The 72,089-nt window shown below is 40.3% G+C and overlaps 2 protein-coding genes across 3 annotated transcripts; one reads left to right on the top strand and one right to left on the bottom strand.

The window, feature by feature from the left end:
• The first annotated feature begins 17,301 nt into the window (after nucleotides 1-17,301).
• On the top strand, nucleotides 17,302-18,386 carry LOC134733296 (P2Y purinoceptor 3-like). The gene is given in 4 exon segments (XM_063622304.1): nucleotides 17,302-17,976; nucleotides 17,979-18,273; nucleotides 18,276-18,346; nucleotides 18,348-18,386. Coding segments are annotated over 4 exon segments (1,080 nt in total).
• Nucleotides 18,387-31,086: 12,700 nt separating this feature from the next.
• MFSD1 (major facilitator superfamily domain containing 1) lies at nucleotides 31,087-57,463 on the bottom strand. 2 transcript variants are annotated; one of them, XM_063620345.1, is made up of 16 exons: nucleotides 57,178-57,463; nucleotides 55,135-55,187; nucleotides 54,039-54,151; nucleotides 52,432-52,474; nucleotides 52,053-52,120; nucleotides 50,231-50,339; nucleotides 45,483-45,585; nucleotides 42,385-42,483; nucleotides 41,810-41,921; nucleotides 40,483-40,539; nucleotides 39,996-40,152; nucleotides 38,610-38,707; nucleotides 37,904-38,016; nucleotides 36,081-36,128; nucleotides 34,815-34,872; nucleotides 31,087-33,237 (listed from the first exon to the last, which is right to left on the bottom strand). In XM_063620345.1, the coding sequence occupies exons 1-16, from the start codon at nucleotides 57,347-57,349 to the stop codon at nucleotides 33,234-33,236; spliced, it is 1,407 nt and encodes a 468-aa protein (XP_063476415.1). In that variant the 5' UTR covers nucleotides 57,350-57,463; the 3' UTR covers nucleotides 31,087-33,233. The 2 variants fall into 2 exon arrangements, with proteins under 2 accessions (XP_063476415.1, XP_063476416.1); XM_063620346.1 differs by lacking the exon at nucleotides 54,039-54,151 and having other exon boundaries at nucleotides 55,135-55,183; nucleotides 57,178-57,448.
• Between the last annotated feature and the right edge of the window lie 14,626 nt (nucleotides 57,464-72,089).

Raw genomic sequence — 72,089 nt, 5'->3', positions numbered from 1 at the left:
ACTTTTGAATTTTGAGTGTAGACTACTTGGAACTTAGCTAGCTGCTGCTAGTGGAACATTGCAAGTGAGAGACCTGCCTTCCCAAGTGTGTGGAGTTGGATAGGCTTACTGCTGCTGCTACTCCCCACTCCCTGCACAAGCTCTTCTGTGCAGCAGAGGCAACTATGCTCCTTCCTATAACATTACCCCCAGTGACCAGAGAACCACCCTCCTAACCCCCGCATGGGCTGCTGCTTGACCTGCACATGGGGAACCAAAGGACAGACCTGCCTGATCCAGTCCCCACCTGGCTTAATACAAAGGACAAAAACTTTTGGGAGCATTATAGCCCCATCCATCACCTGAGACACTAGAATACCTCCCCTGGGTAACATAAGGCAAACACAAATCCTACTGCTACTACCACAGTTGGTGCTCTTTTGCAAGTGCCACCTCCTGGCTGGAGGCTAACAGACACAGTTCATGGGAGTATCTGCAGATAGAATAACCCTGCACCCAGGAGGGAGAAAACTTGTGTTTGACCTCAGCTATGACCATTGCCTGCAACACCCTGGATAATCGGGAGGTCCTGAGTCTGCTCAGATGATCCGTTCATTACTGCTACAACTGGCACTTGAGAAAACCAATGCATTGAGACTACTTATAACCAAGAACTCTCACAGAGTCTATGTCACTCCCCTGCCACCCCCATCAGACCTGGTGCTGGTACCCAGTACTGGGAGACTTGAGGGCAGGTCACATCACAAGATCCCTTGCATTCCCCAGCACCAGCCTGGAGTGAGACAGCCCCACTGGGCGGCTAGACCCCGAGCAGCAGCAGCATTCACAGTAATGTGACTCTCAGGGACTCCTACTCCTAGGGGAAGAAGGAGTGTGCCACAACAAGGGAACACCCCATGGGACAAAAAAATCTGGACAGCAGGCCTTGAGTCTCAGATCTGTCTGCTACTGGGATGTTTCTTTCATCAGAGGCACAGTTGCAGTGCTGGGCTCAGTGGAGAAAGTCTACAGCTCTACCCCAACAGTCAGGCAACCCTGGTGCTCATGAAGGGTCTTGGAGAAGGGGACTTCTTTCCCCCTCATCCACCACTGTAGACATAGCTAGGGCTTCTCCCATGGGAGTTTGGTGTAGGTGTGGCTATAGACAGCCTTTCTGGAACACTTCAGGGTGTTCCACAGGTGGAGCTTGCATGAGAGTTAGAGTCACAACTTCTCTCTACTTGGAACATCAACATTTCCACAAATGAAAAGAGGTGTCTGTTTGCTCTGAATAGCAATAACACTGGGACAGGAGTGTGTCTGAAAGGTAGACTGCTTTCCTACTGGACTGGCAGGGGATCTGAGGTGTTTCCCACCCTTCCCCATGATAAGACCTCAGTGTGTTTCACTAAGAGCTCCCCCAGTCACCTGTGTCAAGGCTAGGACCTCTGCCCAACATTGAGTATTGCATTCACTCACCTACTTTAGCCACAACAGATTTCTACCCAGGAACACCTCCCCTACTGATCTGAAGCCTGAACTATTCAACCCAATAAATAAAAACAGTAAATAAAATACTGGGAAAAAAAAAAACATAAATATGTGCCCACCACGGAGGGATAAGATAAGCTTCAAGAGACCTCTGCCATTCCAACCACATAGAAGACAATGAACTTGCTCACACACCAAGCACATTGCTACTACAACCGGCATCTGAGAAAGCCATCATACGTCTATAATCAAGGAACGCGTACAAAGCCTTCACCCATGAAAGCACCAAGAGCCAAATTAGGCTACAATAAACTATAAACATTAAAGTCGCATCCTTAAGAGGGAAAAAAAGAAATTTAAAGAAAAAGTAAAATCAAAAATAAATTCATAATAATTAGATGAAATAGTCTACCCAAATGACAAGGAACTAGAACAATGATTCTGTTATGATGACAAAACAGCATTCTGTAACACCCACAGAAGATCACATCAGCTCTCCAGCAATGGATCCAAAACAAGATGAAGTCTTTGAAATACCAGATGAAGAATTCAAAAGGTTAGTTATTAAGCTACTCAAGGAGATATCAGAGAAAGGTGAAAACCAACCTAAAGAAATTTTTAAAACAATTCAAGATATGAATGAAAAATTTTCCAAAAGGGCAGACATTTTACAGATAAATCAATCAGAACTTCTGGAAATGAAAAACATATTTAGGGAATTACAAAATGCAGCAGAAAGTGTTAACAATAGATTAGAACAAGTAGAGGAAAGAACATCAGAGCTCAAAGACAAGGCCTTCAAATTAACCCAATCAGATGAAAATAAAGAAAAAAGACAAGAATGAAGTCTCCAAGAAATACGGGACTTTGTAAAAAGGCCAGACTTAAGAATAATTGGTGCTCCTGAGGGAGAAGAGAAAGCAAAATGTTTGGAAAACTTATTTGAAAGAATAATTGAAAAAAGCATTCCTCGCCTTGCTAAATAGAAATTCAGATATCCAAATACAAGAGGCCCAAAGAACAGGGAGATTAATTGCAAAAAGTACATCACAAAGGCATATAATCATCAAGCTATCTAAAGTAACGTAAAGAAAAGAATTCTAAGAGCGGTGAGACAAAATAATCAGGTAACCTATAAAGAAAAACCTATTAGAGTAACAGCAAACTTCTTAGCAGAAATCTTACAAGCCAGAAGGGACTGAGATCCCTTCTTTAGCCTCCTTAAACAGAATAACTGTCAGCCACAAATGTTGCATCCAGCAAAAATAAGTTTCATAGATGAAGGAGAAATAAAGGCATTTTCAAACAAACAAATGCTGAGGGAATTTGTCACTACCAGATCAGCCCTACAAGAAATGCAGGAATAAATGAACTTGAAACAAGAAAAATACAAAAGATCAATGAAACAAAAAGTTAGTTATTTGAAAGAATAAACAAAATTGATAGACCATTAGCTAGATTAACCAAGAAAAGAAGAGGGAAGATTCAAACAAGATCAATCAGAAATAAAACTGGAGACATTACAATTGATGCCACAGAAATACAAAAGATCATTTGAGACTACTAGGTATAGTTTTATGGACACAAACTAGAAAATCTAAAGGAAATGGATAAATCCTGAAAACATACAACCCTCCTAGAATAAATCAGGAAGAAATAGAAACCCTGAACAGATGAATAACAACCTGTAGGATTGAATTGGTAATAATAATATATAAAAAACTGCCAACAAAAAAAATGTCCAGGACCAGATAGATTCATACCTGAATTCTACCAAACATTCAAAGAAGAACTGGTACCAATCCTACTAAAACTATTCCAAAAGACTGAGAAAGAGGGAATCCTCCCTAATTCATTATATGAAGCTAGTATCATCCTGATACCAAAACCAGGAAAGGACATAACAAAAAAGAAAACTACAGACCAATATCCCTGATGAATATAGATGCAAAAACCCTCAACAAAATACTAGCTAACCAAATACATCACATAAACAGAATTAAAGACTAAAACCATGTGATCATCTCAACAGATGCAGAGAAAGCATTCATTAAACTCCAGCATTCCTTTATGATAAAAACCCTCAACAAACTAGGCATAGAAGGGACTTACCTCAAAATAATAAAAGTCATATATGACAAACCCACAGCCAACACCATATGGAATGGGGAAAAGTTGAAAGAATTCCCCTTGAGAACTGGAACAAGACAAGGATGCCCACTTTCACCATTTGTATTCAACATAGTACTGGAAGACCTAACCAGAGCAATTAGGCAAGAGAAGGAAATAAAGGGCATCCAAATTGGAAAAGAGGAAGTCGAACTATCGCTGTTCACTGATAATATGATTGTGTACCTAGAAAACCCTAAAGTCTCCTCCAAAAGGCTCCTAGATTTGATAAACAAATTCAGTAAAGTCTCAGGTTAGAAAATCCATGTACACAAATCAGTATCACTGCTATACACCAACAACAACCAACCTGAGAATCAAATCAAGAACTCAATCCCTTTTATAACATATGCAAACAATAAAATAAAATACCTAGGAATACACTTAACCAAGGAGGTGAAAGATATCTACAAGGAGAACCTACAAAACACTGCTGAAAGAAATCACAGATGACACAAACAAATGGAAACACTTTCCATGCTCATGGATTAGAAGAATCAATATTGTAAAAATGACCATACTGCCCAAACCAATCTACAGATTTAATGCAATTCCTATTAAACTACCAATATCATTTTTCACAGAATTAGGAAAAACAATCCTTAAATTCATATGAAACCACAAAGGAGCCCAAGTAGCCAAGGCAATCCTAAGAAAAAAAGTAAATCTGGATGTATCACATTATCAGACTTCAAATTATACTACAAGGCTATAATCACCAAAACAGCGTGGTACTGGTATAAAAGTAGACACATAGACCAATAAACCATAATTGAGAACCTGGAATTAAACTAAATGCTTCTTCAACAAAGCATACATAAATATAAATTGGGGAAAGGACACCCTATTTAGTAAATGGTGTTTGAAAAACTGGCTAGCCACACGTAGAAGAATAAAGCTAGATCCCTATTTCTCACCTCTACAAAAATCAACTCAAGATGGATCAAAGACTTAAATCTAAGAACAGAAACCATAAGAATTCTAGAAAATAATGTAAGAGAAACTCTTCTGGATATTGGCCTAGGCAAAGAAGTCATAACTAAGACCCCAAAAGCAAAAGCAGCAAAAACAAAAATATGTAAATGGGAACTGATTAAACTAAAAAGCTTCTGTACAGCAAAAGAAATAATCATGAGAGTAAACAGACAACCCACAGAATGGGGGAAAATATTTGCAAACTGAATCTGACAAATGACGAATATCCAGAAGCTACAAGAAACGCAAACAAATCAGCAAGAAATAAATAAATAATCCCACCAAAAAAGTGGACAAAGGGCATGAATAGACATTTCTCAAAAGAAGATATATGTACAAATGGTCAACAAATGTATGAAAAAATGTTCAACATCACTATTCATCAGGGAAATGTAAATTAAAACCACTTTACTCCTGGAAGAGTAAAAAGTCAAAAAATTATTAAGTCAAAAAATAGTAGATGTGGGCATGGATGTGGTAAAAAAGGAACACTTATACACTGCTAGTGGGAGTGTAAATTAGTACAACCTCTATGAAAAACAGTATGGAGATTTCCTAAAGAACTAAAAGTAAGTTTACCTTTCGATCCAGCAATCCCACTACTGGGTATCTACTCAAAGGAAAAGCAGCAAATATATCAAAAGGATACCTGCACATATGTATTTATTGCAGCACAATTCAAAACTGCAAAGATATGGAACCAACCTAAATGCCCATCGACCAATGAGTGGATAAAGAAAATGTGATATATATACACCATGGAATACCACTAAGCCATAAAAAGGAATGAAATAATATCTTTTGCAGCAACGTGGATGGAGCTGGAGGCATCATTTTCAGTTAAGTAACTCAGGAGTGGAAAACTAAGTACTGTATGCTCTCACTTATAAGTGAGAGCTAAGCTATGGGTACACAAAGGCATACAGAGTGACAAGGGACTTTGGAAACTCAGAAGGGAGATGGGAGGGGGAGGGATAAAAAACTACATATTGAGTACAATGTACACTACTCAGGTGATGGGGTCACTAAAATCTCAGACTTCACCACTATACCATTCATCCATGTAACCAACAACCACTTGTACCCCCAAAAGCTACTAAAAATTTTAAAAATTAATAAAAATAAAATAAAATAAATTCTGGAAAGCTAGAGGCAGAAAAAATATTTTTCCTACATAATTGAATACTGACTCTCCTCCAACAAGGATGTGGCTTGGCTGATGCTGAATTTGTTTCAAATCAGATAAGTGTAAGAAGACAGTACACAGAACATTAAGCTAAGTCTTGATGTGTCTTACATATAAAATACTTGGGGTACAGCAAAAATCTGGCTGTTTCTTAGAACAAGAAAGACCCTATTCTGCTCAGCACAGACATCTCAATGAGGAATTAGCAATGAGAAAAAAAGCCCTATGAAAATATGCTGCATCTGCTCCCATCCTCTGTGGCCATCCTTTTTCTCAGAAGCTTCTGGGCCCTGACTAAACCAATAAGGGTGGGGTTTGTGTGTGTATGTGTCTGTGTGTCTGTGTGTCCATGTGTTCAGTTTCCAAATCATACCTCACCTCATATACTGCAGTCAGCTGGTGTGGGTGTGTCCCCACAACTGAAAAGTAGAGTAGACAAGACAAGGTTGGAATGTGGCAAGAACAAGATGACACAAAACCTTGTAGTCCACGGGAAGATATTTGCATTTTATTGCAAAGAACAATAGGAAGCTTAGAAGGGCACATGGTCTGACTTGTGCTTCATTTCTATGAACCTTGCTGCTGTGCAGGAAGCACGATAGAAGGGGGCATGGTGACCAGTCAGGAGCACGATTGAAGAGGGCCATGCAAGAGGCCACAGTGGCAAAGACCAAGGTGATGCAGTGAGTGAACAGAAGTGGATGGTTTAACAGATATTTGAAAGGACTTTGTGATGGACTGATGTGAGAGAAGGAAAAAGAGAAAAATAGAGAATGATTTCTAGGATTTTCGCTTGAATGACTGGATACACAAGAGTGCCATTTACTGAAATGACAAAGAATGTTGAGTAGAGTGGCAAATTTGGTGGGAGGAAAAATAGAGGAAATTAGGAGTTCACTTGTGACCATATTAAGTCAATGAAATCTATAAAGTATCCAGGTGGTGCTAAGCAGGCAATTTTATATAAGAGTCTGGAGCTCAGAGGACAGAACAGAGCTATGGATATGAATTAGGGGTTTGTCAAGACATAAATGGTGTGAAAAAAGGAAGTTTCCTATACTATTTAGAAATTGTTTTGCTAGAATCACAAGCTTATTTTTCTCAAATAAACCTATAATGAGAAAACCAAGACAAAGTGGCTTGATGGTTTCTGACTAGAAATTGGGTTTATGAATTTATGTGGAAAAGGAGTTAAGGAATAAAGTCAGTGATGTCGTTTGCAGTGTTGGTGGGCACATAGCAGCCTAAGTATATGAATCCAATCTCCTACCCTAGACATACTCTAATATATACAATGTCTTATAACACACACAAAGTGAATAAATGCAATTCCCCACAAACAAATATGTAAAAGAAACTTTGCAGTAACCATAGCCTCATGGTCAAAGATTATATTCCATAGATGATTACAATAAACCTCTGTAAGAAAGAAGGGAAATATCCCAGGAAATTTCTTCACCTTTCAGCAAATAAATCAGCCAGAAATTCAATTTCACAATGACAGGAGCAAGTATATAGAGATCTAACCTTAATAGGACTTTTAGCCCATCTAGCTAATATACTCCATTCTTTGTGCCTTTATGGTAACTATTTGTAAATACCCCTCAACTGCGTTCCTTATCTTTAGAGCAAAGGATAAGGAGTAGCTCAGTGCTTCACATTCTCAAATACACTTGTGTCAACAGTCTTCCTCTCACGATTTCCCATTAAATTATTTATCATTAAATTATATGGCCTACAATTTCAACTACAACCTTAGCCAAGGTTGGCTCAAAGTGCCTTGGGCTACAATAATCTTCTCCTCTCACAATGCACTGGATGAAATCACCTTGGGGGCAAGTATAGACATGGGAGGAAAGAAGGCTTGAAATTGAACCCGGAAGAATTCCAACATCAGAGGCCAGTGGAGGGCGGTGACACCATGAGCAAGACAGAGAGTGAGGTAGGAAGTATAGTAGGAAAGTGTGATGTAAGAGAAGTTATGGGCATTTGTTGTTTTTGCTTCCCAGTATTGACTCCCTTTCTTGTGGTAACAGAAACCCAAATACTCTTTAGGGGAACTGCCTTTCTCTCACTCTAAATACATGAGATTTGGGTGAGACTAATTCTCCCATAGGTCTAGGGTTGAAGAATTTGACTAAGGACTTGCCCAATCGATGTACTCCATCACTCTGGCCACTGCGGTTGCTTCAGGGATGAACACGGAGCTTAAGACAAGATAATAGACCCAGTCTGTACTAATCCCAGGACTTGCTGGCTGAGGTGTAATTTTTCTTGCTGGGTTGGCACATAAGTAAATGAGAGCAGAATCCATGGCAGACATCTTGTCAGCATGAGGGGAGAGTAAAGCACGTATGAGAATGGAACCAACCTGGAGAAAATGGAGCCAAGAAATAGACAAAAAGCAGTCCCAGCTGCACCATCTGAGCTCTGGCATGAGATCATACCTAAAGCCACCCTCACCAGGACAGTTTGAGTATATGAGCCAATGGATTGTCATTTTGCCTGGCTGCATTTGGCCTGGGTTTTTCTCATCAGCAAGAAAGTCCTAACTAACGGCGAAGGCAAGAGAAGAGACTGCTTCAAGGAGTGCTCAACTGCGGAATACACTGATTAGAGGTTTAAATGAGTCAGGAAAGTTTCTGCAGAATTTGACAACATGGAGGTGATGGGGAGCCTTGACAAGATCAGTTGCAGTGCAGGGGTGGATTAGAAACCAGATTCAAGTGGTTCTGTGGATATCCTCCATGTATGTGTACAGTCATGGCTCTATAGTCATGGCTTCTAACTGATAGCATGGAGTAGAAAGAGCCCTAGACAGAGAACCAGAAATCTGGATTCCAGACACAGCTCAGCCACTAACCAGCTATTTGACCATGGATAAATCACTTACTTAACCTGTTGGGTTTAACAGTTTCTTCATCTATCAAGTGACTACACCTGCCTGGCACCTGGGGGCCCCTTTTGCTTTAAAATTCTCAGTATTTTGCTATTTTCCCCAAACTTATACTGTCCTGAAACCAAGTAGGAGGAGAGGTCATCCAGATCCCCCAGGTCTCATTAGCACTCTTTCCTATGCCACTAAATTAAATTCTCTTTGGCTCGATTTTCATTTCGTAGTGATTATTTTGTTGAAGCCCAAATCACTGTTGCGGTTGGTTTGTGCAGAAGACAGGGCGTGCAGCCCTTGCTTCTGGCAACCCAGACTCAGGCTTTTCTCTGTGAGCATCCATGGCTGATGCTTTCCACATCTCCCCTCTGAGCTGGGGCCTCTGTGCCACTTCCCCTCTTGTCATTGCTCTCACTGTTCACCAATGATACAGGTTATGGGCTCCATGGTATGTGTCCAGAAAAGTTTCACGGGCCTTTTGATCCTCTAAAATGCAAAGATTTTTGCTGATCACCTGTCATTCTTGGCAGAGTCTTCCCTGAAGAGTGTTGAATATGTGCTGCCCTTTACTTCATATCATGGGCCAATCCCGTTGCAAACCAGACACTGGCCATAGGGCAAAACATGCACAAAAGGTCAGCAGCCATCAAAGTGCTTACCTCTTATTTAGTTCAGTTGGGAGCAGGACAAGAGGGGTTAATTTATCAACAGGATAACATACCGTATATATCAGCACTAACAATGAGGTTTTATTTCCCTGAGTCAGCTTTAAAAATAATGTTGACTTTTATGGTCGATACATTATAGATCACCATATTTATGTCAGAACACATTGGCAGGAAAATAAATCAATGAAAATATTAATACATGAGCCTCATGTTTAAATGAAACCCCTTGCAACTCCACACCTTCCCCTCATATTTCACTGTAAGGCTTTCAGAGACCTCCCCATTGACATGTTTTACTGAACAGGAAATCAAGGGTTATATTCATTTTCTAAATCTACTGTTTTTAATCTGTCTCATATATAATCGGGTTCAAAAATACACACTTTGCTCTTTTACCATAAACATACATAACTGCATTCCATCATTAATAGTACTGTCAATTCAAATATAAGGTTTATGCATGAACAAAATATCTCAGAGCCAAAGCTCTGACTCGCATACTATTAATAAATGAAACTCTCTGTGTTGGAGGCCAGCTTCAAATATTATATTTGCTATTCATATTTGTTTTAGAGTCATGAGAAATTTCTAAGTATATGTTTCAGAAAGCAAGTTCATAATTTAGACATTATTTAAAAACATGAAGTGAAAAAGAAAATTTGCCCTCAAGTGTATCTTCTCTTTCTGCTGCTCTTCCATACTCACAGGACATGCCATGCGCCTGTTACTCACAGCCCCCTTCTGAGGGGAACTATGTTTCTGAAAGACCCTAAAGACAGAGCAACCCTAAATGTTCATCTCCATCAAGTATGCACTGCTCATTAATTCCGTGAGCCCCATGACACCAGCCCCTGGCCATAGTGAAGGGGCCACCCAGCCAGCTAATATGTGTGCTGACCTACTGCCTGTGAGAGGTCTGGCTGGTGCTGTCCTACCCAAACAGAAATAATGCTGACTACCTGGGCCAATCAGTGTCTTGGGAAAATTTCTTTGGCTCTGCCTGCAGAGTTAGTAATTTGCAACACGAGCAGAAGCCAAAGGATGCTCAGAGAGAAGGCAGAGTCAGGAGAGGCAAGGAAGAAACAGGAAGTGTTTAGAAAAAAGCAATGAAATAATAGACAGAAGAAAGGTGAAGGCATCAGTTTGTAGCAGCAGAAGAGTTGCTAGGGGTAGTCCTTAAGCCCTCCCTCATCCACATATTTAATTCATCACCAAGTCATATTCATTAGCCCCCTACATACCCACCTATTCCTCGTCTATCTTCCAGACTAGAGCAATAGCCTCCTAATTCATCTCCCAGTGTTCCTTGCTCTCCAAACAGCAGAGTGATATTTTTTCAATATGCAAATTTGAGCAGGTTTCTGTTTTTCTTACACACACACACAGAGCTGGTGAGACACACATACAAACACTAAACACTTTAGTGGGCCAAATCAATTTGATGTAAAGGGGAAAGGCTTTCCTATGGTAACACAAAATGTCTTTATAACCCCAAGGTAGAGAAAAATTCTTAAACCAGATACAAAAAGTAGGACCATAAAAGAAAAAGTGATAATTTGGACTATATTAAAATTAAGAACTTCTATTCCTCAAAAAAATATATATATATACCACTATGCCAGAGAAAAGGTAAGGCACAGAGTAGGAAAAAAAATTATTGTAACGTGTAATGTAAAGACTTTTACCCAAAATATATTTTTAAAACTCCTAGAAATCAATAACCAAAAAATAGACAACTTAATAGAAAAAAAAATAGTAAAAAGAAACTGGAAAAATCACTTCCCATGAAAGTATCCAGGGCCAGTTACAGCATGAACCCTTCATCTCCCACAAAGCGGTACCCAGGAGTATGTGGGGAGGGAGGGGTTAATACTTCAAAGGGCAAAAGCAAAATAGGGTTCCATGACAAAGGAAATCCTCTCTCTTTAAGTGTGTCTTTTCTTTCTGATCCTCTTCTGTTCTCACAGGATGTGCCATGTACCCGCTGTTATAGCCCCCTTTGGAGGAGAACTGTCTTTCTCAAAGTCCCTACAGGAAGAGCAGCCCTGAAGCTCATCCAAGGAGTGTGGGCCTGGCCAGAAGGAGACAGGAGCTGCTGGATAAATGCTTCCCTCTCCTGTGCCTGAGGGTATGAGGCACAATCGATTCCCGAGACACAGGAAATTCAGGTTTCAGATTCTCAGAGGACAGTCCCTTGGGACTGCGCACTCAGTTGCCTTGAGTGTGGGCCAACTCAATAACACATCTTCAAATCCTCACATTTGGTTCTCCCTCCTTCAACAGGTCATTCCCCTGTCCCTCACTCCTGCTCCCTGGGATTACACTCTCCAATAAAACGGTAGCCCATTCAGCCTTGGCTCTGCTTTCTGGGTGACTCAGGCTAAGACAGGATCGTTCTCCCTCCTCCCCAACATGCTGAGTGTCCAGAGCTGCTGTAGACTCTTCCCCCACCAGCACCACCCTCCCACCCCAGAAATCCTATAGCAACAAGAAAGCTCTGATGGTGGGCAGCACACCAGGGTGTTAGCACTGTAAGTAGCATTTTCCAGGCAGGCTGTCAGGGGAACATGCTGCCTGAGGGTAAGACCAGATCAAAGGAGGGGTCCTGGGATACAGCCCCTACTCTACAGATGCCTTAGGCAACTTTGCCACGAGTCCTGGAGCCCCAGGCTCTGCAACTGATACCTTATCTTGCCCGAAACCAAACCAGCTTTCTACATTTCTTCATACACAGCACACAGGGAAGACTCAGTCATGATGCATTTAAAGATCTTTGATGCTAAATGAAAGTAAAAGGGAAAAGATTTTTTCAAAATCCCCTTTCAGAGTCCTGAGCCTAGAGGCAGTGATGGGCTTTCACAACTACAGGACAATATAGCTACAGCTATTTTTACCACATCATTAATTGAGGTTAAAATTTCTGATTTCAGAGTCAATTTGGGGTATCACACAAATGTACATATGAATTAAAAAGAGAAAGGTAGTAATTATTTTTCCAGAGTCACATTGATTTCAGGGCAGCCACCTTCTCTGCTGTGACAATAAAAGTTTCCCAATCACTCCCCCTATTTACACAAAGTTGAAGATGCCAATTGTGTCAGACTCTTGTAAACAGAAAACAAAAATGTGCAAGCTGCTATACAAATTAATTATTGAAATTAAGTACTCACTGTCTCTAGAAAGTCTTCTAAATTATTTAAAGAACCCGATTTGCTTTGATTGTGAAAAAATAAAAGCCCTTGGATTCCCATATTTCAGGACAATTCAAACATGGAAGAGGGGCCCAGGTACAGAGAAAATGTAAGCCTACATTGTAAAAATATAATACAAAATCATTAAAAACTAACATCAGTACCATTTATGATCAGACTCAAGGTATATGTTAAACTGAGTATAGGGTTGCTATGTGTCTACAGCCATGCCACCTCAAATGCGCCTGATCTCAGAAGCCAAGCAGGGTTGGGCCTGGTTAGTACTTGGATGGGAGAGGGGTCTCACTCTTGTCAGTTTTTATTTTAATATTATATATTATCTTTCTTTTTATTATCTCCAGATCATGCATTTTGAGCTAGGGTTCTGTCATCTATGACAGAGGTGCTATATCTAGTGACGTGAGAGACGACTTGCTATTTTATTTCCACGTCTTTCTTCTTCCAGGTGGTGGTGACAGGCACTGGAGGGACAAGTAGGTAAGAAAACATTCCCCGGAAATCTGGGAACTTGCTGAATCTCTGCTTTGTAAAAAGTCCAGGCTTTCCCCAAATCACCATAGACATGACTTCTACTTAACCTCTCTGAACCTCAGTTTCCTCAGCTGTAAAATGGGGAAAAGGTGCCTGCCATGCCTATCTCACGGGATGGTCTGAAGAATCATCCCAACCGGCAGCTTTCAACTGGCTACACTCTATTTCTTTGTGTGAACCTAACATAGTAACTGCAGACAACAGACCAATAGGAGATTCTTTGATCGGTGGGATTTTTTTACATGTCTTCAATGAACTATATCTCTTTCACAGCTGCTATACCTGGACAAGAGCCCAACCCTAATTCTGGCTTCCATTTTTGGGGTTGAGGCAGGGCAGCGGGTAGGCGGAGGGATTGTAACCTGTTGGTCTTTATTGCCACCTAGTGGTCAGGTGGCCAAATAACATCAAGTTATCCAGTGGATTTGAAGCACATTAGAAAATTAATTCCAAATAAACCACCTGCTACTTTAATCCACTACCTAATTAATTGTACCCAGGGGGCCCCCTTATATAAACCTGTTAAAAAATCAAATAATTATGCTGTGATGTAAATAAGTCCCTAGTTCATCTTTTCAAATTAAGAATTGTACATACGAATCAAGTTACTATTTTTTAAAACTTGTAAAAACAAACTTTTACTGTCTGAAGGCATTTATGAGACTCCATCAAATGGTTTCATTTGTTCAAGACATTCTCCAGATGGAGATAAAATATTAAATGTTAAAGTCAATTCACAGATTTAAATCCACGTGTTCACATGGCAGAGAGAGCAAGCTTTTTGGTGTCCCTTTGTTTTTGTTATTTTGTTGTTGTTGTTGTTTTTCCCCTGAGATGGAGTCTCACTCTGTCTCCCAGGCTGGAGTCCAGTGGCACAATCTTGGCTCATTGCAACCTCCGCTTCCCGGGTTCAAGCAATTCTCCTGCCTCAACCTCCCGAGTAGCTGGGATTACAGGCGCTCGCCAACACGCCCTGCTAATTTTTGTATTTCTAGTAACGATGGGGTTTCATCATGTTGGCCAGGCTGGTCTCGAACTCCAGACCTGAAAAGATCCTCCCACTTCTGCCTCCCAAAGAGCTGGGATTACAGGCATGAGCCACCGTGCCCAGCCAGTGTTCCTTTTAGTAAGAACACCAATCATATCAGATTAGGCCCCATCCTTATGACCTCATCTAACTGCAATTACTTTCTTACTCCAAATACAGTCACATTGGGGTTAGGGCTTCAACATATGAATTGGTGGTGGACAAAATTGGGTCCACAGACAGTAACAGACAGGAATAAAGTGACCCTGTCCATCCTGGGGTAGCAAAGCCACACCTGCCCTCCCATCCAGCCACATAAACCAAAGAGCTCAGGTCTCCAGGGTACCACTGTCTCTAAAAGAGGCAGAGGGAAGAGAGGGGAAGAGAAAATGTGTGGGTTCTCTCCCTCGTGGCAGCCCTGTGAGGCACTTGCCTCTCTTCTAGGTAATTCTCACAGCAGTCTCCCCAGAAAGGGATTGTCTCATTTTACAACAGCTGAGGAAATCGTGGATCAGAGATATGGTGAGTGCTTTAGAAGGCATACTTGTCCTTGGCAGAGGTAGGATTTGAGCACTTCTCACTACCCCTAAACAGTCTTTTGAAGGGCATTAGCCCATGGGCCAGATCAGAGTACTGCCTACTAGACCAGGGGTCCTAATAGGCCCTAGAGGGTTCTCTGACTCTCAATTTCCTCATCATAAAACAGGGATAATAATGTTTTGCTCACAAGATTGGTTCTGAGGATTAAGTAAGATCACGTGGGTGGACTGCTAGACCCAAGCCAGTACTAAATCATGGTGGATTCCCGCCTCTGCTTCCCTCCAAGAGCCGACACTGAGATGGGAAGTCAGCTTCACTAGAAAGTACTAAGCATTTTCCAGCCCCCCAGCATGAACAAATTATAGAATACAAAATGAATGAAAACGGCTTTTTTACTCACCCAGCCATAAAAGCTTTGCTCTCCAGATTTTAAAGCCAGGGAGCAGGGTGGTGAGCCCCTCAGCAGGCTGAGGCATGGAGAGCCACCGTCCCCCCAACCAACGTCAGAATGCCAGTCCTCAGCCTCATGCTCACCTCAGATCCTCACCACCCACACAGTCCTCAACATTGTAGAGCTCAGAGACACTCTCAACTCATCTGGCTCATGCCTCACATCCAATGAGGCCCATCACTCCAGCCTCAGCAGCGTCTCCTGCTCTGCATCCACCCTGCATGGGCTTGCTTGGGATACTGGTCATCTGTCACCTGCGTGCACTAGCCCCGCACTGGTCTGACCAGTCACTCTCTCTGTTCCAGGCCCAGGACCATGTTGCCATCTATATCTCCTATACAGATACAGGAGACGGGATTTGCTATGGGAGTTGGCTTGAGCAGTTATGGGGCCGAGAAGTCCAACGATACGCCGTCTGCCAGCGGGGGAAGCAGGGATGCTGGCGGTGTGGCACATTCTGAGTCAAAAGGCCTCAGAATCGGGGGAGCCAATGGTATAACTGTCTGAGGCTGAAGGCCTGAGAACCCAGAGGGCAGATGGTGCAGGTCCCAGAGTCCAAACGCCAGTGAACCTGGAGTTCTGATGTCCAAGGGCAGGTGAAGAGTGTCCCAGCTCCAGTAGAAACAGTAAATATGCTTTTCCTCTGCCTTTTTTTTCTATCCAGGCCCTCAACCTGATTGGATGGTGCCCGCTCACACTGGGTGAGGGTGGATCTTCCTTACTCAGGCCACTGACTCACACGCTAATCTCTGTCAGAAACACCTTCAAAGGCATATCCAGAAACAACGCTTTACCAGCTACCTGGGTATCCCTTAACCCGGTCAAGTTGATACCTAAAACTAACCATCATAGTAGCCATATCCCATCACTGTCCTGCTAAGACATCCTCCTTACAGCTGCTGACTCTCCTGCCCTCCCTGGACACTCTGTGCCCTTTCGGCTTCTATTCCCTTGGGTGTGCAGTCCCCCTACCCAATGCCTCTCACCCATCTCTGCTAGCAAGCTCATGTTTCTTCTCCTAAGCAGTTCAAATGCTGCCTATTCTAAGAAGCCTGCCCTCAATTCCCTCAGGGGAGAATTCGCTGTTTCCTGCAGATTTTCACAGCACTTTGTTGACCAGTTTTCCACAACATTTTGCAATCGGCTGTATCCATTTATGTCTTCCCCCACCAGACTGTGAGTTCCTGGAAAGCAAGAGCCGTGTCTTATCCATCTTCATGTTCCCAGTGCCTGACTCAACAAATGCTCAATAAATGTTTGTTGATTGACAGAGTGAAGTCTCTGTTTCTTTGGTTCTGTCTATATTATAGTTTGCAGGCAACACTCAACTTATCCCCAAAATTACCTACCTTATGCTTTCCTCTCTTCCCTTGTTTTAACCTGTCTTTCTAAATATTAAGCTTCTAGTATGAAGCCCTAGAATTAAACATCTTTCAGTTGCCATGGGCTCCATTGCTGATTGGCTGGCTCACACACTGACTCCCCTTCATGCTCTGCACATGACCTCCTTAAGCTACTTGGGCCCACCTATTGCATTTACTTTGTCAGCAAGGAAGGAATAAGGAAGAAGTTCCACCTGGCTTCATGGCTCAGATTTGTTTTCTTGGATGTTCAGATGCTAAGATGGTTAATAAGCAAATCAGCCTCAGTATTCAAATACTCAGTTAAGAAATCCTGAAAGAGATACAAATCAAAATCCTCCAGCAGAGCCTGTAGGCAAAACCTGGCCTTTCCCTAATCCTCTCTAATCCCCAAGGGTCACTTGCGACTCTACTATGGCCTGTGTGGTTAGGACCAAATTGCGGGCAGTTTCGGCCCCTGGGAATATACCTGCTTCTCTGGCTAGAATACCTCCCCTTGGAGATTTCCTGACTCTATGCAAAGGATTCTAGCAGGAGGAGACACAGAGCTGGAGGTTCTGAGTACCCTGTTTAAATGACAGTGTCATCCCACCATTTCTATCACAACCCAGCCTGGAGTAGACAGCATACAAGTCAATGTGAGGTCAACCCTTTGGACCTGGTAAGTCTAGACGCCCAGCTTTGGAAGATTTGGCCCTTGTTGAATACTCTATTTTCCTGGGGTTGGTCTCTTTTAAACAAGGCCTCTGACTAGACTTTGGGAGACAAAGTTGAATGCCGGGTTGAGACAGAGGCTGATGCCAGGCTGAAGTCATGATGCTATGCTGTCCATTTTGCTTCCTTCCAGGGGAAGCAGAAGCGGGAGCCATTGTGGAGCTCTGCTCCTGGAGGGAGCCTCCCGGGACATGGAGAAGCTGGACACGAACACATCACAGGCACAAGGTCTCTGCCAGTTCTCAGAGAAGTACAAGCAAGTCTACCTCTCCCTGGCCTACAGTATCATCTTTATCCTAGGGCTGCCACTAAATGGCACTGTCTTGTGGCACTCCTGGTGCCAAACCAAGTGCTGGAGCTGTGCCACCATCTATCTGGTGAAGCTGATGGTGGCCGACCTGCTTTATGTGCTGACATTGCCCTTCCTCATCATCACCTACTCACTAGATGACAGGTGGCCCTTCGGGGAGCTGCTCTGCAAGCTGGTGCACTTCCTGTTCTACACCAACCTTTACGGCAACATCCTGCTGTTGACCTGCATCTCTGTGCACCACTTCCTAGGTGTGTGCCACCCACTGCGTTTGCTGCCCTGCCGGACCCGCAGGCATGCCTGGCTGGGCACCAGCACCACCTGGGCCCTGTTGGTCTTCCAGCTGCTGCCCACACTGGCCTTCTCCCACACGGACTACATCAATGGCCAGATGATCTGGTATGACATGACCAACCAAGAGAATTTTGATCGGTTTTTTGCCTGCGGCATAGTTCTGACATTGTCTGGCTTTGTCTTTCCCTCCTTGGTCATTTTGGTGTACTATTCACTGATGGTCAGGAGCCTGATCAAGCCAGAGGAGAACCTCATGAGGACAGCCTGAGCCAAGTCCATCCGGACCATCCTACTGGTGTGTGGCCTCTTCACCTTCTGTTTTGTGCCCTTCCATATCACTCGCTCCTTCTACCTCACGATCCGCTTTCTGCTTTCTCAGGACTGCCAGCTCTTGATGGCAGCCAGTGTGGCCTACAAGATATGGAGGCCTCTGGTGAGTGTGAGCAGCTGCCTCAACCCAGTCCTGTACTTTCTTTCGGAGGGGCAAAAATAGAGTCAGTCTCCTCCACAAACTGAGGCAGAACAAGTTGGGTGAGTATCCAGCTGGGGGGAAGGAAGAGATGCCCAGGGGTGAACAGATCTGGGTAATGACAAGGTGAAGCTTGGGGAAAACAAGCTCCAACACCACTAGCAACAACTTGTTTGTACACAGACGAATGCTGGTGGGAGAGGGGCTCAAGACTTCCTAAAAGTGTCCTGCTGCAAAGGATACTTTTATATTGATGTTAAGTGAGTTTAAAATAAGTGTATGGACAGAGCCACCAAAACAAAGGAAAACTTTCTTATTTTAAAGAGAGCTGACATTGGTCTCGTCATTCAGGTCTCAGCTCAAATGTCACCTTCTCAGAGGCCACTCCTGCCCACCCTAGCTAATGTTGACCTCTCTCCTCATAACCCAATCACTCTATTCCCTTATATATTGTCTTTGCAACATTTATTACTACCTGGACTTGTTGACTCATTTACTTATTTATGATCTCTTTCCACTGAAGTATAGGCTCCAATAGGACAGAGATCTCCTCTGATGGCTGGCCCCTCATACCAGCCTCCATGGCAGGGCCTGGCACACAGTAAGGGCACAATAGATAGGGGCTGAATGAATGAGTGAGCAAATGGACCTGTAAATGAAACCTTACTATGAAAGAGCACCTTTGCATGGAGGAACTCATTTAACCCTCCCAATAGCTCCTTGTGGTGGAGGCCATTGTTTCCTCCATTTACAGAGAAGGAAACTGACACACACAGCTCCAAGTAACTTGTCCAAGCTTACCCAGTGGGAGAATGCCCAGATCATAGGGTTGAATGGAGCTTTCAAAGCCAGGCAGTGGCGTCCGAAGCACATGCTCCTAAGTGTGAAAGCTATGCCCCCATCCGAACACCAGCCTGGAGCCGGCCCAAGTTCTCCTTGACAGCACCGGCTCGTCATTTTAGGCTGGCTCGCTTGTTGACACAGTTGCTGTTATCTGCAGAACACTGAGGAGACCTTGTGTGTTATTTTACTACATTTCTTAACCAGTGTTTTTGTTAGGAAAAGCTCTGCAGGATAAAATGGGAGATACAGAGTAAAGTGGCTTCAAGAAAACTGATTCACCTCATTTTTATTTAAATTTAAACATGATGTCAGAGTTTATGAAAAAAAAATCTTCATCAATGTCTTAAGTCATAATGACGTTTATTCCCTAAAAACGCTTTTTTTAGTTAAGATGCAAGGTAATCCAAAAAGATAACCTTAAAAAAACCTCTCATTTCTAATAATAATGATTTCCAAGGATTTCTCAGGTGTACACATAACATTATCTAGGCTGGGCACAGTGGCTCATGCCTGTAATCCCAGCATTTTGGGAGGCCAAGGCGGGCAGATCACCTGAAGTCAGGAGTTCGAGACCAACCTGGCCAACATGGTGAAACCCCATCTCTATTAAAAATACAAAAATTAGCTTGGCGTGGTGGTGGGTGCCTATAATACCAGCTACTCGGGAGGTTGAGGCAGGACAATCGCTTGAACCCGGGAGGCGGAGGTTGCAGTGAGCCGAAACTAAGCCACTGCACTCCAGCCTGGGCGACAAAAGTGAAACTCTTAAAAAAAAATTATCTAATAATTCACTAATCTCCCTATGAAGAGAAGGTGGTTAAATTCTTTTTATAAGAAACAAGCATAACCCTTCATTACTATCTCACTCCAATTATAGGAAATGTCTGAGTAAACCATGTATATGCCTACATTATAACATTTTATTCTAAAAGTACAGTTTATTGCTTTCAAGCACACACAATAATTAGAACTGGACTAAGTGTTGCTTAGCAGAATTCCTCAGGATAATTGGTTTAACGAATAGGCAAGGATGTTTTCTAATTAGCAGGTCAGCTGTTTCCACATAAATAAATGTTTCTATAGGAGCTGAGAGAGCTTAAAATGTTTGCTCTTTTGAACATTCTCTCAGCTCTCTGGCTTGTATCATTAATTTCTGGCCCTTTCTTTAAATAACACATAGGCAAGTTTCAGCTGAGTTACAGTCCCAATTATCACCCCTTACAAATTAATAAGGTTTCACATTACTAGAGAAACCGGTGCACCAGGCTCCCCCAGGAAAGGCTTGGAGCCAGCCCACACGCCATGAAGCCACTAGCTCTTTGCCCACCAGCCTTTCAACCCTGGAGGTGGAAAGAAAACTAATGCAGAATCCTCAGGATGCACTGTCTTTTCTAAAAAGAAAGTACATTACACTCCTAGCCAAAGATTTCCTGCCTTTAAGTTCTTGTTAACCTATGTGCTCGCAATTATTTCTCAGATCCATATAAGGCTAAATTGCTTCTGCAGTTTTTTGACCTACTTAACAGCAAAGTATAAACATCCATTTTTAACTTATTTCTGGACAGTTAGGATCAAAAAAGTTTAACTGAGTTGACATCGTATCCTGGGTTTTCAGGGACAATTATCTCAAGAGACTAGGATCAAACTAGGCTATTCCCTTCGGGAAAAGGACCCCATTGTAAGTAGAACTAGGAATCCACTGTTGAACCTGAGGCAAGACGATATTCATCACTTCCTTTGTGATTAGAGAAAACTCACCTATAGAAGGGGATAAGAAAACCAAAAAAAAAAAAAAAAAAAAATGTCCTTCCTGAATTTTTACCCATTCAATGCCCTCCACCCTGTTATCCCCCTGGGCCCTTAGAATCTTCCATAATCTTGCTGATTGTTTGGACAGGTTAAAACAAAACCGAAGGTCAGCAAATACTAAGATGTTCAAAATACAGTCACTGGGGCTAGTATTTTCATATTGGATGAAAATATGATGGCTATAGCAAGCTACAAAAGTGCCAAACACAATCCCAACCCTTAAGGAAGTTATAGACTGTTGGAGAAGCAAAAATATAAAAACATACAAACAATATGGGTACTAATTAACAGCTTAAGCAGCTACGGAAGAAATTATGTCCGTTGTTGATTATCAAAATGAATAATACAGGCAGTAAGCGTTACAGGAGTTTCAAAGGGGGCTGAGAGCACTCAGGCTGAGAGCGCCATGAAGAGCCTATGAGTACACCGAAGGCTGGGAGAAGTTTCAACCAGGAGAATGTCCTAAGCAGTGGAGAAAATGGAAAGAGAGACCACTGTAAGCAAATTTAATTTGTGTGAAAGTCATTGGTTGGCTCCTGAAGGTGAGGAGTTGGAGACAATGCTGGAAGAGCGGGCTGACATGTGATGATGAAGCCTCCCAATGCCAGTGAAAGAACCACTTCTCGTGCCAGCAGGAATCACCAACGGCATTTCAGCAGAAGTGTAGTATGATCAAAGTCATGATTTAGAAACTTAATCTGGCGGCCCCCCCCATGTTTTGAATGAATTAAAGAAAACGTCACAGCTTAGGCTCCTTCAAAGTCTCCATATTGACCTCCCTTCCCTTCACAGCATCTCCAGATTTTCTTTAGAACAGTACTTTCCATACATCCCACCCTCCCCAATTGTCCACTCTCCCCTGTATCTTCACTTCCACAGAATAAAGCCCAGCTCCCTCACGCTGACATGCTAGTCCTGTCACAGTCTAGTCCCAGCTGAACTCTTCAACTCATGGCTCTCCCACCACACCCTGTGGCTTCCAACCTCTCTCACATTTGCCACGCGCCTGTCATCTACCTCTTTACAATCCCTGACAAAGCCTTCTCCAAATGCCTACGTTCCCAACTTCCACAGGCCATGGGCTCGGCATCCTCCAGTTGCCTCAGACCTCTGCACTGCTGACTCTCCCACGGGGCTTATTCCCTTGAAGTTGACATGGGCTCCTTTATCATTTCAGGTCTGTTTTATCTCCCTCACAACTCCATTTTTCAACCCATAGAACATGGTATCCCAGCAACATTGCAAGTGTGGTAGGCAGTGGGCACGGGTGATGTCAATCATGAAAAGAAAGATGATCAATATTTAGAAGACCACTGCAGGGATCCAAGAATGCATTTAACAGGCAGGACTAAGGTGGCATAAGGAGAACTAAAATTTTTAAACATATTGGAAAAAACAGAAATAAAAGGATTATTGAAACACGGCTGGTAGGGAGACATAACAAAAACTGCTCTGAGACTCTGAGCCACAGGAATCAGAAGAATGATCAACTAGCACTAGCACTCAGTGGGTGGGCAAGGGAGGAAGGGAGGGAGGGGACTGTGTGCTGTTAGGGAGAGCTCAGATTTAGACAAGCTACTGTTAGCTGCTAGTGAGACCTCAAGTTGGAAATGCAGGGTGGAGGTTGAGAGACAACCGCCATCTCAAGCTCTGGGTTTGGGGCCAACTGGGTGGGCAAATATTCAGAGCTGAATCAGAAAATGGTATCTCTGAGAGAGACGTGAAGAAAAAGAACAGAGGACCTAGGATACACAGGAATCACAGAAAGCATGACAGAGCGGAAGACAGGAGTTGCTCTCAGATAACAGAGCATCAGAAAATCAAGTAAGTAAACAGTGTCAAGACACAGAGAAGTCAAGGGTGTTAACATGAAACAAACTAGTCAAAGAGAATGAACAGTTGTAACAGTTGTCTGTCTCTCGGCAAACAGCTCAAATGCCACCTCTTCCGAAAAGCCTCCCTGGATCACCCATCAGAAGGCCCTCTCTTCTCTGAACATCCTCCACACCTCTCTTAGCACATCTCCCTTTCTGCAAAGTATGAGAGGCATTATTTAAATCCTCTTATCTCCCTCACCCCCAGATCTAGCAGAGGCTTGAGCATATGGGTGCTCACTAAAACACTGAGGAATAAATGAATACATAGCAAACGCTTCTCCTGTGTGTGCTTTTCTGGAATTACTGAAAAATCCAATTTATGAATGTGTGCCTATAAAACTAAATCACAAGTTGTTTGGGATTTATTTGTTCTAATACCCACCAACTTCAATTCAAAGCAGTCCCAGGACACACAACCTGCAAGCATTCTCACTTTTTCTTTTTATCCCAAATTTCAAAGGCAATAAAAAGGGGAAAGTTTTTAATTGCTTGCAATTAAGCATAACCTGAGCTTATAAAGTTACGTATTCTCATTATCTTTTACTTTCCTATAAACAAGCTAAATCTCTTTAGTATTTGTACTTCCCAACTTTTTGTTTTGTTGAGGATTTTTTTTTTTTAACGTATCAAACAACTTCAAAGGTAATGGCCTCAAAAAGAATTCCATGATAAGAAGCCAAACTTATGTTCTTGCAGCAAGCTGTAGCTGGGCATTTTTATAGTGGTTAAATCACGAACAAAAAGCAAAGAGTGCCACTTCAGGAACATTAAAGAATTGCAGACTAGTTTACAGTCCCACCAACAGTGTAAAAGTGTTCCTATTTCTTCACATCCTCTCCAGCACCTGTTGTTTCCTGATTTTTTAATGATGGCCATTCTAACTGGTGTGAGATGGTATCTCACTGTGGTTTTGATTTGCATTTCTCTGATGGCCAGTGATGAGGAGCATTTCTTCATGTGTTTTTTGGCTGCATAAATGTCTTCTTTTGAGAAGTGTCTGTTCATGTCCTCTGCCCACTTTTTGATGGGGTTGTTTGTTTTTTTCTTGTAAATTTGTTTGACTTCATTGTAGATTCTGGATATTAGCCCTTTGTCAGATGAGTAGGTTGCAAAAATTTTCTCCCATTGTGTAGGTTGCCTGTTCACTCTGATGATAGTTTCTTTTGCTGTGCAGAAGCTCTTTAGTTTAATGAGATCCCATTTGTCGATTTTGGCTTTTGTTGCCATTGCTTTTGGTGTTTTAGACATGAAGTCCTTGCCCACGCCTATGTCCTGAATGGTATTGCCTAGGTTTTCTTGTAGGATTTTAATGGTTTTAGGTCTAACATATAAGTCTTTAATCCATCTTGAATTAATTTTTGTATAAGGTGTAAGGAAGGGATCCAGTTGCAGCTTTCTACATATGGCTAGCCAGTTTTCCCAGCACCATTTATTAAATAGGGAATCCTTTCCCCATTTCTTGTTTTTGTCAGGTTTGTCAAAGATCAGATAGTTGTAGCTATGCGGCATCATTTCTGAGGGCTCTGTTCTGTTCCATTGATCTATGTCTCTGTTGTGGTACCAGTACCATGCTGTTTTGGTTACTGTAGCCTTGTAGTATAGTTTAAAGTCAGGTAGCGTGATGCCTCCAGCTTTGTTCTTTTGGCTTAGGATTGACTTGGCAATGTGGGCTCTTTTTTGGTTCCATATGAACTTTAGTTTTTTCCAATTCTGTGAAGAAAGTCATTGGTAGCTTGATGGGGATGGCATTGAATCTATAAATTACCTTGGGCAGTATGGCCATTTTCACGATATTGATTCTTCCAACCTATGAGCATGGAATGTTCTTCCATTTGTTTGTATCCTCTTTTATTTCATTGAACAGTGGTTTGTAGTTCTCCTTGAAGAGGTCCTTCACGTCCCTTGTAAGTTGGATTCCTAGGTATTTTATTCTCTTTGAAGCAATTGTGAATGGGAGTTCACTCATGATTTGGCTCTCTGTTTGTCTGTTATTGGTGTACAAGAATGCTTGTGATTTTTGTACATTAATTTTGTATCCTGAGACTTTGCTGAAGTTGCTAATCAGCTTAAGGAGATTTGGGGCTGAGACAATGGGGTTTTCTAGATATACAATCATGTCATCTGCAAACAGGGACAATTTGACTTCCTCTTTTCCTAATTGAATACCCTTTATTTCCTTCTCCTGCCTGATTGCTCTAGCCAGAACTTCCAGCACTATGTTGAATAGGAGCGGTGAGAGAGGGCATCCCTGTCTTGTGCCAGTTTTCAGAGGGAATGCTTCCAGTTTTTGCCCATTCAGTATGATATTGGCTGTGGGTTTGTTGTAGATAGCTCTTATTATTTTGAGATACGTCCCATCCATACCTAATTTATTGAGAGTTTTTAGCATGAAGGGTTGTTGAATTTTGTCAAAGGCCTTTTCTGCATCTATTGAGATAATCATGTGGTTTTTGTCTTTGGTTCTGTTTATATGCTGGATTACATTTATTGATTTGCGTATGTTGAACCAGCCTTGCATCCCAGGGATGAAGCCCACTTGATCATGGTGGATAAGCTTTTTGATGTGCTGCTGGATTCGGTTTGCCAGTATTTTATTGAGGATTTTTGCATCAATGTTCATCAAGGATATTGGTCTGAAATTCTCTTTTTTGGTTATGTCTCTGCCAGGTTTTGGTATCAGGACGATGCTGGCTTCGTAAAATGTGTTAGGGAGGATTCCCTCTTTTTCTATCGATTGGAATAGTTTCAGAAGGAATGGTACCAGTTCCTCCTTGTACCTCTGGTAGAATTCAGCTGTGAACCCATCAGGTCCTGGACTCTTTTTGGTTGGTAAGCTATTGATTATTGCCACAATTTCAGAACCTGTTATTGGTCTATTCAGAGATTCAACTTCCTCCTGGTTTAGTCTTGGGAGGGTGTATTTGTCGAGGAATTTATCCATTTCTTCTAGATTTTCTAGTTTATTTGCATAGAGGTGTTTGTAGTATTCTCTGATGGTAGATTGTATTTCTGTGGGATCGGTGGTGATATCCCCTTTTTCGTTTTTTATTGCATCTATTTGATTCTTCTCTCTTTTCTTCTTTATTAGTCTTGCTAGCGGTCCATCAATTTTGTTGATCTTTTCAAAAAACCAGCTCCTGGATTCATTAATTTTTTGAAGGGTTTTTTGTGTCTCTATTTCCTTCAGTTCTGCTCTGATTTTAGTTATTTCTAGCCTTCTGCTAGCTTTTGAATGTGTTTGCTCTTGCTTTTCTAGTTCTTTTAATTGTGATGTTAGGGTGTCAATTTTGGATCTTTCCTGCTTTCTCTTGTGGGCATTTAGTGCTATAAATTTCCCTCTACACACTGCTTTGAACGTGTCCCAGAGTAAACTAGTTCAACCATTGTGGAAGTCAGTGTGGCGATTCCTCAGGGATCTAGAACTAGAAATACCATTTGACCCAGCCATCCCATTACTGGGTATATACCCAAAGGACTATAAATCATGCTGCTATAAAGACACATGCACACGTATGTTTATTGCAGCACTATTCACAATAGCAAAGAGTTGGAACCAAACCAAATGTCCAACAACGATAGACTGGATTAAGAAAATGTGGCACATACACACCATGGAATACTATGCAGCCATAAAAAATGATGAGTTCGTGTCCTTTGTAGGGACATGGATGAAACTGGAAAACATCATTCTCAGTAAACTATCGCAAGGACAAAAAACCAAACACCGCATGTTCTCACTCATAGGTGGGAATTGAACAATGAGAACTCATGGACACAGGAAGGGGAACATCACGCTCCGGGGACTGTTGTGGGGTGGGGGGAGGGGGGAGGGACAGCATTAGGAGATACACCTAATGCTAAATGACGAATTAATGGGTGCAGGAAATCAACATGGCACATGGATACATATGTAACAAACCTGCACATTGTGCACATGTACCCTAAAACCCTAAAGTATAATAAAAAAAAAAAAAAAAAATTGCAGAGTCTCAGAATGTTCCACTCTGCAAGTAGAAAAACACATTAATAAAGAGGCCTTTATAAAGCATTAACCCGACAATCAAAGAAGCAGCCTCTGAAGACCTTCTTACACTCTCTTCTTTTATAGCCTAGTTTCTTGCAAGGGTAGGCTACAATTTTTACTGTAATTTCTACATTGAATTCATACTCCAAATCATTATACCCTGGCTGCTGCCTACCCCACCACCCCAGTCCACTGAAATTCCTCTCAAAAACAAACTAATGACTTCCCAGTTACAAGTTAAACAGACACTGTCAGCCCCTATCCTCTCTTTCTTGGCATTTGACACTGTCACTCACTGCTTTTTTTTTTTTTTTTGAGACGGAGTTTCACTCTTGTCACCCAGGCTTGACTGCAATGGCACAATCTTGGCTCACAGCAACCTCCGCCTCCCGGGTTCAAACAATTCTCCTGCCTCAGCCTCCCGAGTAGCTGGGATGACAGGCACTCGCTAGCACACCCAGCTAATTTTTGTATTTTTAGTAGAGATGGGGCTTCACCATATTGGCCAGGCTGGTCTCAAACTCCTGACCTCAGGTGATCCACCCGCCTCGGCCTCCCGAAGTGCTGGGTTTACAGGCGTGAGCCACCACGCCTGGCCCACTCACTCCCTCTTAAAACCTCTTTAGCTTCCATAGACTGCATCTCTCCCTGCTCCCACCGGGTGAGTGGACGTGACCCAGGACTCTGTCCTTGGCCCTCTCATCTCATCCCACATTCTTTCTGAGTAATCTCATTGACTCCCCGACGGCTCCCAAATCACACCCCAGAGCAATCCTCTCTCACATTTTGAACCCATGTTCCTGTTCATACAAATATCGGGCACCGCAAGCTCCGCAATGCCAAAACTAAACTCTTTCCTCCCAACCCTGCACCTTCTCGCCTGTGGTCTTGATGGCCAAATGGCACCACTGTCCACCCTAGGCAGGAATCTGGGAGTTGTCCTTAACTCTGGCCTCTCCCCCACCTCACATCCAGCAAATGACCACCTGTCAGTTCAACCTCTCAAGCACCATAAGCGCCTGTCCCTCCTTTCCATCTTCACTACCACTGCCTTAATTCAAGTCCCATCATGTCTCCAGCTTCAATGCTCCAACCTATTAACCATTCTCCTGCCTCCAAATTTGTCTCCCTCAACCCCCAATCCATTCCCTTCCTACTGCTTAAAGGGTCATCTTTCTAAAATTCAAATCCTACCTTGAGAATCACCAGCATAAATATCTTCCAGAAGCTCAAAAGATTACGATCACAATCCTGAACATCGAAGAAACAGACTTCAGTGATCTGCCTTGCACAACTAAATTCCCCACATGCCACTTTCATTTCATTTCCATTAACTAGCAGCCTCTCTCAGGATTAGCTCTGGGACGTCTTCTCCTCCTCCCTCCCATCCTGCACCTTCTCAGCTTTAGATGAGCTATCCTACTCACCCTTTACAATGCAGCTCAAAGATCACCTCCTCTTCAAATCATGCAGGTGTCCTAGGTTCTCTGAACCTTATTAAGTCTTGTCATTGCTCTGACAGCCCTCATCACGCTGTATCAGAGTCACTGAATCACTGATCTGTCCATTTCCCCACTCATTCATGAGACCCTTGAGCAAGGTGGTCCATGCTTTCCACATCTCTGAGTTGCCAGGTCTAGCAAAGAGTCTCAGAGTCAATGATGCCAGACACGAAGACCAAGAAGCCCATGCACATCTTACTCAGCAAGCAACATGACATCGCCACAAGCATTATGCTTGGTTTTCCCCACTACTGTACTTCTTTGAATCATGAAACGCTAACAAAGACATATCCCAATTTCAGTAATGTTAAAAGGTGAAAAACTGTCTATGAAACATATTAAGTAGCATGATCATAAAACCTTATGTGGTCATTAGACTCAAAAAGTATTTTAAAAATCTAAGTGCTGAAAAATAAACTAGAACTTTCTAAGGTAACTCAAATATTTCCACATGAAAAGAACACACACGTTATCTTAAAAGGCAGTTATATTTCTCCTTTGAAACGTTAAGGAACTATTTGTTCTGCATCCTAATTGTAGTGTCATAGCACAAATCTCTATTAAAATTCACAGAATTCTAAAAAAAAATGGAAGTCATGGAAAACACTTTAAGAGATAATATGATTGTCCTCAGGCCCATTCCCTGTACCTTCCCGTCCACTAAGCCTGGCCTCCACCTCCATGGACCCTGCCACAGTCAGAAGAGGACTCTTACCTTCCCTCTAACACTCACTCCACCTCATGCGCATGACTCTAAAATCCTGGGATGACCTGCTGCCAAGCCCACCTTCCTACTACCTCCAGCCACTTTTCTCTCCCCAGTTCTTGAGCCCTGTTGCTTCCAGCTCCAACCCAGGCTCTCTCTCATCCTCCTCCCACCCACTCTATCCACTGTCCATCTCTTGTGCACTTTACCCTGTGAAATCTGGACTCTACTGGGCTGGAGGTGCGGTTTCCCTTTTGTCGTGAAATTTTTCTTTACCTCTTCCCAGGGCAGACAGGGTTGGCTTCCAAATGTTAAAAACTATCTGAACATGGTAAGACACAGAACCCCCACAATAATCAGATTTTCCTTGGAAAACTGAACAAGCCTCAATATTGGGGGAAGGGAGCAAGACTTGCAAGAAGTTAGCCCACACTTTCAGCTGTTTGGGATAACTCATTGACTTTTAGAAATTCCATAGGGCATTCTGTTGCCCCTTCAGGGTGCTTCATTTACTTACCACAGTAATGTGAATGCAATCCTGGAGGGCCCAGCTTGCCCAACCATCAACTGCACAGGTATGGAGAGATACATCTGTAGACGTTTTAGGTCATCCACCAACGTACATCTAACATATATTAGCCATATCCTTATGTCTCATAAATTAAGAATGAGAGTGCTATAGAAGGAACTCTAGTGATCTTCTATTTTGCTAATAAGAAAATGGAAACACAGAAGCTACTACATGGTAAAACTTGGGAGACACACACCGAAGGTGATCCTCTTCAAAAAGACAAAATAACAAATGCCTACAAGTACATGATAATCTGAAATGAAATGTCCTGTAGGTCCACTGATTTTCATTACATAATAAATCTACCAAATCTATGAGGGGAAAATCAGTTTAGGGAATACAGTAGATTACCGCAGCAGGCAGCTGCCAAAACCTGGAACCGATAAAGATCCACTAAAGAAAAGACATGTGCACAGGAATACATGACTATATACACTAATATACTTGAGAGAAATAAATGCTAGTAAGTTATACTAAGTTTGGCTGTCTGGCCTACACGATGTCAGGGCTTTTTAGTATTTCTTACAAAAACTCAAAGCTTTCTTCCATGAACCTTTTGGCAGCAAATCACTGCTGAAGGCCTACAACCAAATCCCCACTGGGGCACTCAGGAACTCTCAAATGGAAGAGGGCAAAGGATATGAGGCTGGAGTTCAGGCCTTCCAGATACCATGAACAGCATGCACACAAGTTGGAGCTGTTGTTTGCTACCAGTGAATACTGGGACTAAAAACTAAAGGCATTGTTTCATTTATCCTTGATGCCATTCTCTTCCATTTTGTCCCTGAAAATTCCCTTTACATGCAATTTTATTCCTGGCAATGCAAATTTGATTTCTAACTCATGGCACTGTTGAACTCCCATCTTCACCCCCGGAGTTCTTTGAAAAACACTACCTGTTACTTTCCTCCCTTCTGAACACTGTCACTTTTTTAAAACAGCAGGACTCAAACTTGCACTGAATTATATTCTTTGTGGGGTTTTTAAAACCTTCATTACACAATAGAGTTATTGTGAAAAAATCAGAAAATATAAATAAGCCAATAGAAACTCATTATTCACAGACACTGGTGTACATATCATGCAGATATATTTGTTTCTATAAAAATGGCACCACTATGAATCTTCCGTGTAAAAATGCCACCAACATTATTCCATGTCAATATGTTCTCTAACAAAACCATTTAATGACTACTTAATATTTCACTTTAGGTATGTAATATGATGTACTTAACAAATCCCCTATTACTGTAAATTAGAGTGGCTTTCTATTATACTTTAGGCTATTATAAAATCTAGCAGTGAAGACACTTTCTTAAAATATATTTGCATGTATATTCGTCTGATGGTTTCTTTAGGACAAGTTATTAGAAATGGAATTGCTAAGTCAAAAGGCATGCAGCCCACCACCATCCCCCTTTTAGGTCTTTTTATTCATATTGCCAATTCATCCTCCAAAAGGGTTATTCTAATTTACTCTTTATATATATCATACAAAAAAAATATTTATTTTGTGCCTACTTTTGCTAGGCACTATCAATACAATCATTGATAACAAAACAGACGCAGTCCCTGCCCTCAAGGAGCTTACAATCTAAGGAAGACACCCACAACCACATTATCACAGATTCTTCATTATTAAGTTAAGGTAAGCTAAAAAGGAAAACTGCAAGATCACAGCAACTTAGAAGAACCCAATACACCCTGAAGGATCTGGAAGGGCTTCCATGAGGAAGAATGGTTCTGGGCTGGGGACTATGGTTTTCCGGTATAAATCAGGTAAAAACAGGTTCTAGAGAGCCTTGGAGAAAACTTTCTAAGCAAACGGAACAGTGTGGACAAAGCCTCTGGGAGGGAAAGGAACACAACCCATTTGAAAACATGTAAGTGGCTCACTGTGGCTGGGGCACAGAGGCAGTGGAGAGACAAGGCAAGAGGCCAGGTCACATGGGCCTTCCAGCAGAAGTAGTGTGGACTTCTGCACTCTCCCCCACTTGTGAGATCAATATTCAACACCCATGTGCTGAAAACAGTCATATGGCAGTCAGAGCCTAAAGAACTAACAACTCAGTAATGACACATGTATTAGTCAGTTCCCATACTGCCATAAAGATACTACCTGAGACTGGGTAATTTGTAAATTAGAGGGGTTTAATTGACTCACACTTCCACGTAGCTGGGAGGCCTCAGGAAACTTAAAATAATGGAAGAAGGCAAAGAGGAAGCAAGGCACATCTTACATGGTGGTAGGAGAGATAGAGGGCGTGAAGGGGAAGTGCCACACTTTTAAACCATCAGATCTCACGAGAATTCCCTCACTATCACGAGAACAGCATGGGAGAAACCGCCCCCATGATCCAATCACCTCCCACCAGGTCCCTCCCTCGAACACATAGGGATTACAATTCGAGATGAGATTTGGGTGAGGACACAGAGACAAGTCATATCAATACAACGAACTTAAGTCAGAAAAACAGATGTAAATAAAGCTGCCAAGCTACCTTGCATAAGGAACGTACTTTCAATCTGTTCCCAAACATTTACGCTTACAATATCATGCCATGTGCTTTAAACAATATAATCAGCTAAATATATTCGTTTAATATTTTGTCTAAAATATCTGCATTCCTTGACTTTAACAAATAATACGTTAACGCTGAAAAATACTAAAAAGTATTTAAAGTTTGTCAGAGAAGCTTCATACTCTTATTTAATATTAAAAAAACCACATATGTTACTTAAAGTTCTACTCTGGAGAAAAAGCTACCTCCATAATCTTTCAATGACTGTAATTGGGCAAGTTCTCTTTATTCTAACTTGGGTTTTCTTCTAGATAATCTTCTGCATGAATAAAAGTTAAAATCAGTGTTTTTGTATTTTTTTTAAATCAAAGGAAGACATCAAGTACTCCGTGTGCAGTGTTTTAATTTATCCATGTACATAGGCGATTATAATTTGAAGGACACTTTTTAGTTATTAGACTATAAGAAAAACTGTACAGAAAGTTTATACTATAAAATTACATCCTTAAGTAATTAGGGTCCTCAGCAACAAACAAATAAACTGAAAAGGGTCATTGCTCAGCAATCCACTTGACTACAGAATACAGCGCAAGCTATTGGTCATGATCAGAAAGAGACTTCATAAAAACATCTTCACATATTCCCTAGCATTATGCCCTACTACTAAAAGGAAGGCCTATGACAATGCCATTGTTTATTTTGTGTAACACAGCCCTTCTATTCCCCTCAAAAGTTTTTTTTCCTGCTATAAGATAAAGAAAAGGCTGTATCCCTAAGATATATACCTAATGAAGATTATTCCAACAGAAGCGCCAATGTTTTCCATTTTTCACTGTCCTTCCTCAAGTTCACCTGGATGTTCCACAGCAATTTCTAACCCTTTCATTGTTGATTAGCCTACTAAAAGTAGAATTCTTTAGCAACACACAATACAAAAGACACGGGCTAACACAGGCCTCACAAATACACTTTGAAATAGGTATATTTGGATATAAATATAACTTTCCAGTCCATTATTTTTTCTAATGACTAAACTCTAAATTTTTAAAAATGGAGGTTTTCAAACCAACGATGTGTTAAGCCCATTCTCATGACACATTCATTTAAACTTCTCATCTGCAAAACATAATGCAATAAATTATCAAAAAGAGGAAGAAAAAAACATGAAGCTCACCTGCCTTATAAATTGAAAACCAAGCATTACAAGACATGTAATAGCAAATACTAAGCTACACATTTTTTTCTGAATAATTTTTTAACTCTTCTTGATTCTAAAAGTCACAAAAGATCAATGTAGAAAATTTGAAAAATATTCTGAGTTTTTAATTAATATTCTGAGGTTTCAATTAATATGAGATTATTTCTAGTGGTATCTTTTCTGTTATACATAAGTAATTGGGTTTAAAACAAGCATGTGACAGCATACTTTTTCTTGAATAAAATTAGGATATTATATTTGCATTTTTATCTTTTGTTTACTTAGCATATGGCCTGTTAAGCATCTATGACATTAAAAATCCTTCTAAAACATGGTTTTAACAACATATCACATGGATGTGTCATGATATATTTAACCATTTTCCCTACTCTAAGACATTTATGTTGTTTCCAAACTTTTAACATAATATGACTATCATAAAGATATTCAAAACTCATACTTCTGATTATTTTGAGATGTATTTGTTAAAAGGGGATTTAATATGACCAAAACCACCCCCATCTCAAAAAAACAGACTATTCTACCAGATTTTAACCTAGTCAAAAGTCACAACAATTCCAATCACATGGTATATATATTTACAAATAAATGTTTAAAATCATAAAAATTTCAATGTCTAAAAATATTAGAAATAACAGGAAACAAAATCACTATTATGTTTCAGTATATACTTTTAGAAAAAGAAATAAGTTAACTTAATAACCATGCTATATACTTAAATCTCTTCCAAATGAGTCAGAGAACACAGAACCACATATTGGTACCAGAAGAAGATGATAAATTATCAACTACTTAAGAAAAAGAAAGTATCTGAGAGAATGGAAGGGTAAGCCCAGTCCAGGACCTCAGGACGAAGGCCTTTCCTCCAATAAATTACAAGTACTATAGATCGATCTCCCTCTCTCTCTCTCTCTCTCCCTGTCTGTCTCACAGAGAGCAACTTAAACCCAATTATTTTTTTCCTTCGTTTTAAGCCTTAATATCCATTTTTAAATTTTCTGAAGCAAACAAGAATGTTGTTATAATAGTTCCACACACATAATAGTTAGCTCTCAAAACTCAAGGAAGACTAATCTCTTAGAAGTTCAAAGCCCAGGCCAGGTGCAGTGGCTCACATCTGTAATCCCAGCACTTTGGGAGGCCGATGTAGGCAGATCGCTTGAGCCCAGGAGTTCTAGACCAGCCTGGGCAACATGACAAAACCCCATCTCTACTAAAAATACAAAAAATCAGCCAGACTTGGTGGCACACACCTGCAGTCCCAGCTACTTGGGAGGCTGAGATGGGAGGACTGCCTGAGCCGAGGAAGTTGAGGCTTCAGTGAGCTGTGACCATGCCACTACGCTCCACCCTGGATGACGGGCATGAGAATCAAAAAAAAAAAAAAAAAACTTCAAAGCCCAAACCTTGAAATGAAATGCTCATATTTAAGATTTCAAAAATAAAGACAACTTTTCACCCTTTTAATACTTACTCAGTATGGGAAAATTTTATTTCTTCCCTTTGTCTTGCAGAATAATTTAGGTTCCCACCTAAAACACAAATAAACATAGATCTTTTCCATATAAGTATTATCAGTAAGTAAATTTCAACCATACACACATACATGCAACTATTTGCATAGATATACTGTATTTTAATAGAAAAAGCTATCGACAATGAAAAAGTAATGGTTTATCTACTGGAACCTTCCCAAAGGGAAAAAATGAAATTCTTGTGTGATATAAATAATCACCCCTTAATTTAAGCTTTTTTTTAAGTTTAGACTTATGTATTGCTTCAAGTGTTGTTAATTAGGACATTGTATTAATATTCAATAATAGTGAAAATTAAGAGAAATTAAAGGAAATGAACAGGTGTGGTAGCTCACACCTGTAAATCCCAGGCTAAGGCAGGAGGATTGCTTGAGCTCAGGAGTTTGAAACCAGCCTGGGCAACATAGAGGGACCCCATATCTACAAAAAAATTTAAAATTAGCTGGGTGTGGTGGCACACACCTATAGTTTGGGAGGCTAAAGTGGGAGGATCACTTGAGCCTGGGAGGTTGAGGCCGCAGTGAGCTGTGATCGCACCACTGCACTCCAGCCTGGGTGACAGAGTGAGACTCTGTTAAAAAAAAAAAAAAAGAAAAGAACAAAAAACTATTTAAAAAAAAAAAAAGGAAATGACCTAAAATTATTTACACAACATGTATATTATATTCTACTAAATATATAATACTCTTTAGGAGCAAGCAGGTAGAAAAATTACTAAGGACAACATCAAAATCTTATCAATAACAACAACAAAAAAATGCACTAATGCATACAGCATGAATTAGCAAAAGAAAAAAAAAAATCTGTAATTTCTAATTCTAAACCAAACATCTTGAACCTTAAAATGTAAATTATAGCTATAAATTTGCTTAGTTCTGATTTTTTTAAATGTAGGACAATAACACAGAGGGGCTTTAGGTTACTTTTTAAATGCTATATTTCTTTATGTTAATATAAAAATAACATCTAAGATTTTATAAGAAACTGATCTGGCTAGAAGATTTAAAAAAATGACAGCAATTTTAATAAATATGAAGGCCCAGAAAACACAACTATATTTTACATAATCAAATGTGTTTCCATCATTATGAACAGAAAGTCATTACTGCATGGACTAAAGCACTGGCCCCCAAAGAGGCAGACCCAGAGACCCCAAAAGATAATCCACTGCGGTTTAAGAAGCAAATATCAGATCTTCTACTTACCCTGGGCACGATTCACCAAATAGAGTGAGACCACAGATAAAAGTGACACTAGGAGTGAAAAAATATAGGGCCCTTCAGATATGTATTTCTTCTCAATGATTCCTATGTAATCAACCACAAAGCACAGCTTAGACACAATCAAACCTTTATTAATTGCTATTTAAAATAAAAATATTATTCCCATTATTTTATTTTCCAAAGGCACTAAAAATAAGTTACACACCATTTTCTCCAAGGGCTCCTCAGCCCAGGGGTGGCAGGGCCAGACACAAAGAAGTTGAGGCCCCTACAAAAAAGGGAGCCGATCAAGCCACAGCCCAGCCCTGCCCTTCTTTCCTCTCCCTTTCTCACTGCTGGTCTTTTCCAGGACTTACCAAAAATTCCTGCCAGCCCCCGATTGTTTATCATTTCAGAGGAAGCCAAACAGTATTCTTTTGGGGGCTTTGAGTCTGAAAATGCCATGTCCATTTTACAAATTTTAAGCAACCAAACATTAAAATGTGATCATTAGACTCAAATCAATCAAGACCTCAAAATTCAAGTTTTCCCTTGGCTTTTTCCTTTAATAAGTGAAGAACACTGTTTAATTTACTTTAAAATAATAGGGCAGGCCTATTATTTTATTATTTTGGCTCATGCCTGTAATCCCAAAGGCAGGAGGAGCGCTTGAGGCCAGGAGTTCAAGTCCAGCCTGGACAACACAGTGAGACAGCATCTTCACAAAAAATTTAAAAATTAGCCAAGCATGGTGGTGCACACCTGTAGTCTTAGCTACTACGGAGGCTGGGGTGGGAGGATCACTTGAACTCCGCAGCTCAAAGTTACATTGAGCTGTGATTGCTCCAATGCATTCCAGCCTGGGCAACAGAGACAAATCCTGTCTCTAAAAAAGTAATAATAATAAAATAAAATAACAGAAAAACATACTCAAATGGCACATTGTTTTCTTTGAGACCTGAGTATGTGCTGAACTGTAGACTGACATTTAACCACATGCTGCAGCATCAAAAATAGACAAAAAACATTTTATGATTTAATGTTTGAAATTCTTATATGACCCACTTTTTAAAACATTTATTTTTAAAACTTGATGTCCTTGTTTCTAAAATAAGCACGTTTATTTATGAGATAATAAAATGCACTCAAGGCAACTCAAAAGCAATTATCTGCAAATACCACACTTCAGGTATGGATAGTCTTTATTCCCTGTAAATGAAAACAAAGTTTGATAAAATCATCACTGTGGTTTGTCATTTTAAGCACAATATTGAAGTATAAAAGACATCTTGATGTGTTAAGTAGAATTTTCTTTTCAGATAAGCACAATTTATATGTATGGTAAAGATTGTCTATGGACAAATGCTATTATTTTTATATATTTTTCAAGTTTCCTAATGCTTCCTATTTCAAACCAATGAAATTACAGGTAAAAACTAAATTATGGACTAAAAATAAAAGTCAGTTAGAACTGCCTAGTGAATAACCATGAGTACTCACACCTAAATCACACCAATGTTTCCACATAGTCATACTAAGGATATACTCAGGACTCTTCAAATTTTTCCACTTTAAGTGGGAAAATGCTTTTTTTTTTATACTGTAAATAGTTAAAACAGAATATGAAACCAACTCAATCACTGCCTTTAAGGATAGGAATCTCCTGAAAAATGCCTGTGAATCTTCAGAGGGCTAGAAAGTCACCAGCTATGAAATTCTAATACACAGGCGAGAATTAGGCAATTCTGGGAGATATGCCTAAGTAAAAATAAGAACATTCTGTTATGTAGTAAAAGAAACAAAATGTTGTCACATGGAATACTCACAAGAAACACAGGCAATGAAGAACACTTCTAAAAACAAATACCCCCGAGAATCCAGTATCATACCAGCAATGATGGAAACGATGGCCAACCCAAGATTCTGAATGGACTGCATGCTACAATGGAATATAAAGACACATTTCATTTTCAAAAGTCTTCACACATAGGCTAACACTTCACTATAAATATTAGCATCTGTGAACCATATACTATTTGTGTTTAGAGATGTTTTCCACCAGGCATGACTTGATTAGATTCTGGATTGGTTTTTATCCCATAACTATTTCCACTACTAGACTGCTCAAAGGTAAAGGAGCTTGTCTCATTAAGTGCAATGTGGATTCAATACCTTTGTGCTGAATCAAAGAAGGGCCATGTGAATACCAACCACAGGTGCGGTTTCCCCCTTCTGCCTTTCTGTGCCAGGGAATGGACTCAGCTTCTCACTGAGAAGCCTCACATAAACAGGCAGGGAGATTGTAATGTCAGCAAGGACCTCTTCTGGGTTAGCTTTACTCCAGCCCTCTTGCTGGAGGCTCCTTTGTGGCCACAACAGTATCTTAAATAGATTTACTGACTTTTCCAGTTATCTCCAGGTTCAGCGCTATCCCAGAGGCTGGATGACGATTAGATTCAGACCTGGAGTTTTATATGATAATTAAATTGACATAGCAGACAGACATATACGATCCACAGCATAAATACTTACAAGCCATATGCAGTTCCCAGCTGATGTTCAGGAACTACAAATGCTACCATTGGCCACAATGCACAGGCAAGCAATGAATAGGAGAGTCCCAGAAGACACTATACAAAGCAACGCAGAAAAAGGTCATGGTCTTACATTAACCAAAAGGTGATTTTCCTTTAATGCAGATTAGCAAAAGTGACGGAGTAGTTAATATATAAATATTCAAGCAAATTTTGTTGTGATTAGGCTAAAATTCATATTCAAAATATATAAAAAAGTCTCTGCCCTAAGAGTATCCCTCCAGTGACAAGATACATGCTGTCTTAACCATTTTCATTTGTCATCATATCATATGCATATATAACTGGCTGGGGCCCAAGATGCAGTCAAGGACCAAGTAAGAAAATAAAGGTAATTTTTAAAAAGTTCTTACCAATGTTTCAGGCAAGCTAATTTTCCAGTATTTATTAAGAGTTACAGATTAGGCAATCAAGGCAATATCATGCCAACAGTCCATCATCATGCATCTGAGTCACCAATACCCAGTAATCACCACCAATGTTTGGTAAACCTCACTTAATGCTGATTTTTTCTTCAATTAAAAAAGAAATACTGTGATTTAAATTTAAATGAGTATCACTTATACCTATCAGATTGGCAAAGATTAAAACAATGACAACGCCCAATACTAGCAAGGATACTAAAAAAAGTCACATTTGTATATTACTAAAGTTATAAATGGGTAGGAAGTTATTGGAGAAAGTTTCACAATCTCTACCAAGATGTTAAATATGCAAACCCCCTGCTGTAGCATCTCTACTTCTAGGAGTCTGTACTGTATCTCTTGAAACACTTCTACAGAAATTCCCACTCACTGCACAAATATTTATGTTCCAGATATTCCTTTATTAACAGGTAGGAAATGCAGCACTAGAGCCTCGGGTCTTAAAAATGACGTTTTGAAGAACAATAACAAAAACTTGAATTCATTATCACTTTTTAACCTACTAAGCAAGTCAAAGAAAAAGAAGAGTTACTGGTCCAACAGATTTTTGTTTTTTTGCCATCTATGATGGAATGCCTTCTTTTAAGTCACTTATTTTAGAAAAACAAATGGGATTATTAAGCATTCTGGCTTTTATAAGGCTACTTTATTTCAAATTCTCTTTCAGCACTGAAGTTAACTGGTTAAATAAACCAAATGAAATTAAAAGATACCTTATATGTTAATAATTCATAATTATACTTTAAAAAATAATTATTTTGTAGAAATTGGAATCAAGTTGTCGTTTCCCCACTATCATAGGCCTTGTCATCCGAATTTGCTGAGCGTGCCTACTTAGATGAACATGACAGACTCCTTGCTGAAGCCCTGACCCCACCACGTACTAACACAGACATTACCATAGCAATCCAAGGGTTCCACATCGTAAAGGCCAGCATCATGTGGGACACAAGAGTGGCTGCTACCGCGCAAAGAACCCAGATGATGTTCTTCCCTGTTTTATCCACCAGGAGCCCAAATACCGGGGACATGGGAGCTGATATGATATATACAACACTGCCCAGAGAACACATAAGACATTCCATGAAATGCAACACAGTCAAACATCAGTTTCAAGAAAGTCTTGAAAACATCAGGCAAAGCAAATCCTAACTCATTTAACATTCTTATAAAATGCTCATCAAAAAATATAAAAAGCAGTCCAAGATTTCTTTGGTTTTCCACTAATTTAAACACGGCCACTCAGGATTCAAGTCCCAATGTAGTCCCAGTTTCGCACTTTAAAAATATTAGGTCACATACATCTTTTTTGCTTCTTATAACATTTGATTATAAAGACCCACACTTCACATGCAATAGGCACTTACAAAATTAATTTAAAAATACCTGTTAATTGCACTTGCTGCCTGGGAAGAAAATCCAAATTTCTCTGTAAAGAAAACTCTAAAATTAAAAAGACAGAGAAATTAGCACACTAGAGAGAACTACTCTGTTTTCAAAAAATAAAGTTGAATAAAAATAACTCAAGTTTAATTAGCTTCTTTCTTGATACTATTCTCCCACCTGATTTATATTCACCTTCAGGCAATCTGCTAAAGCTTCAGTATTTATATTAATGTTTACTGACTAAAATATGATGCTTATTTTTTTTCCTTCTCTGGTATGCAGCAAGGAATACACACAAATTTTCAGAAAATCAAATATACTACCACAGGGACTTAAGGCTGCTTCTTTTCCTTAAAAGCAGTAATGAATGGGTTCTTTGCTAAATAATAAATAGGGTTCTTGTCTCAAATTATTTAAAGGGACAGCCTGAACTGAAAGGGTATAAACCATACACCTACACAAACACACTCACATCGCTCTGCTTAAGCAGCTGCCAATCAAAAAGGAGAGAAAAGTAGAAGATAAAGCAACGAAGAATTTGCTTTGAACCCAGAATTTAAGTCTGGCAGAACTACAGTCCTAATAAATGGAGATGTTCCCAGGCACAGTGCACCAATAAACAGTCTCCATTCTCAGTAAGAGACTTTGTAACCAAGGAATAAAGAGGGAATGAAAAAGAATACTAGTCTAAAATCAACTATTAAAACAAATCAGTATTATGAATCAAAAATTATTAGGTATTGACATGGTTTGGCTGTGTCCCCATCCAAAGCTCATCTTGAATTGTAATCCCCATAATCCCCACCTGTCATGGAAGCGACCCTGTAGAAGGTAATTGAATCATGGGAGTGGTTTCCCCCAAGCTGTTCTCGTGATAGTAAGTGAGTTCTCACAAGATTTGATGATTTTATAAGCAGCTGGCATTTCCCCTGCTGGCACTCATTTCTCTCTCCTGCCGCCATGTGAAGGATATGTTTGCTTCCCTTTCCGCCATGGTTATAAGTTTCCTGAGGCCTTCCCAGCCCTATGGAACTGTGAGTCAATTAAACCTTTTCCCTTTATAAATTACCCAATCTCAGGCAGTTTTTTATTAGCAGCATGAGAGTGGAGTAATACAGATATTTCTTCAAAAGAATAATAAAAGTATAAAACCAATACTAAACCTTAAGCTGAAAGAAAATGTATATCCCAGGATCTAAAGTAATTCCCATGAAAATATAAACTATAACCAGAGAAGCAAGATTTACTGCTTTAAAAACTACATTTATGTGATTGAACTCTCATGATAATTTAGACAAGAAATAATGGAAACATAGAGAATACTCACTTCCCAAGTCCAATAAAAGGGAACACAGCAACGTAGTAGCAGACACAGATGATAAATATAAGCCACAGGGGTAAGGAGAAGTCCTTTACATCAGTTAATTTAATAACTTCACCTTAGAGAAGAAAGGGAAGACACTATCAGCATAATTTTGCATACCTAAGGAGCTTTCATCTATAGTCAAGATTATTTTTTTAAATCTTGTGATTAATCTTTGCAATTCAATTTAAAAAATACTTTTCTAGTAAATTACACAAACATCATTTCTGGGATAACTTACAAAGACATAAGAAAAAGCAAAACCTAAGACTGGCATCTACCTTCCCTGCTCCTTTCCAAGAACAATAACCATTTTGCAAATACACAATCGAGAATGTAAATTCTGCCAAAAGATTTAAGGGGAAAAGAAAATACATCTAAAAATTTAGAAAAGTGGAAATCAATTTGAAAATAAAAAATAAAAATCATGTCTTAAGCTCCACCTGGTTTTACAACACCTCGTTACGAACTTAGATCTCATTTTAAAATCTCACAAAGGCCATAATTCCCCTAAGTCCCATTCTTTCATTTAGACTTACCTGTTTTTCCTTGTTCTTTATGAAGGATTCTCTCTGCTCTCTGATCCAAGTAGGCAAGAGCCAAGGCACAGATTAGTGAAAGAATACACGTTATACCCCCTAAATTAAAAAAAAAAAAAAAAAAAGAAAAACAGACTTTCAAAAGAGAACCAAATAGAAGGTTCCTAAAGAGAAGTACATTACATAAACAGCAGAAAACAGCAACTGAAAGGGATGTCACATAAAGACATGAGAAAAATCTGCAATTACTAAATCAGGACAAAAGAGGAAGAGTACATTCAAATACTCAGCAAACAGTAGTAGCTTTTACTGCATTATTTCACAGTTCAAAGTTAGATATTAAAAGGAAAAGACTAGAAAAAACTAGTCTAGTCCTATAATGCAGAATATAGACTGAAGAAAACTAATGAGCAGCTACTGAATTAGTCCTCATTTCTTCATTCAGTCTAAGCACCAATTGTCAATGGACACCAGGAAAAAAATGATGAAGCCACGTTAGGCTCTTTAACTACCTCTCTTCCTTCCAATGCTTTCCCAGAGTCCACGGCCTTTGCTCCCGCCCTCTGGCAGCCCAAGTGCCCCATCCTCCCAAAGCTCAGTACTCTCAAGCTACTTCCTGTGAGATCAGCATTTCTCTCTAATACCAATCTCACATTACTACAGAAAATCAGGATAAAGAGTGAATAACGATACACTTCTCAGGAAGAATTTCCAAAAGAAGCTTAATAAAATAAACGAATCTTTAATTGGCTGCCCTACTACAGGACGGTTGAAAATTCGCTGAAATGAGCATCAGTAGACATGAGCTCTAATGAGCTGAATCACCTTGGACATGAAACATAAGCTCTTTTGGATTCAATTTCCCCAGTTTTAAATAAAACGATTTGGCTTGATGATGGCACAGGTCTTTTCTGGCTCTAAAAGTCTTACTCTAAAATTCCCCATTGTGGAGGAAATTAGATGGAATACTAAGAAGCATTTAAGAGTAAAATGGATTTTAAGTAAGGCAAAGGATTTGAGAGGGAGACTTTGAAACAATCTTTAAATATGCTTGCCTGTTTAGGATTACCACTCCACTGTCTTCTTTTACCAGGCTGTATGGATCAAGGAATTATAAGGAATAAAACACAGAAAGACAAATACTATTCATATGTGGAATAAAAAATATATATATTTAAAAAAACCTGATCTTATAGAAGTAGTGAGTAGATCAGTGGTTTAACTAGAGACTGGCGAGGAGACTGGAGAAAGGAGGACAGGGAGAGATTAATCAAGGGGTACAAAGTTACAATTAGGAGGAGTAAATTCTGGTGTTCTATTGCACAGCAGGATGACTATGGTTAACAGTAAGGGATTATACATTACAAAATAGCTAGAAGAGAGGGTTTGAGTGTTGTCACTACGAAAAAGTGATAGACTCATGAGGTGATGGATATGCTACATACTCTGATTTGATTGTTATACAATGTATCTGTGTATGGAAACATCAAATTGTACCCATAAATATGTATAATTATGTGTCAATTTAAAAATTGGGGAAAAAGGGAATAAAAGATGTGCACATCTTGGGCACAGAACTTTCACCCTATCATTACACAGGTCTCTCTAGAGCCCTGCAAACAGCCAAATGCACACCACAGGGTTCAGTTAGACAAACTGCCTGCCCAGAGAAAAAGCAAAAGTGGTAAACCCTGAAGGCCTCGTGCCCTTCCCAGTGACCCACCCAGCAACTAGCACCATGGAGCAATGGCTAAGAGAACATAGGGACAGTAGTGGCCTATATAGTCTTGTTGAAAGAATTGTAATTATAAAGAAAAGAAAGCTGAGACACAAAAGGTTAACTTTCCTATCCAAGATGACAGAACTAGTTAGAGCTAGCATTAGAGCCCAGGGCTCCTGACTCCCAACTTAGTGTTTTTTCGACCACATCATATCACATCAAACTTCCATAAAATCTAAGCTTTCCAGGCACACTGACTGAAAAGGTCAGTATTTGATTAAAAGGAAACAATTCTCCCTTACGCTACGAACATTTTGTTTGTTTGGTTGGTTGGTTGTTTTTGTTTGTTTGTTTGTTTGTTTTGAGACAGAGTTTTGCTCTTGTTGCCCAGGCTGGAGTGCAATGGCGTGATCTCAGCTCACCTCAACCTCCGCCTCCCAGGTTCAAGTGATTCTCCTGCCTCAGCCTCCTGAGTAGCTGGGATTACAGGCATGCGCCACCACGGCCAGCTAATTTTTGTATTTTTAGTAGAGACAGGGTTTCTCCATGTTGGTCAGGCTGGTCTAGAACTCCCAACCTCAGGTGATCCGCCCACCTCGGCCTCCCAAAATGCTGGGATTATAGGTCTGAGCCACCGCACCCAGCTGCTATAAACTTTTAATTAACATCTTACCTGAATAAATTCTCAGGTTGTTCTCAAAGAGTTTTTACATACATAATCTCTTTGTATGTATGAATAAATTCTCAAGTTGTTTCAAAAAGTTTTTACATACATGATCTCTTTGTATGTACGAGATGCAATTGACAATATTAAAGTAGACAACAGGCCGGGTGCGGTGGCTCACGCCTGTAATCCCAGCACTCTGGGAGGCCGAAGTAAGCGGATCCCCTAAGGTCAGGAGTTCGAGACCAGCCTGGCCAACATGGTGAAACTCCATCTCTACTAAAAATACAAAAATTAGCCAGGCATGGTGGCAGGAGCCTGTAATCCCAGCTACTCGGGAGGCTGAGGCAGGAGAATTGCTTGACCCTAGGAGGCAGAGGTTGCAGTGAGCTGAGATCACGCCACTGCACTCCAGCCTGAGCGACAGAGCAAGACTCTGTCTCAAAAACAAATAAAAACAAAATAAAGTAGAGAACAAGGACTAAGGCTATCCATTTTAAGAAACTTTAAATCCATTTTCAGAAAGTGGAAATTAATATACAAACGGGGTAAATGATAGCCTATTTCTAGTTGTGTCAAAGAGTTCATTAGAACCATGGAGACAAAACTATAACCAAAGTAGATACAAATTCCAGTGTTCCTTCCTCCCTGCTATGATACCTCCTATGACAAGCTTTCAGGAGAGGAGAGATGTGGGACATGGGATTCACTCACCAATCATAAGTGTGATCCCGAGGGTTGTGTGACCAGCAGAACCCAACAAAGCTTCAATCTTAGAATACAGCCATCCCATGAGGTTCATGTTTACTGTACTTCCCTAAATGAGAAGGGAAAAAAATCAACAGCATTTTCAATCATACATACCTCTGCTTTGTTCAAAAAAAGGCATTTGAGGTAGCTCAGAAGTAGGTATAATAGGATCAAAATTGAACAGGAGGTAATTTCCTTAAAAGACACTACAAGAAAAAATTGACAAACCAAGATAAAGCCACAGATAGTTACCACAGCAGAAAAAAAAGCCAATTTATTAGAAACTGCTAGTATAAAAAAATATATAATACGTGTAGAATTTCCTACCAGCCAAAGCAAAAGTGAAACATGAGTTATAAAATCCAGAGTATCTAAGACAAAAATATACCAATAACAGAAAAAGCACAACTTTTCCTGGCACCGAAATCTGGGGGAAAAACATCTTCCTCTGAATGTCCATAAAGAGGACAGTAAAAGTTATAATAGATGATTCTTCATTCATTTATTCATTCACTCAGCAATTACTGAGCCCCTATTACATGCCAGTCACTGTTTCAGGTATTGGGAATACAATAAAGAATAAAGTGGCTGGGCACAGTGGCTCATGCCTGTAATCCCAGCATATTGGGAGGCCGAGGCGGGTGGATCACAAGGTCAGGAGTTTGAGACCAGCCTGGCCAACATAGTGAAACCCTGTCTCTACTAAAAATACAAAAATCAGCCAGGCATGGTGACAGGGTGACGGGCACCTGTAATCCCAGCTACTCAGGAGGCTGAGGCAGGAGAATTGCTTGAACCCAGGCGGCAGAGGTTGCAGTGAGCTGATATCATGCCACTGCACTCTAGCCTGGGCGACGAAGCAAGACTCCGTAAAAAAAAAAGAGAAGAAGAAGAAAGCACAAAAATATCCAACTTATTTTGGTTAAAAAAAAAGTAAAACATCTAGTACATTAAATATTGACAAGTATTTTTAAAAAATAAGAAAAAAATAAAGCTGGAAAGGAGAATATAAAATTGGGAATAGAGGCCTCCCGACTGAAAGTGACTTTAGAGTATAAACTTGCAGGAAATGAACTGTGGGGATACCTGAGGGAGGAGCACTCCAGACAGAAGGAACAGCCACTGCACAGGCCCCAAGAGGAGCTTGCCTGGAGAGTTCAAGGAATGGCAAGGACAGCAGAGGCTGGAACAGTGCAAACGGAGAAGGGAGAGGATGAGATGAGGTCCCAGTGAGGAAATGGTGAGTAGGGGAGCTACAGAAGGACTTTCAGTTTTTATTCTGTGTGAGATAGGAAGCCATCGGGGTTTGAGTAGAGAAATGGCGTGATACTTTGACAGACTCATACTGGCAGACTCACTCTATATTCAAAACAGACCACAAGGCAAAAGCAAAAGCACCAGTTAGGGAGCTATAGCAATAATCCAGAACAGAGATGATTGGGCCTTGCCCTAGGTGGTTAGCAGTGGGCATGGTGGGAAGTAGTCAGAGCATAAATATACTTGCACATAAGTTGTCCTGAGTTTCTAGAAGGGAATCTCAGGGGCTTCTTAGAGGCAGTTTAGGGATCATGAGAGTGGTAGGGAAATCTTGAGGAGGTGAAATGAGCCAGATTGCAGGCAGCCACCTCAGTTTCAGCCAACACTGCTCAACTTTTATCTGATTTATGTATTTAGCATCCATATAAGATGATTTTATGATCAAAATGGCCAAGAGCTATTCCATTATTGGGCTGCTGGGGGTGACATAGATTCCGTCTTTTTTGCACTTCTCTTGTTCCCTGTGCAGCCTCCAGAATGACCACAGAGGTCCTGGGTTTACTTCTCCATGATTTTTCTATTGCCTGAGGTTTTGAGTTTGATTGTGTTTAGACACTTGAACTATTAGCATATACCATATACCTTCAGTGGAGTTCTCATTTTTCTTAGTATTCATGTCTTAGCTTGGGACTGGAGAACCAGCACCCTTTCAATTTTCCTTCACTATTGTTACTTGAAAACTCATTATTTCAACAAACATTTATTGAGTACTTGCTAAGCCAGGTCATGTTATTTAATAGACATTTTAAACAGTTAATAGAGATTTTAAATAGTTATTTAATAGGTATTTGGGAATGAAAGGATTATTAAGGCAACGTCATATCTTTGAGGAATTTATATTTTTGATGGTATTAGAGAAAGCTTCCAGTAGGTCTCTGTTTACCTTGTTGCTTATTTGAATAATGCCATTAGCTAGTATTTTATAAGAAACAGCCATGTGAAATTTGCTACTGTATTTGCTGTGAGAACATTGTTGAAGGCATGTACATTTCTCAGTCTTCAGTAGTGTCTGACCTATCAATAGCATTTCACACAGCTGACATCCTCTCCACCTTGATTTCTTTTCTTGGGTTTCGGGATACCACAGCCTATAGTTTCCCCCTTGCCTTTCTGCCCACCCCAGTGGAGCCCTTTTGTTGGTTCCATCTCGATCTTCTCAACCTGCAAATGTGGGAAGTGCCCCAGGGCTTGGTCAATCGACATCATCTCTTTTCTTTCAATATCCACAGTCTTGGTGATCTTACCAAGTTTTGCAATTTTAAGTAGCATTTTCCTTGCTCCTGAACTTACATCACTTGCCCAGATTTTTCCCCTGAATTCTACACCTGTGTATGCAACTGCCTACTCAACATTTCCACTTGGATGAATGGCAGGCATGTCTAACCTAACATGACCAAAACCCAGTTGCCTTTAACTAAGGATGTGAAAACTACAGTAGGAGCTGGTTTGGGGGATGGTGGGCAGAATATCAAGAGCTAGGTTACAGCGCTCACAGTTGCTTAAGCAAAAACTGTGCTGTCATCCTGAGCGCCTCCGTTGTTTTTCCCCCACACTCTACATATTTTCCGTTAGTAATCCTATCAGCTCTATCATCAAAAGAATATACATACATAGAAAAAGAGAGAAACTTAGGGCTCCTCAGAATGCAGCTTAATGAATTATAGCTAACTTAAAATGACACAGAAAAGAACCTGATGTCCTGGTGACCAGAATGAAGTCAGTTGAGTCTTGCTCAACTGATTTCACTTCCTTTTTTAAAAAGTTGTTAGACAACTAGATTCACAAACTGCCACAAACATATCTTGACTTGCACAAGACTCGTAACGAAGGCTTTGGGAATATGCTTATAGGTAAAATTTAGAAAATATGGAAAACCACACTATTTACCTAAGAATTACAAATTCAAATATTTAGCTGTTTCCTATCAAAGTGATAAAGTAATTTTCTAAAAGTAATAATAGCCCGTACTATCAATACTACAATAAAAGAGAACCTCTCATATCCCACAGATGGGGATGTAAATGTCTCTGGAATGACAATGTGGAAATATCTCTCAATAGTCCTCAGATGACCTAACAAATACTCTGACTTAATAATTCCATTCCTAGCCACTTAGCCTAAGGAGACTAAAAGAGATGCACAGAACTTTCATAGCGAGAGTGTTAAGACTATAGCACTATTTATAATAACCTACATGTATAAAAAGACAGAAATACTCATATGATGAAGTATTATATGAAAACATTTTTGTATTGAATTTCTTATTCTCTGAGACTATGTTGTATTTTCATGACACTTATTAAAAGTCAAAGCTTCTGCTCGCCTTGGCAGCACATATACTAAAAATCAAAGCTTGAAAGCTTGATTTTTTGTGGCAAAAAAAAAAATTTTTTAATACTCTATTCATGGGAATTAATGAGAGAAAAAACCTAATGGGATTTGGGACTGCCAACACAGCTTATAGTTTGCATTAATAAAAACATAATGTTGTCTCTACAAAAAATACAAAAATTAGCTGGGCATGGTGGTACACATCTGTAGTCCTGCTATTCTATAGGCTGAGGTGAGAAAATCACTTAAGCCTGGGAGGTCAAGGCTTCAATGAGCCAAGATTGCACCGTTGCACTCCAGCTTGGGCAACAAAGTGAGACCCTGTCTCAAACAAACAAACAAAACCCATAATGTTGTTCCCCCTAGGTAGCCTCTAAGACGAAACCTGAAACACCATGATCATTTCTCGGTTCCAAATACCAACAGGAGTACTGGCTAAGACTAAGTTCAGAGAGGCATGAGCACCACAGTAAGGGAGCTGAGATCCATGTCATATGGCTCAGGCAACCACAGGAAATGAGCACATATAACCAAGAACTTAAGAGCTGTCTACAAAGGAGCAAAGCGCTGATGCACAGCAGAGGAAGTAAACTTTACCTACAGAGAGCAAAAGTCAGAGCCATCAGTAAAAGCTACTTGTAAATGGAGGTTTCATCGCTATGTGAGGTTATGCTTCATAAAGTTCATGGAAGTAGGTGGGCTGCTTCATCACAGAGTAAGCTTGCAATCCCTGGAAATATTGCAAACAGAACCTGGACAGCCATATGTGGAGAGGTTCTAGCAGGGATGCCAAAAATGGGTAAGAAATTAGACAACGAAACTTACAGGATCCCTCCCTATGCTCAGATTCTTTGAACTAATGAATGTACACAGCCATTTTAGACTGTTTACTAGATGAAATAAGGTTAGAAATGCTTTACTCAAGGTAAATGCCACGCTGTGTTCTAAAGTTAATATCTAATTTACCATACACAAATACATTTCATCCTGTGATTTTTAAGAGAACTATAAGATTTAATCTTTTGCTTCCCATTTGGCTTCATCAGGCTTTTCATTATACTTACAATTCTAGCCATGCTAAGTTGAAGTCCAAACACCAGGTTTAATTCTTTGCCTTTAAACCAGCTCACAGCATACGTATTCTGGGCAACTGCTAAGGACTCTCCACCAATCCTAAAAATAGAAAAAAAAAAAAAAAACCAGAAGTCACAACTTTAAAGAAATACTACAGTTAGCAATGCAGCAGGTTTAAAATGTTGGCAATTCTCCTATCAAGAGATGGGGCCTCTGTCCCCTCCCCTTGAATCCAAGTGGGCTTGTGACTACTTCAACCAATAGAATATGGTGGAAATGAGACAGTGTGATCCCAAGGCTCAGTTATAAAAAGTGACCACCTTTTCACTCCGACACTCGCACTTGGAGCCCTGAACCACTATCCCCACGCTATGAGACAGTAACCCACAAAGAGAGGCCACATGTCAGTGCCCCAGTCAGCAGTCCCAGTCTTTGAGGCATCCCAGTCCAGGTGCCAAACATGTGAATCAATAAGCTTTCAGATGATCCCAGCCCCCACCCTTCCATGAATCTTACCAGCTGAGGCCCCAGACACTAGAAGCAAAGACAAGCTGTCCTTGCTACACTTTGTCCAAATTCCTGCCCATAAAGTCCATGAGTATAATGAAATGGTAGTTTTATACTGCTAAGTGTTGGAGTCACATGACATATTGCAATAATAACCACGACAGGCAATAAAAGGAGTCGTCTTGGTTACTACATTACCATCGATATTATATAAAATACAGGTGTGGGAAAAGTGGTCCATGCTTAGTGAAAACATAAAAACTCACACTTTTCAGAACAATATGCAAAGCTCTCCATCAATCAATCCCCACATTCACTTTCCACATTCAACACTCTCCTACTTCCTGGGTTTTAATTTTCCTTCAGTAAGTTTCAATATTTACAATTCTCCTCCAAGGGCCTTCAGTTAGGAGCTTCCTTCCTCCATATCCTTACACCGAGGCCACCTCAGTATTAAGGACTAAGAAACAGTCTTAAGACAACTAAGAAATAGTCTTATTTCTTGTGACTCCGTCCTAGCCCAAAAATATTTTCCCTCTCTTCTACTAATCCAAATCCTGTACTTCTGTCAAGGCGTACTTCATCTGTAAGGCCATTTCTGACCACATTTCTGTTTCTGAATCCCTGTCATAACTTTACATACATTCTTCTTCCTTCTCTCTCACTTACGGTACTTTTTGGGGTATGTCAGCTATGTCTACGTGCTCCTGACACCTGTGCAAAGCTTGAATAAGTTATGCTTTTAAAACTGAGTCAGTTCTGTCATCTGGGTCCCTCAGGGCAGCAAGCCCAAGGCTGGTCTCAGAATAGGCTTACTGAACAGACAATACAATTCAGGTAGAACAACTGGTCTATAAGAATTCACACAGAATAATCAGCTTACACGTATTGTGCTCATTCAAGCAAAGCTCTTGGACAGGGTTGAAAGGACCCTCACGTCGCTTGCTAAGAAAGAGTGAAATGTCCATCAGTCACCAACCTAGAAATCGATGGTCTATACTTTTCTAAATGTGGTTCAAATCATAGTCTTTAATACAACAGAACAGGCAAATTGCCTGGGAAAAATATCATTTCTAGAGAACTATTTAATACTCAAACGCCACACAGAGTTGATTAGGACCACTCAAAATTGTTGCTTATTTTAAAGGAAAACTAAGACAACTAAGAAATATTCTTATGCATATGAAGCTAGGTTTCAAGGATTTGAAGTCATTCCCCAGAAGAGACAAGGTTTTTTAAAGATCTTTCATAGATGAACACTAAAACAATAATACATTAGGATAAATTAAATTATGCATAACTTACCCAAATAGAAATCTTCCAAATTCCATCAGCCAAAAAGCATTAAATATTCCACCCAGGGCAAAAACAACCTATAATGTAGAAGTTCATGTCAAATCAATGAAAAAGTAAATTCAAGGTATTAAAGAGAAGCAAAAGGAACATGATAAATCTCAACTTCTACAATAGTTTTAATATTTCTCCTTAATAAATCTGTGAAGTTAAAATATTAATGTTCATTTATTTCAAGGCTTAAAATAGACTGGATTATATCACATGGGCATTTATGGGTTCTGCTTAATTAAGCTAGGCACTAATTAAACACATCTTTGCCAATGGAATTAATTAGATAAGAATTTAGAAGTCACTGTCAATAATCAATGAATGTTTTGGCCTTCCTTACCTGTCCAATGCATACAAAGCAGCTAAAAATGATTGTGCCCCATCTGTTTGGGAAAGAAAGAATGAGAATGAGAATGAAAATGAGAATGAGAAAGAGAAAGAGAAAAAACAATCTCAATTTCTGTTTACATTAGTATTAGTAACCACGAAGTCTTTTAGTAATAATTCACTTTGGTTTTCTTTGCCCCCTCTATATTCCCTCCAAAGAAAGAAAAATAAAGGGCTCATCTCCCTCTGAAGCCAGCAACTCTCAGACTAAATGCAAATCTACAGAAGTCTAGACTTCTAAGGGGATTCCAGAAGCTTTAGCAATGGCATATATTAGTTTAAATCATTATCATCTCTTAAATAAAACTAATCAACTAATCTTCAAGAAGTTCCCAGGGTCAAAACTATTTAAAAATGTAAATTCTTTAAAAAATTTCTATTAAGAGTTTAGGATTGAGTCCAAGGAATTTTACAGTAAGTAATTTTAAGTGGTTATAATTCTTGATGACTAAAACCAATTTTTAAAAGGACAAATACCAACCATGTTATACAAATCTAACATCCTACAATCTGGACATCTGATTAATGTTGCCCTAGAATAATAAAATGCCAGTATTAGAAGAGTCCTTAAAGGCCATCAGGGTAAACCATCCTTCTTAAACTTAGACCTCCCTCAAGATCCTTGTGAAATGGCCATGCCATCTTCTACTGAATGTTCTCTAGCACTGGAAAATTTACTATGGTCCCAAGAGAATTCTTGTCATCTCCTGCCAATCTAACCAAGCAAACTCCTCATATTAAAAGGAATCTGTTCCCCAGAAGTTTCAAGCTAATTCTCTCTCTTGAGACCAAACAAAATAAATTTGATTCTTCATTCATATTCTAACTCTTCAAAAATTTTGAAGGTTAGTCCCCAGGTGTAAACTCTTAAAGTTTCTTTAATCTTTATCCACCAGACATGGTTTAAAGACCTTTCATCATCTTGGTCTCTGCCTTCTGAAAATATTCCCAGTCTATATTCCTCTTCGGTTCCACTAAGAACATACACACAATAATAAGGATGAACAGTGGCAAAGCTTATAGTGTTATTCCCTCCTCAGCATCTAACAGAAGTGATCACAAAATGTTTTACATCCCAAGAAAAGCAGAAATAGAAAATCTCACTGGGGCTGGAGGAAGCACATACTACCTATGTGCCCAATACTGTGCATCCATCTCTCACTTAATCCTCATAACCACCTTGCAAGGTAGGAATCATCTGTATTTTGGCAATGAGAGAACTGAAGCTCAGGAAGCTGCAAACAGCTCAGAACAGCCAGGAAGAGAAAGTGGCAACGATGAGATTCAGATTCTGGTTTACCTGATCCCAAGGGAGAGTATAATTCTCCTATGGATAACTGAGTTACCTTATACCATCAGCATTTACTAGTCCTGACCTGAACTGAAATACCAAGTTTCAAAAACCAATTCCAGAGATATAAAAATCATTTTTTTAAAAACTCAAGCAAATTATTAGTTAATACAGAAGTTTATTCAGCTCTTTCTATAAATACCTTAATCTAGCTCTGTATTTTTCTAACAATCAGGTAAGATTTACCCATAGTTTCTTTTCAAGCTTACCGTATTCCAAATACTCGGTCTATCAAAAAGCCACCAAAGAAACACAAAACTACATTGGGCCAAGAATACCAGGCATACAGCAGCATGAATTTCGTGGTATTCACTTGCATATCCTATATGAAAAGAAAATAAAACTACTTTTTTCCAAACAGTTAAGTTTAGCAACTAACAAATCAAAATATGACAATCTAAAGTGGAAAGTAGTTACATTCTTCTTCCTGTAAAGAGCAATTTTTTTTAACCATTTGTAAGTCTCACTAACTTCTTTGAGAATCTTATGAAAGCTATGGCCCCTGGCCCAGAAAAATGGTCACACCTGGGAAACCCAGGAACTTCTTGAGTTCACATGCCATTTCAGGGGCTTCCTGGATTCCAGGATCAGATACCCTGCTACAGAGACCACTTCTGTCTGACTATATCTTCTATATACTACCTGCACTGGGGAGTCCGCCCACATATACAAGGATAATCTTAGCCTATCCCTACCTACCCTACCCTCTCCATCCCCTCAAGCATGCTCCTCCTACTTCCTTTCTCTTTCATTCTAGAATGAAAAGGGCCAACGTATGCATTTTCCCTGTCCAAAGGTTAAAAAGAACCTACAAAGAGACTAAATACCCAAAAAACTGTAAATATCAAGTATGTTTTTACAATACAAAACCAGACTAAAAATCCTGACATGGACAATCCTCTGCAATGAGTATCCACATTTAAAAAACAAAACAACAACTAAAACCTATTTAAGAAGGCAAAAAGCCATCTTAACAAATCATTTGTCATTCGGGTGACTACGTGCTGGGAGAGTGAAATGCAAACAAAAACCTGCTCGTATTTTTGACAATACTATGGAAATACCACATAATTATTTATCTAAGGTCTGAAACAATTTCAAGTCACATATGTGCTATAAATGAATTATTTGTGGTAACTCATTTCAACTTAAGAACACCCCTTGCAACTTGTGGATTTCGGACTACAGATGTCAAAATAGATTCAGCAGACACTTCAGGCTAGGGCACCTGAGGGTTGCTAATGCCTCCACCGCTACACTTGCTCTAAAGAAAACAAAAGAAACAAAGGTGAAAAATCAACTTACTCGTTTAACTTGAGTCTGAAGGGCAGCAGGATTATCATAGCAAAAATAGCTGCCTAGAAAAGAGCAAATACTTTACAAGTAATAATACTTCCTATATAAAAGTTTCAAGTTGCAGTTGCTACTGAAATTACAATTTTAAATGCTGATACTACAGGTTGACACTACAGAAATATTTCTGAACCACTTCCTTATCCGCTAGTATTTTCTAAGTTATATCAAATAACTTCCATAAATTAGTAGTGTTCATACACAGCAAATATTGGGAACCTGAATTAAAAAGTCAACAATCAACAATTAAATGTTTTTCTATTTTACTTTCATCATGCTTCACCATATACAATTTTATTAACATCTTGATGAAGCATCTATATTTTATTTATTTCCTTATTTACAAACACACATAGACTAAAAACTTTACAAACAACCTCATCAGTTTCCTAATAATGTTAGCTTAAGGACAAAGGAATGGAGTGTAACCATTCTGACAAAACCAATATTTGAAACAAGTTCTCTAATTCTACAAACTACCCAAAATCAAATAATTTAGTGAATACAGGGCCAGGAATGAAAAAAAAACGAAACTGAGAATTCTAAAGGATTAAATTAAAACATGTCTTTGGGGGAACTGGAAAGAGAGAAGTAGGGAGAGATCTGACCATGCACTCAGATTTATTTTAAAGATAAAATAATTGAGATTCCTTGGTAGGCTACAAGAAAATATTACCTCCATAGCTCTACTAACTCTACAAGTACACAAGGCTATTGGTTATAATGACAATAAAAACTGTCATTAGAAAGGAATGAATCTGGCTTCTGAAATCTAGGCAGATAACCAGAATTTACCAAAAACTGTCTGTCTGCTTGAGTAGGGACCATTTTTTTAATGTTTTATTGTTGTTCTTTCTTTGTTGTTGTTTCTAAACCCTGCTTTAATCGCTTTTAAGGATTCAACGTCCTGCTTTAAAGCTAATGGATGGGCATCATCTTTTAAAAAACAGGGGAGAGGGGGAAAAACGAGTTGCAAGGAAACCAAAGCTCAAAGCATCCTTCATGTCTACTTATATGTTCAGCAGTAGCATAGTTATCCACCATAATGTTTTTAAACCTGCTGATTACACGGGCTCCAGCTAGCCTCCTGAAAAACATATTCATACCAAATTAATATTAGAATTTTGCTTAATAAATTAAAAACTGTAACATAGGAAGGAAAATTTTTTTCTAATTATCAAGAAACTGTTTTCGGAGACATCAGATTTCATAAGTGAAACCAACCACTGTCAAGACTACCACAAGTCCAGTCCAATATGATTGCTTCACAGTGGCAGAGTGGAAGATTAAGAGACCAATATCCACTCACTGAAGCTATCAGCAAGACACACTCATACATTTTCTCAAAGAGGGTGAAAAATATATAAAAGACTGCTGACGAAATCATTCACGTTTTTCAAAAGCTGGACAACATTGTAAAACCCTGTGTCTAAAAATAATAATAATAAAGCCGGGTGTGGTGGTGCCCCATCTGTGGTCCCAGCTACTTGGGAGGATAAGGCGGGAGGATTGCTTGAGCCCAGGAGGTGGAGGCTGCAGTAAGCCACGTTCACAGCGCTGCACTCCGGGCTGGGTGACAGAACAAGCCCCTGTCTCACCTAAAACCAAACAAACAAAAGTCGTTTAGGAACAGTTAAAGCTTTCTGAATTTCCTCTGACCACGTGTGCCAAGAGAGGAACCTTGAAAATCTGGAGTTACCTTCCTATCTATCGCCTCAAGGGCGAGTCGCTGGCCCCTGGGACTTACTGAAGAGCAAAGGAGCGCGACAAAACTCGCCCAGCTCAGTCCCTCGACCTCCACGTTCCAGACGCGGAGTAACTAGCAGCATCCACAGGTGTGGCTGGAATCGCAAAGGGGAAAATGAGGAGGCCCCGGAGCTTAAGACGGAAGCTGCGCTGAGGCCCCGTGGCACCAGTGACCACGATGACGATCTACCTCGAAGAGAAAGTAGGGCATTTCTTAAAGATTAGCCCCAACCCATCCGGCCGGCTCACCGAAGCCAAGGAAGCACATCAGTAACAGCACCAAAAGCCGGTGCGCCAGGCGACTGGGGTCGCAGAGGGCCGGCAGGGCCCCGGGGGCGGCCGGGGCGGCGGGGGCACCGCTGTCGACCTCGTCAGGGCCGCCTGCCAGGAGCGCCCGCGCTTCCTCATCCTCCTCCTCCATTGCGCCCGCAGGAGACTGAGAGGGGAAAGCGGTGACAACTCCAAACCCCGGCAGGAAGCAGCGCCCGTGGAGCACCGTCCAGATGGCGGTCACATGACTCTGGGCGTCACGTGACGCCTCGGCGGGCCACGCAGGACCACGCCCATATGAGCTGCCGCGAGCGCTGGGAGAACGGGTCCGGCGGGCGATGAGAGGGCCTGGTGCGGTTCGCTTTCCCTGAGTGACTGTGTTCGTGGGGCTGAGCCCCTCGAGGTGCCCACTTCCAGCTTTCCACCAATTACCGCACTGTCTTTTCGTTTCCTGCCCCGCTGACGCGTACACCTATTTCAGACTCAGCGCAGCTCCGCCGGGAGAAAAGTGCGGGCCTCCCTCTCGGCTCCACACCAGACTCCGGAGTAGTTCGACCTGCGCTGGGGTCGCCAAGACACGCGCTGCCCTTCTCCCAGCACTGCCCTCCCCAGCGTCTTTGACCACTCTTAATACCCACAAACTTGGTCGGACAACTTCTGGTGTATCCAGCCATGCGTCACGTACTGGGAATACAAAATAGAATGAGGCAAGCTCCCTGACCTCAAAGATTTCAGAGTTCAGTTGGAGAAATCGACAGAAGCTAGTACTTTTAAAACTCAACATGATGAATGAATGTGGTGAGAACAGCGGCAGAAAATGGCACTGAATTCCATAAAAATATCTGGAAAGGGCATTTGAAAAGGGGAGAAAAGGTGCATAGTTTAACCAGCTTTCGGGGCAAGGGAGTGAGGGGCGCTGAAGCTCCTTGAAGTTGAAACCCAGGCTAGAATGAGTAAGAATGCGCCAGTCAGGGTGCTTGTTTGAGCGGATTGGTTGCAAGGCGGGCAGTTACGAGGGATAATAAAGACAAAAGCGTGAAACAGAACTGGGTGTGTATGTGTTTGTATTGAACGAGAAAGAAGGAACTCCAGTAGAAACACTAAACCTGTTTCAAGAAGAGCCATACAAGGATTTCGAGCACAGCAGCAGGACTGCAAGCTTTGTGTTTTAAAAAACATTCGGTCTGCCAGCACAGCACCATCGTCGCTTTCTGGGGGCCCTCAGGCTTTACTAACAGAATTTTGAGGGCGTCAAAGCTAGAGGCTGAAAACTGTGAGGATTATTAGGAAGATGCTGCAGTCGTAACGATTAGAGATGACGAGGGCCTGTTAGCAATAAAAAGCAGGAATGGCACAGAAGAAACAATCAGTAATTATTTAGGCGGTAAAATGGATTTAACTGTAAAAGCCTATGCGATCTGAAAGAGAGGAAGGACTTGAGAGTGTCTCCCAGATTTCTAGCTTGGGCCCCCAACAGAGATCAAAATTTAGGGAGAGAAGGAGGTAGGAGAGAGTGTCAAGGATCAGGTGCTGCCTTTGAGATGTCTATACATATCTCCACTTTCACCGTCCATTCTCTCTTCAGCTCCAGTGGAGGAACTCCCAATCTAATAAAACTGTCTTGCCGAGATGAGTAATAACTCCATCTTTCCAAATACATTAGTCACTTTTCTGTCATCTTACTCAACTTCTATCAATTGATGCAGTTGACAGCCCCTCCTTTTTAGCCTCCTTGGCACCATACTTGCCTTGTGTTCCTCCCACTTTGCTGGCCTATCTCATTTGCTGTCTCATTTGTCAGCTCCTCCTCTTCTGTTCAAAATCTAGATGTTCAATGATGCAAGACCCATTCCTGAGCTCTCCTCCACTCATCCATTCCCATAGTTTTAAATACCCTCCCTCTGCTGTCCAGAAGGTAGCCATGTGTGGCTGTTGATCATTTGTAATGTGGATAGTTGGAAATGAGATAGGCAATATATATAAAATACCAGATTTCAAAGACTTGTATGAAAAATATAATAACCTCCTAATTTGAATACTGATTACATGTTGAAACAATATTTTGCAGATATTGGGTTAAAAATTTATATATTAAAACTGGCCAGGCGCAGTGAGTCACGCCTGTAACCCCAGCACTTTGGGTGACCGAGGTGGGTGGATCACCTGAGGTCAAGAGATCGAGACTATCCTGGCCAACATGGTGAAACCCCGTCTCTACTAAAAATACAAAATTTAGCTGGGCATGGTGGCGTGCGCCTGTACTCCCAGCTACTCGGGAGGCTGAGACAGGAGAATCGCTTGAAACCGGGAGGCAGAGGTTGCAGTGAGCCGAGTTCGCGCCACTGCACTCCAGTCTGGCAACAGAGGAAAACTCCATCTCAAAAACAAAATTATATATATATATATAATTTTAGTTTAGTTTATATATATATATGTAAACTAATTCCACCCATTTTTACTTTTTATGTGACTGCTAGGAAATGTAAAATTACCTATGTGGCTTACATTGTACTCTTGTTTATCAGTGTGGATTTATATGCTGTTGCCTCTAAAATACCTTGGTTCCAGACAAAATTCAGAAAAAAAAAAGAAGAAGGTACTTGTTTTTAGAAAACACATACTGAAGTATTTAGAAGTCAAAGGACATGTACATATAGTAGATATATATGTATATGGAGAGAGAGAATAAAACAAATGTGGTAAAATGTTGCCATTTCAGGAGTCTGGGTAGAGTGTATGTGGGAACTCTTTTTACTAGCCTTACAACTTTTCTGTAAATCTGAAACTATATCCACCACACTTTGACCTCCTAAGAGTTTTGTGCATCTTTGTATCTCAAACATCTAGAACAGCGCCCAGCTTGAAAACTGCTTAATAAGTGAGACCCTTAAATCAGGAGCACATTGCACCACCTAGTGGTGTAACAAGGGAAGCTTACTGCTGTGGAAAAACCTGTTCCTGTCCACAATGAACTTGCTGATTCTAACTGCGTTGACCTATTATTAGCCAAACAAACTGCACTTATTTTATAATTATCAAGTGATGGGAAAGTGAGAGCAACTTGGGGTGCAAGTATAGGCTTTATCATCTGGGACACAAGGTCACTAGATGGACCAGCCTGGTTTCACAGGTGTGGGGGTAGTTGCAGCCTCTGGGGCAAAGTTAGCCACACAGACAGAAAAGATAATAGGGTAACTCCTAAAAATCCAAGTTCTGGATTCAGTCTTCATGTGCATTTACTTTCTACCACTCCTGAGTGCTATGTGAGCCAAAACATTCTCTTTATCTTCATCCTTCATATTGGAAGCCAAACTGTAAACCCCTTCAATGCCTTCTTTTGTCTCCCCTGTCTACCCCCACCCCCACATCTCCCCACCAGCAGTGCAGGTTTCTAGTATGGGACAAGAGGGAAGGAGTGTCTGGTTCTGCTTGGGAGCTCAGAAGCAATGAAAAATGAGCTTGATCTTGAAGAATGAAGAAGATTGGGAGTGGGGGTTGGAGGGGCAGAGTAAGGGCGTTTCAGGCAAAAGCAACATCATATACAAAGGCCTTAGAAAGGGATTCAGACTCTTTCAACTTCTGTATTAGCTTCATCCAACTCTACATAGAAGATGTGCAAAGAAAGCCTTTGAAGTCTGATGAAAATAACTGCATTGGTTTGAATCATGGGATTAGACGTTGGTTTACTTCCATATATTGACTCATGAAAAATAGTTTATACTCTCTGATTTATGTAATCACAGGAATGAAAAGTTTGTGTATTATTATGTGATTGAAGTACCAATTTTAAAAGAAAAATATGTACTCTAGGAGTCTAAGGCTGTCCTTATATTTTAGAGCTGAATTGGCAAAACTAGTGGCCAAGATAGTGGGAAAGTATCCACTGAGAGGTCTAGAGAGTTCATGTTCTCACTCCTAAGTGACTGCTAAAAAATGTGAACACATGGCCAGAGAGAGTGGAATGATAGACGGTAGAGACCCGGAAGGGTGAAGAGTTGGGAGGGTGGATGTGAGAAATTATGTACTGAGAAATTACTTAATGGGTAAAATGTACGTTATTTGGGTGATGAATACCCTTAAAAGCCCTGACTTGACCACTGCATGATCTATGCATGTAACAGAATTGCACTTGTACCCTATAAATGTTTACAAATTTACATAAATGAATAATAGGTCTGAAAGAATGTTTATGTGCTTAATAAATACTGCTCTTTATTGTACACTAGCCCCCACCTTATCCTGGGGGAATACTTTCCAAGACTCCCCAGGTAGATGCCTGAAACCATGGAGAGTACCAAACTCCTATGTAAACTATGTTTTTTTCCTATACATACATACCTATAATAAAGTTTAATTTCTATACTAACCATAGTAGGAGATTAACAATAATAACTAATAATAACATAGAACAACTGTAATGATACACTGTAATAAGAGATCTGTGAATGTGGTCTCTCTCCCAAATATTGTATTGTACATACTCGTTTTCTTATGTTGATGCCAGATGATACACTGCCTACATGATGAGATGAAGTGAGGTGAATGATGTAGTCATTGTGACAGTGATAAGCTACCACTGACCTGCTGTACTCTTGAATCTGTGTAACTATCCCTAACTTGAAGTAAATGGCTTGATGTCACTAGTTTTAGGGGATCCCTTGCTAAAGTCTTCATGTAGCTGAATGCTTTTTGGCCTAACATATTGCCATCAATCAGAACACATTTTCTCCTCATGTCTTCCAACAACAAATGTAATACCTTTTCCATTTAACTAAGCACTTAGCACACACTGGATGGCCATAGTTTTTTCAGTTTGAGGTGCAACAGCAAAACTAGCATGAATTTCTTTTTCCTTTTTCACAATTTCACAAATAGAAGATTCATTCTTGGGGTGGAGCCAAGATGGCTGAATAGGAACAGCTCCAGTCTACAGCTCCCAGCATGAGCGACGCAGAAGATGGGTGATTTCTGCACTTCCAACTGAGGTACCGGGTTCATCTCACTGGGGAGTGCCAGACAGTGGGTGCAGGACAGTGGATGCAGTGCACTGTGTGTGAGCCAAAGCAGGGCGAGGCATTGCCTCACTCGGGAAGCACAAGGGGTCAGAGAATTCCCTTTCCTAGTCAAAGAAAGGGGTGACAGACAGCACCTGGAAAATCGGGTCACTCCTACCCTAATACTGCGCTTTTCCAACGGCCTTCACAAACAGCACACCTGGAGATTATATCCAGCACCTGGCTCAGAGGGTCCTACGCCCACAGAGCCTCACTCAGTGCTAGCACAGCACTCTGAGATCAAACTGCAAAGTGTCAGTGAGGCTAGGGGAGGGGCACCAGCCATTGCTCAGGCTTGAGTAGGTAAACAAAGGGGCCCGGAAGCTCGAACTGGGTGGAGTCCACCACAGCTTAAGGAGGCCTGCTTGCCTCTGTAGGCTCCACCTCTGGGGGCAGGGCACAGACAAACAAAAGATCGCACTAACCTCTGCAGACTTAAATGTCCCTGTCTGACAGCTTTGATGAGAGTAGTGGATCTCCCAGCATGCAGCTTGAGATCTGAGAATTGGCAGACTGCCTCCTCAAGTGGGTCCCTGACCCCCGAGTAGCCTAACTGGGAGGCACCCCCAAGTAGGGGCGGACTGACACCTCACACAGCCAGGTACTCCTCTGAGACAAAACTTCCAGAGGAACGATCAGGCAGCAGCATCTGCGGTTCACCAATATCCACTGTTCTGCAGCCACCGCTGCTGATACCCAGACAAACAGGGTCTGGAGTGGACGTCCAGTAAACTCCAACAGACCTGCAGCTGAGGATCCTGACTGTTAGAAGGAAAACTAGCAAACAGAAAGGACATCCACACCAAAAACCCATCTGTACGTCACCATCGTCAAACACCAAAGGTAGATAAAACCACAAAGATGGGGAAAAAACAGAGCAGAAAAACCAGAAACTCTAAAAATCAGAGCACCTCTCTTCCTCCAGTGGAATGCAGCTCCTCACCAGCAACGGAACAAAGCTGGACGGAGAATGACTTTGACGAGTTGAGACAGGAAGGCTTAAGAAGATCAAACTACTCCGAGCTAAAGGAGGAAGTTCGAACCAATGGCAAAGAAGTTAAAAACTTTGATGCCTAGAATAATCAATGCAGAGAAGTCCTTAAAGGACCTGATGGAGCTGAAAACCACATCACGAGAACTACGTGACGAATGCACAAGCCTCAGTAACCGATGTGACCAACTGGAAGAAAGGGTATCAGCAATGGAAGATGAAATGAAGCGTGAAGAGAAGTTTAGAGAAAAAAGAATAAAAAGAAACGAACAAAGCCTCCAAGAAATATGCGACTATATGAAAAGACCCAATCTACGTCTAATTGGTGTACCTGAAAGTGACGGGCAGAATGGAACCAAGTTGGAAAACACTCTGCAGGATATTATCCAGGAGAACTTCCCCAATCTAGCAAGGCAGGCCAACATCCAAATTCAGGAAATACAGAGAACGTCACAGAGATACTCCTCGAGAAGAGCAACTGCAAGACACATAATTGTCAGATTCACCGAAGTTGAAATGAAGGAAAAAATGTTAAGGGCGGCCAGAGAGAAAGGTCGGGTTACCCACAAAGGGAAGCCCATCAGACTAACAGCTGATCTCTCAGCAGAAACTCTATAAGCCAGAAGAGAGTGGGGGCCAATATTCAACATTCTTAAAGAATTTTCAAACCAGAATTTCATATCCAGCCAAACTAAGCTTCATAAGTGAAGGAGAAATAAAATACTTTATAGACAAGCAAATGCTGAGAGATTTTGTCACCACCAGGCCTGCCCTAAAAGAGCTCCGGAAGGAAGCAGTAAACATGGAAAGGAACAACCGTTACCAGCCACTGCAAAAACATGCCAAACTGTAAATACAATCAAGGCTAGGAAGAAACTACATCAACTAATGAGCAAAATAACTAGCTAACATCATTATGACAGGATCAAATTCACACATAACAATACTAACCTTAAATGTAAATGGACTAAATGCTCCAACTAAAAGGCACAGACTGGGAAATTGGATGAAGAGTCAAGACCTATCAGTGTGCTGTATTCAGGAAACCCATCTCATGTGCAGAGACACACATAGGCTCAAAATAAAGGGATGGAGGAAGATCTACCAAGCAAATGGAAAACAAAAAATGGCAGGGGTTGCAATCCTGGTCTTGGATAAAACAGACTTTAAACCAACAAAGATCAACAGAGACAGAAGGCCATTACGTAATGGTAAAGGGATCAATTCAACAAGAAGAACTAACTATCCTAAATATATATGCACCCAATACAGGAGCACCCAGATTCATAAAGCAAGTCCTTAGTGACCTACAAAGAGACTGAGACTCCCACACAATAATAATGGGAGACTTTAACACCCCACTGTCAACATTAGACAGATCAACGAGACAGAAAGTTAACAAGGATATCCAGGAATTGAACTCAGCTCTGCACGAAGTGGACCTAATAGACATCTACAGAACTCTCCACCCCAAATCAACAGAATATACATTCTTTTCAGCACCACACCACACCTATTCCAAAATTGACCACATAGTTGGAAGTAAAGCACTCTTCAGCAAATGTAAAAGAACAGAAATTATAACAAACTGTCTCTCAGACGACAGTGCAATCAAACTAGAACTCAAGATTAAGAAATTCACTCAAAACCGCTCAACTGCATGGAAACTGAACTGCTGCTCCTGAATGACTACTGGGTACACAACGACACAGGAAACTGTTCCTGAATGACTACTGGGTACATAACGAAATAAAAGCAGAAATAAAGATGTTCTTTGAAACCAACAAGAACAAAGACACAACATACCAGAATCTCTGGGACACATTCAAAGCAGTGTGTAGAGGGAAATTTATAGCACTAAATGCCCACAAGAGAAAGCAGGAAAGATCTAAAATTGACTCCCTAACATCACAATTAAAAGAACTAGAGAAGCAAGAGCAAACACATTCAAAAGCTAGCAGAAGGCAAGAAATAACTAAGATCAGAGGAGAACTGAAGGAAATAGAGACACAAAAAACCCTTCAAAAAATTAATGAATCCAGGAGCTGGTTTTTTGAAAAGATCAACAAAATTGATAGACTGCTAGCAAGACTAATAAAGAAGAAAAGAGAGAAGAATCAAATAGACCCAATAAAAAATGACAAAGGGGATATCACCACCGATCCCACAGAAATACAAACTACCATCAGAGAGTACTACAAAAACCTCTACACAAATAAACTAGAAAATCTGGAAGAAATGGATAAATTCCTCAGCACATACACCCTCCCAAGACTAAATCAGGAAGAAGTTGAATCTCTGAATAGACCAATAACAGGCTCTGAAATTGAGGCAATAATTAATAGCTTACCAACCAAAAAAAGCCCAGGACCAGATGGATTCACAGCCGAATTCTACCAGAGGTACAAGGAGGAGCTGGTACCATTCCTTCTGAAACTATTCCAATCAATAGAAAAAGAGGGAATCCTCCCTAATTCATTTTATGAGGCCAGCATCATCCTGATACCAAAGCCTGGCAGAGACACAACAAAAAAAGAGAATTTTAGACCAATATCCTTGATGAACATTGATGCAAAAATCCTCAATAAAATACTGGCGAACGAAATCCAGCAACACATCAAAAATCTTATCCACCATGATCAAGTGGGCTTCATCCCTGAGGTGCAAGGCTGGTTCAACATATGAAAATCAATAAACGTAATCCAGCATATAAACAGAACCAAAGAAAAAAACCACATGATTATCTCAATAGATGCAGAAAAGGCCTTTGACAAAATTCAACAACCCTTCATGCTAAAAACTCTCACAAAATTAGGTATTGATGGGACGTATCTTAAAATAATAAGAGCTATCTATGACAAACCCACAGCTAATATCATACTGAATGGACAAAAACTGGAAGCATTCCCTTTGAAAACTGGCACAAGACAGGGATGCCCTCTCTCACCACTCCTATTCAACATAGTGTTGGAAGTTCTGGCCAGGGCAATCAGGCAGGAAAGGAATAAAGGGCATTCAATTAGGAAAAGAGGAAGTCAAATTGTCCCTGTTTGCAGATGAAATGATTGTGTATCTAGAAAATCCCATTGTCTCAGCCCCAAATCTCCTTAAGCTGATAAACAACTTCAGCAAAGTCTCAGGATACAAAATCAATGTGCAAAATCACAAGCATTCTTATACACCAATAACAGACAAAAACAGAGAGCCAAATCATGAGTGAACTCCCATTCACAATTGCTTCAAAGAGAATAAAATACCTAGGAATCCAACTTACAAGGGATGTGAAAGACCTCTTCAAGGAGAACTACAAATCACTGCTCAATGAAATAAAAGAGGATACAAACAAATCGAAGAACATTCCATGCTCATGTGTAGAAAGAATCAATATTGTGAAAATGGCCATACTGCCCCAGGTAATTTATAGATTCAATGCCATTCCCATCAAGCTACCAATGACTTTCTTTGCAGAATTGGAAACAACTACTTTAAAGTTCATACAGAACCAAAAAAGACCCCGCATTGCCAAGTCAATCCTAAGCCAAAAGAACAAAGCTGGAGGCATCATGCTACCTGACTTCAAACTATACTACAAGGCTACAGTAACCAAAACAGCATGGTACTGATACCAAAACAGAGATCTAGATCAATGGAACAGAAGAACAGAGCCCTCAGAAATAATGCCACATATCTACAACTATCTGATCTTTGACAAATCTGACAAAAAGAAGAAATGGGAAAAGGATTCCCTATTTAATAAACGGTGCTGGGAAAACTGGCTAGCCATATGTAGAAAGCTGAAACTGGATCCCTTCCTTACACCTTATACAAAAATTAATTCAAGATGGATTAAAGACTTACATGTTAGACCTAAAATCATAAAAACCCTAGAAGAAAACCTAGGCAACACCATTCAGGACATAAGCATGGGCAAGGACTTCATGTCTAAAACACCAAAGGCAATGGCAACAAAAGCCAAAATTGACAAATGGGATCTAATTAAACTAAAGAGCTTTTGCACAGCAAAAGAAACCACCATCAGAGAGAACAGGCAACCTACAAAATGGGAGAAAATTTTCGCAACCTACTCATCTGACAAAGGGCTAATATCCAGAATCTACAATGAACTCAAACAAATTTACAAGAAAAAAACAAACAACCCCATCAAAAAGTGGGCAAAGGATATGAACAGACACTTCTCAAAAGAAGACATTTATGCAGCCAAAAAATACATGAAAAAATGCTCATCACTGGCCATCAGAGAAATGCAAATCAAAACCATAATGAGATACCATCTCACACCAGTTAGAATGGCCATCATTACAAAGTCAGGAAACAACAGGTGCTGGAGAGGATGTGGAGAAATAGGAACACTTTTACACTGTTGGTGGGACTGTAAACTAGTTCAACCATTGTGGAAGTCAGTGTGGCGATTCCTCAGGGATCCAGAACTAGAAATACCATTTGACCCAGCCATCGCATTACTGGGTATATACCCAAAGGATTATAAATCATGCTGCTATAAAGACACATGCACACATATGTTTATTGCGGCACTATTCACAATATCAAAGACTTGGAACCAACCCAAATGTCCAACAACGATAGACTGGATTAAGAAAATGTGGCACATATACACCATGGAATACTATGCAGCCATAAAAATGATGAGTTCATGCCCTTTGTAGGGACATGGATGAAGCTGGAAACCACCATTCTCAGCAAACTATCACAAGGACAAAAAACCAAACACTGCATGTTCTCACTCATAGGTGGGAATTGAACAATGAGAACACATGGACACAGGAAGGGGAACATCACACACCGGGGACTGTTGTGGGGTGGGGGGAGGGGGGAGGGATAGCATTAGGAGATATACCTAATGCTAAATGATGAGTTAATGGGTGCAGCACACCAACATGGCACAGGTATACATATGTAACAAACCTGCACGTTGTGCACATGTACCCTAAAACTTAAAGTATAATAATAAAAAAAGAAGATTCATTCTTATCATAGATCTTAGCAACCCCAGCATACAATTTTTTTTTCTTTCCTTATTAAGTCAAAGACTTTCAACTTTTCACTTAAAGGAAACACTTTACGGCTTCTCTTTCGCATATCTGAATTGCCAGCATCTCTACTCTTGCACTTTGGAGTCATTTTTAGTAAAATAAGGATTACTTGAACACAAGCACTATGATGCTGCAACAGTTGATCTGACAACTGAGACAGCTACCAAATGACTCACTGGTGGAGAGTGTGGACACAGTGGATGCACTGGGCAAAGGGATGATTTCATACTGGGGTGGATTTCATGATACTCAGTATGGCATGTAATTTAAAACGTATGAATTATTTGCTTCTGGAATTTTCCATTTCATTCTTCTGAACTGAGGTTGACTGCAGATAACCAAAACCATGGATAAGGTAGGACCACTTTTGTACATCGAAACACGTAGGAATCATTTAAATTTATTTTTATTCAGTTCCAAGGAAATAATTTGCTGTTTTCCTCATTTATTTATAGCAAACTTGAGTTCTGAAGGAGCAGAATAAATAATTCCCTGGAATTACAATACAAATTAATGACTGAACAAAGATTAGACAGTAAAAAAAGTTTCCTTTTATACAGACCTCCAGACAGGCACGTTCTTATCATCTGTTTTGAAAACTAATTAAATAGAGATAAGCGATCTACCCCCAAAGATACTAAATTGGTATGTTAGGATCAAGAGGAGAGGGACTCGTGGGGTGGGAACAAAGACAGGTACCATGCCTTGGATGAAATGTGATCCTAAATTGCCCCAAATTTCGAATGCCAATGAATACATTCATGTCCTACAGTATTCAATTGTTAATAAATGTATTCCTCTCTCTCATGTTTTGTTTGTTCATGCATTCTTAATCTGTTTCTATTTTCTTTCTCTTTGTGTATGTATCCAACTACGTATTCATCTGTATGTCTACCTATCTATACATTTATCTGTCTACAATTGTGAAAACATACTCGCATATTTTTCCTTCCTCACAAGAAGTGAAGGGAGTCAGGAAAGAACAGGTGATAGTATATTCTTCTAATTGAAAAAAATGTTAAAGGATCCCTCCAGCTTAGTACAAGAAAAAATACATAGAAATTAAGCAATAAAAAATAATGTGCATCTGGGCGCTGTGCCTCACGCCTGTAATCCCAGCACTTTGGGAGGCTGAGGTAGGTGGATCACCTGAAGTCAGGAGTTTGAGACTAGCCTGGCCAATATGGTGAAACCCCATTTCTACTAAAAAAAAATACAAAATTAGCCAGGCCTGGTGGTGCATGCCTGTAATCCCAGCTACTTGGGTTGCTGAGGCAGGAGAATCTCTTGAACCCGGGAGGCAGAGGTTGCAGTGAGCCGAGATTGCGCCATTGCACTCCAGCCTGGGCAACAAGAGTGAAAATCCATCTAAAATAAATAAATAAATAATAAAAAATAATGTGCACATACTTGTGAATTACATATTGAGAAGGAGAAAGACAAAAGATGAGAATGTATTTTGTGAAAAAATTAACCTGCTGAAGGAATTGCTATGTGAAGTATATATGAGCACTTCCCTTGCAGGTTATGAATTACTGTCTCAGGTCCAAGTTCATTCTTTTCACACTGTTTAAGTTTTCCTTTGCCAGCTGGCATGATGTTCAGCTTTGTCAGTAGATGGCGTCGGAGAGACGTCTCAGGAAAAAATGGTTTTTCCTCCAGTTCTGCAGCACAAGTGGCGGCTTCTGTGCCAGCCTGCTGTTTTTTGCTTTTTTAATAGAAATTTTTACGAGCCCCACATCTTAATAGAATAAATAAACGCAACAAAGATAACTTTGAAATTCAAAGTGAGAAGAGGAAAGAGAACAAGATAAGAAAAAAAATAAAAATAAGCCCATTGGGATAAAAGCAATTGTAAGGGAAACGTGAGCATTACTCTACAGAAGCAGGACAAATTTTACAATTTGGAAAGTAGTAGGGTTTTCCCACATGATACCAACTCAGCCTTCCCGGCCAATGAGGGACTACTGAAAATAAGGCAGAAATGTAAATCAACACACACCCACGTGAACAGATCAGTGTGAAATCTTGGAGTGAATGAAATTACCAGACTCAAGCATGACTTGTCTGTGAATATTGCAAGACGGCAGAGTCCGTGTCTGGTTCAATTCATATACCTTAAACCCAAACACATGTGTTTATTATCTGCTTTGGGTCTCTTATCTCCCCATCTATCTATATACACATCAGATAAGTGACCTGACCCCCAAGTCCCCAGATAGACTACATTAATGTGTAGGAACGGCTGGCATGTGGAAGCCAAAGATAGATGTTGTACCTGGCTCAAAATACCTTCCCCACTGACCTCTACCATTCCTGATTCACCTGAAATTTCTAGTACTAAAAACTTAAATGATGACTGAATTAGGTCAAAAAACAGCACTGATATGGATGTCAGTTGTTAAAAGTTATCTCTCTGTCTGCCCAAAAATATGTCCTGAGAATTGCACCATATCAGTTCAAACAGGTTTTCCTTGTTCTTTTTCTTACACCTGCATGGTACTGCATTGTGTGTATGTATTAATACTCTAGTTTCTTCAACCACCCTTCTATATTTGCATATTTAGTAGGTTACCAATATTTTGTGATTGCAAATCATGTTGTAATAAGCAATCTTGTAAATATGTATTTTTATGTTGGTGGAAGTGTGTCTTCAGGCTAAAGTGGAATTGCTGAACCAAAGGATAAATGCATATATGGTTTTGTTAAGTATTGCCAAATTTCCTTTTAAAGGGTTGTAGCATTTCACATTATGAAAATACCTATTTTTGGCCAGGCACAGTGGCGCACACCTGTAATCCCAGCACTTTGGGAGGCCAAGGCTGAAGGATCACTTGAGCCCAGGAGTTGGAGACCAGCCTGAGCAACATATTGAGACCCCTTCTCTACATAAAATTTTAAAATTAGCCAGGCATGGTGGTATGAGCCTGTAGTCCCAACTACTCGGGAGGCTGAGGCAGGAGGATCACTTGAGCCTGGGAGGTTGGAGCTACAGTGAACCATTATCACACCACTTCACTCTAGCCTGGATGACAAAGTGAAACCCTGCAAAAAAAAAAAAAAAAACAACAAACCTATTTTCCCCAGTCTGACCAAGAAATTGTATTGTTAAGCTTTTGAATTTTTTTGCCATTTAAACTGAGACATGTGGCATAGATTTCCAGAAATAGCATGAAGATCTGTCTACAGTAGTGGATATAAATTTTTAAAGGCAGAAATCATTTGCTTTTTGGACAGATATGTACAACTATTAAGAGTATCTGTCTTCAAATGTTCTATTTGACACTTATCAGAGGTAACATCTCTCTCACACAGCCAATAAAGCTGTCTGGCCAGTGGATGTCACTCAAGTGCTACTTTAAGAGATAAATTCTAGTAAATCTCTGTTCCTATATTTTAGGACAATAACTCTCTTTTAAAACCCTCTCCATGTGCTCATTAGATAAATGAGGCAGGAGATTCCTGGGGTTGAGTCCTTTTTTATTTTTTTACTAACCTGTCTTTGTAAAGCTAAAAGTCATTTTTTAAAAGCCCATCAATAATATGCTTAGCAGGAGGGAGCTTTTTGAAGGGGTAAAGAAAACCAATTCAGCATGTTCTGATTTAAACAAAGTGTATAGTGGTTTTGATCTGATAACTAAAATTATCTAAATTAAGAACAAAATTCATGGCAATAAGAACTAGCCATAACCATGTGGCTCTTTGATATATGTAAATATTAACAGCTTGTCATTTTTATGCTTTGATGAAACGCCCTACACAGGTCCAGAGAAC

The sequence above is a fragment of the Symphalangus syndactylus genome, chromosome 17, assembly GCF_028878055.3.
Source record: "Symphalangus syndactylus isolate Jambi chromosome 17, NHGRI_mSymSyn1-v2.1_pri, whole genome shotgun sequence".
Classification (NCBI taxonomy): domain Eukaryota; kingdom Metazoa; phylum Chordata; class Mammalia; order Primates; family Hylobatidae; genus Symphalangus; species Symphalangus syndactylus.
Note: the sequence above shows the minus strand (reverse complement) of the source record. Positions and strands in the feature narration are given on the sequence as shown.

Bases quoted from the DNA above. Each gene is read 5' to 3' on its own strand.
- MFSD1 (XM_063620345.1), bottom strand. From the start codon at position 57,349: ATGGAGGAGGAGGATGAGGAAGCGCGGGCGCTCCTGGCAGGCGGCCCT. The intron at 52,475-54,038 runs GTAAGCTTGAAA...TTTCCCAAACAG, and splicing joins GACCGAGTATTTGGAATACG to ATGGGGCACAATCATTTTTA. The intron at 38,708-39,995 runs GTAATGTCTGTG...TGCTTTGTATAG, and splicing joins GGAACCCTTGGATTGCTATG to TGTCTTCTGGGACTCTCCTA.